The sequence below is a fragment of the Zootoca vivipara genome, chromosome 15, assembly GCF_963506605.1.
Source record: "Zootoca vivipara chromosome 15, rZooViv1.1, whole genome shotgun sequence".
NCBI lineage: Eukaryota > Metazoa > Chordata > Lepidosauria > Squamata > Lacertidae > Zootoca > Zootoca vivipara.
This window is the reverse complement of record NC_083290.1, coordinates 42,680,618-42,752,706: the sequence shown is the minus strand read 5'-3', so window position 1 is coordinate 42,752,706 and position 72,089 is coordinate 42,680,618. Positions and strand designations below refer to the sequence as shown.

Here is a 72,089-nt window from a genome sequence, read left to right as displayed (position 1 = left end):
TAGTTATGAGAAAGTCACTTAAATGAGATGCCAGAAGCAGCACCAACTTGGCCAGCAGATGGCGCCAGAGGGATGACTTGTGTTATTTCATGCCCTGATTAAAGGGTGGCATTTGTAATTCTGAAACAGACAAGGCTTGCTTGCCCCTTGCCTTGCAGTTTCCTTTCTGTGACACTGGGGTTTTTCACAGTGGTCTGCCCTCAAAGCAAAACAAACAAACAAACAAACAAAAGAAAACCCACAAGATGGACACAATGGGTTGCTTCTTTGGCCGGTTGCTTCCAATGTTCCTTGGCACCCTCTTAACCCTGAATCGAGGGAAGCCAATGCTGACTGCTGGTGCCTATTGAGACTGGCTGGGCAGAAGGCAGGGAGACCCACAGCAGTTGGCACCAGAACCAGGACTGGCAGAGCCAACAGATTCCAGTTTTGCCCCCATTATCTTTTTTGCTGAGTTCTTAATATCTCTTTTAATCTTAATATTGTTACAGATCTGGGGTAACAGAGTTTGAGGTTGCAAGGGAACCCATAACTGCTAGAGTTAAGGAATGTTAGAAATCAATGAATGGTAGAATTTAGATCAAACTTCGGCCCTCCAGATGTTTTGGACAATTCCCATCTTCCCTGACCACTGGTCCTGTTAGCTAGGGATCATGGGAGTTGTAGGCCAAAACATCTGGAGGGCCGCAGTTTGGGGATGCCTGATTTAGATGATATTTGGAGTATTGAAGGCAAGGTGAACTCTGTGTGTTGGCTGTGAAGGCCAGAACCATCTTAGCAGGCTGGGGCCTGGTGCAAGGGACAGAGAGAATTCACTGAGGACTGAACAATTGTGAGCCCAGGAATTTGTTTTAAATATCAGAACTGAACTGAACTCATAGTCATTCTGCACAAGAATCCAAACCTGGTGACCCACTCCAGCTTTCTTCATTTCAGTAGTATAAAAGGGGATGGGATAAAAGTTCTAGTTGCTATTGTTAAACAGCTGGAGGCAAAAGAACCCAATCACCTTGAACATTTTTTTTTCAAAGCACCCAGAGATCCTTTTCTGACTTCCACAAGATCAAGGGAATAGAATAAGGGCAAGAGGAGCTATCCAACTTCTTTGGCTTGAGGATTTGAAGAAATTTCCTCTATTTTTGCACATTACTTTCACATATATTTCTATGCACACTCTACCCTAGTATGTATATTTTTGTACATGTTACTTGGCTGGAGAACTGCAGCGCAAAATTTAGGGATGCACACATTTTGAAGGATGGCTTCAAACAGGATTCCCTGTTTTGGGAACTGTGGATCAGACAGGTTGGCCTTTAAATGCAAACATAATCAGAATATTTTCCTATCCATAATGGAGAAAATGTGCCAGTGAAGGAGGGCATTCTTTTTCTTTTACTTCTTCTCCAACCCTCCTTTAGAATATCAGGAATGTATACCATATGTTTGTGCCTTTGTTTTCTTTTTTAATTGGAAGCATTTATTTAATTCTGGAACAAAGATCACTTGGTGAGGAATAATGAACTAAAATATTTAGGCTCCAAAGAGAAAGGAAATTGCTTAATTTCTCCCTGACGTCCTTTTGTGGGGTGTGTGTGCGCGGACACGCTGGGATTCGCAACGTGATAGGATCTAAATAAAACACAACCTCAAAGAATTAGCACAACTGGGGAAAATGCATCATTCATTAGGAACGATTAAATTCCATAGATTTCCATGTGTCAGCCCCCTTCATCCTTCTTCCACCCCCTTTAACTATGCACATGTTTGAAAATGAGCAACATTCTCCATCTCAGCTCAGGACCCTGGGGAGGTATGTAAGGCATGAGCAAATGATTAGGAGTCAGCATTCTGCAAGAAGCAACTCTGGAATACTTCGGGCACTGAGGAAGTATTCACCAGGGTGGCTGATTCCAGACATTGGTGACTTTGATCAAAAATGCTGCTCAGATGAGAATGTTTCTCTGTCACGCATACCTCACTTTACGCTGGGAGTGCTCCTACAGTTAAGGCAACTGTAGCAAAACCCAGGTTCCAACATTGCACCTCTTGAGATTCTCTAGCTTATAAAAATGGCACCTGCTGCATTAACAAGTTGAAATGTGGCATACATGATCTACCCGATGACGTCTACTAAAGTATGAAATTTCAAAATGATTCAATAAAAGTGGCCACAGGTACAGCAAGTTTAAAATTTAACCATTTTTATGGAGTTATTTAAAAAGCATTTCATAAATTCATTTCCAGATTTAATGAAACCACTTTATTCAGGATTGTTGGTCTTTAGTTTAGATGCAATTCAAAAATTATTAATGTTTTCCTAGTGGCTTTGTCATGCTGGCCACATGACCTGGAAGCTGTACGCCGGCTCCCTCGGCCAATAATGCGAGAGGAGCGCTGCAACCCCAGAGTCGGTCACAACTATAGTGAGGTGCAGTGGCTAGAGGAAGGCTCTCCAACCTTTGTGGGCCCATTTGGAAACCTTAGAAAATGTCAAGAAAGAACCATTCCCCATAACCATTCCCCCCCACCCCCACCCGCACTGCACCTCCCCTATCCCATATGACAATGTCTTGCAGTGGCTGAATGAGACGTCACCAACCCACTAATGTCAAACAAACAGGCATGGATTAACCCACAAGAGGATTCCTGTTCTTCATAAGGCAGCAGAGGACCAGGATAACGTCCTTGCCTGGTGCCAGGCCCTCCATCCTCCCCATCTGGCTATGGGCCTGAAAGACAAAGGCACTCAGAGGGTAGTAAGTTGTGGCAAGCATAGCCTTGCCAGTTAGCTCAGTTAGTTACAGCACAGTCCTGAAAACACCAAGGTCAAGGGTTTGAATATGGGTGCATATTCCTGCATTGCAGGGGGTTGGACTAGATGATCCATGGGGTCCCCTCTACCTCTATGATTCTATGAATAAAATTGTGATATTGCATTATTGCTAATCATGAGGCATGTCTGTTAAGGTATCAATTCCCAGCGTTGCAGAGCTTGGACTACATGGGAGAGTCTTAACTCTATTCTTAAAATGGCAGTTTGTTTTTAAAAAACTCTCTCTCTCTCTCTCTCTCTCTCTCTCTCTCACACACACACACACACACACACACACATGAGAAACAAAAACACCAGGCATTTTTGTGCTATATATAGCTTTGCTGCACGGGTGTTCATGTATGGTCGTTTCTGATACATCTACAGTATTTCTAGGTTGTGGTGTGACCGACCCCACTGCCCCCAAACAGAAGGGTGCTTTTTCCACAGAAGCCCTCAAAAGCATAGATGCTATTTAGACAAATGTTAAGTTTACTGTTCTGTAAGCATGGGCTTAATGGCTAAAGAAGAAAAGGAAAGTGTATTTAGGCTTGGGTGTCTAGTGCCACCACCTTCCATTTTAGAGGAGGGTAAACCTCTGGCAGATACAGCCACTCCCCCCCCCCCCCGTTTAATTCATTTGTGGTGACCACAAGCTCCCTCAAATAATGGGGAGAGGAAAAGAAAGCAAATATAAAGCAAATGGTATTGCCACATCCCTTGAGTGGAGGAATGTGTGCTCCCTTTGGGTGTATGCATTCCCCTTGTTCCCACACCCATAATTACAAGCATGGAGGTCCACAGAACCCCTCTGGAGAAACCAGCTTGAATCTTGTGAGACCTTGAAATATGAATAGGAAATATGAAGAGACCTTGAAATATGAATAGGAACACAGGGAACTGCCTTGTTCCAAGTCAAACCACTGGACCGTATAGCTTAGTACTGTCTTCACTTCCTGACAGTGACTTTCCAGGGTTTCAGACATGGGCTTTTGTAGCCCTAGCCTAAGATGTCAAGGATTGAACCTGGGACCTTAGGAACATGGGAAGCTGTGTTATGCTGAGTCCATCAGCATTGTCTCCATTGACTGCAAGCAGCTCTCCAGTGTTTCAGGCCAAGATCTCTCCAAAACGTACCTTGGAGATGCTGGGGATTGAACCTGTGACCTTCTGCATGCAAAACAGATGCTCTACCACTGAGCTACGGCCCTTCCTGCAGCTATGGCCTGTAGCATTAGCTACTTTGCATGTACCCCAAACAAAGCACAACCGTCCAGGGAGTGGCTGTAGTTCATTGGTAGAGCGTTGATTAAGATCCCTGTATTCCAAGAAACAGGCACAAACAGTGGAAGTTGCCCTACGACTCTTTAAAATGAAAGTTCTCCCACTACTTCTGGTGGGCATTGCCTTGGGTTCACGTAGGGACTTTGTAAAATTGGAACCAACCAATCACAATTCCTCAAGGCCATTCTCAGGATCCCCCCTTCTGTTGCGGGTGCGATCATGAGATTGGAGACCGGTTGCCAAGCCTTTACGTATGTGGCCCTGAAAGCGAAATTATGGCTATGGCTCAAACTATGTTTCAGACCGATGGGTTTGGCCCCCCTGATTCTGAGGGATAATTTTAAATCTCCATGGGAAGGGGAAGTGGTAGAGGAAGTGCAGAAATGTGGTCTGTCCTCCCTTTATATTGAGTCCATGACGTATAGCCGCGCTAAAGCGGTGATTGCTCAGAGATTGGGGGATATCGCCAGACAGGAGGATATAGCCTGCGTGAAATCTGGGATGTTTTTAGGGGAGCAGGTGTATCGGGCTGCACCAGCCCGTTACCTGGTGGATATCCACTACGTGGAATACCACAGATTACTTATTGCGACCAGACTGAATGTTCTTGATTTGGCGGTTTTGAGGGGAAGATTTGGAGGAGTCCCATATGGTCAGAGATTGTGCCATTGTGCCTTGGGTGAGGTAGAATCCACAGAACACATTTTACTGAGTTGACCCTTTTATAATGATTTAAGGCAATATCTCATAACTCCATATTTATCTCAGTTTAGTTCCCGACTAAGAGAACGGCAGGCAGTATATTTGCTAAACAAGCCCACTGGGAAAATAACCTTTTCGGTGGCTAAATTCCTCTTCCTGGCACTCAAGTGTCGGAAACGTATAATCGAATGCCTTGATGTGGGTTACCTGTAGGAGGTTCAGTAGCGCGGTCATACCCCATTTATGTATCCCTTCAATTTTATATTTTATATTTTTATATTTGTAACTGATGCCTTCAGTTTTATATTTTTATATTTTTTATATTTGTATTGAAAAATGTTTTTCTGTCTGACTATCGGTCGAATAAAGTATTTTGATTAATAAACAACATTGATAGAGATCTGTTTTGCATGCAGAAGGGTCACAGTTTCAATCCTCAGCATCTCCAAGGTAAGGTCTGTAGAGATCTTTTCTGTCCAACTTCGCACTGTTTGAATTATGGCAGCCCTACCCTAAATCCACCTCAGGTCTCAGGTTCAATTCCTGACATCTTGTGGCAGGGCTGGGAAAGATGTCTGTTCAAAAGATGCTGCCAGCTAAGCTATGTGGACCAATGCACTGTCTTGGTGTAAGGCAGCTTCTTATTTTCCTAATCAACTGACTTCAGAAGCTGCAGGTTTCCTCGGCCTGGAGGCCACCACATGGAAAGAATGGCAGCCCTTTCCTGCCTACCACCAGCTCTACCTGCCCTGCTTGATTTGACAGAATCTCCTGCATTGTAGAGTGCCTGGCCCCAGGAACTCCATCAATATAATAGTTGATATTCTATTTATTATGTCTCGTACACCCCAGGTAGTGTGGTTGCTGACCTTGAGCCAGACATCCTGGAGAGTGAAATCAAATGGGCCTTAGAAAGCACTGCTAATAACAAGACCAGTGGAAGTGATGATATTCCAGCTGAACTATTTAAAATTTTAAAAGATGATGCTGTTAAGGTGCTACACTCAATATGCCAGCAAGTTTGGAAAACTCAGCAGTGGCCAGAGGATTGGAGAAGATCAGACTACATCCCAATCCCAAAGAAGGGCAGTGCCAAATAATGCTCCAACTACCGCACAATTGCGCTCATTTCACATGCTAGCAAGGTTATGCTTAAAATTCTACAAGGCAGGCTTAAGCAGTATGTGGACCGAGAACTCCCAGAAGTGCAAGCCGGATTTCGAAGGGGCAGAGGAACCAGAGACCAAATAGCAAACATGCGCTGGATTATGGAGAAAGCTAGAGAGTTCCAGAAAAACATCTACTTCTGCTTCATTGACTACGCAAAAGCATTTGACTGTGTCAACCACAGCAAACTATGGCAAGTTCTTAAAGAATTGGTTCAAAATTGGGAAAGGAGTATGACAAGGCTGTATATTGTCTCCCTGCTTATTTAACTTATATGCAGAATTCATCATGCGAAAGGCTGGACTGGATGAATCCCAAGACGGAATTAAGATTGCTGGAAGAAATATCAACAACCTCAGATATGCTGATGACACAACCTTGATGGCAGAAAGTGAGGAGGAATTAAAGATCCTTTTAATGAGGGTGAAAGAGGAGAGTGCAAAATATGGTCTGAAGCTCAACATAAAAAAAACTAAGATAATGGCCACTGGTCCCATCACCTCCTGGCAAATAGAAGGGGAAGAAATGGAGGCAGTGAGAGATTTTACTTTCTTGGGTTCCATGATCACTGCAGATGGTGACAGGCAGTCACGAAATTAAAAGATGCCTGCTTCTTGGGAGAAAAGCAATGACAAACCTAGACAGCATCTTAAAAAGCAGAGACATCACCTTGCCGATAAAGGTCCGTATAGTTAAAGCTATAGTTTTCCCAGTAGTGATGTATGGAAGTGAGAGCTGGACCATAAAGAAGGTAAAGGTAAAGGTAAAGGGACCCCTGACCATTAGGTCCAGTCGTGACCGACTCTGGGGTTGCACGCTCATCTCGCATTATTGGCCGAGGGAGCCGGCGTATAGCTTCCAGGTCATGTGGCCAGCATGACAAAGCCGCTTCTGGTAAACCAGAGCAGCACATGGAAACGCCGTTTACCTTCCCCGCTGTAGCGGTTCCTATTTATCTACTTGCATTTTGATGTGCTTTCGAACTGCTAGGTTGGCAGGAGCTGGGACCAAGCAATGGGAGCTCACCCCGTCACAGGGATTCGAACCGCCGACCTTCTGATCAGCAAGCCCTAGGCTCTGTGGTCTAACCACAGCGCCAAGAAGGCTGATCGCCAAAGAATTGATGCTTTTGAATTATGGTGCTGGAGGAGACTCTTGCGAGTCCCATGGACTGCAAGAAGATCAAACCTATCCATTCTGAAGGAAATCAGCCCTGAGTGCTCACTGGAAGGAAAGATCGTGAAACTGAGGCTCCAATACTTTGGCCACCTCATGAGAAGAGAAGACTCCCTGGAAAAGACCCTGATGTTGGGAAAGATGGAGGGCACAAGGAGAAGGGGATGACAGAGGACGAGATGGTTGGACAGTGTTCTTGAAGCAACCAACATGAGTTTGACCAAACTGCGGGACGCAGTGGAAGACAGAAGTGCCTGGTGTGCTCTGGTCCATGGGGTCACGAAGAGTCGGACACGACTAAACGACTAAACAACTACAACAACACATTCTATTTATTACCTGCCTTTCATGATGAGGCCCCATGGCATATCACAGCAATGTAAAATACATTTAAAACAATTCAAAACAAATTGCAATTGCAACTAGAGTGGGTCCTAAAAAAGTCCTGCAGGTCTACAACTCCCATCTTATGCCCCGCCCCTTGCTGCAAACAAATAAAGAAAAAACAGCCAAAGCGATCATCAAATTTAAATAACAAATGTGATTGCAACAAATAGAAAATAAAACAGATGTGATTTTAATGAATCAATAGCAAAGCACAAGTCTTTAGTGACAGAAAAATAATAATGAATTTTTTTTAAAAAAAATCCTCTTGCCCACCCCTAAATTTATATCATTATTTCATACAGATGTTCCCCGTAAGACTGCCAAATGACTAGAAAACTGCTCTGGCCTGCTCCTGTGCCTTTATCCATAGCTCATTCTGAAGAGATCAGCAGCTGATCATGGCATGGAGGTAAGCATTGTCACCTGCAAACGGAGCTGTTCTTAAAGGCACAGAAGCAAGGTCTGCTAAAAAAATAAATAAATCACAAGCTTGCTCCCAGGTCAGCATATGGCCATGCCACCATGAAGGCAGCTCCCACTGCTTCAGGGAAGAGTGAGCTGGCCCTGAAATTCAGAGTTTAACTAAGGACAGGATTTGGTCTTCATTCCCCAGGCCTCACTCCAACTTGTCCCTCAGTGCCTTGTTTTGTGTGAGAGAGCCTGCAAGACTATTGCAGCATTGTGCTGTCATCCACCCCCCCACCCCCCACACTGATGTAGAGCAGAACATCTCGAGTTTCAATGTGTTATTCAGTTGCACCATTCAGAAATAAAGCTACTGACTCATAAGGGCTTTGCAAAGAGTGCTGGATGCTAAACTGGATTATGCAATTGTCCCAGCCCAGCCCTCATCACCTGTAGCAAAATGAGAAGAGGCTGTTGGAACCTATCGAGGCAGCATTTGTCTGCTCTTAGAGGCTGCCATACAATTGTAGGTTGATTTTAGGCATTGTAATACTGCTTAATTATTAGAATTTCCATGCAGTGCGTGTATAAAATAAGCAATACAGATAGTAGCATAGACATAATCAAAAAGCCAAACAGAAACCCAAACACTACCTTAAAGTGCTTGCTGGAATAAGAAGGTCTTTGTCGTTCTGGGAGGCTACCTGTCCAATTTCTTTTTAAAAAAATATATATATTTATTAAGGATTTTCACACATACAAAAACACAAAACACACTAAACACAAAAATACAAAAATACAAAAAATACAAAATACAAAAAAAACAAAAAATATACAAAAACCAAATCTTCTAATTTATAAACCTTATTTCTAATCTGTTGTCTAATTCAGTGATGGGCAACCTTTTGAGCTTGGTGTGTCAAAATTCGCCAAAAAACTGAGCATAACTCGGGTGGTGTGTCACTTCGAGAAAAAACCCATAATTTCACGATATTTATAGTTTAAATAACAAAAATGTATAATTGTAATATATAACTGTATTTAATAAACCAAAAACTAATTATTTAACCAAACCAAACCAAAAAACCCTTATTTATCACAAAGTGCTCAGAGTTGTTGAGCTTTCTGGGGACAGCTGCTAACCTTAGGAGGTTTTTTTTGGGGGTGCCCCAAAACTGCTGCACTTTTTGGGGGGGAAAGAGAACAGAAATAAATGATGAATACCGGTAATACCTTCGCTGGAACTAACACGCAGCACCGACATAGTCTGCCAAAGCACCAAAAAAACCAGCACAGAACGGGTTAAAAATGAACGCTGTTATACCCAATCATCGCCTGCCAAAGCGCCAGCAAAAACAGCACAGAAAAGGTTAAAAAGCCAATCTCTGGCTACCAGCAACAACAAAAAAAAAGGATCCGGGTTTTAACAGCGGAGACAAGCTGTAGCGTGAGGAGGAATGGGAGAACAAATGGGGGGGGGAACCAACAACAACAGCGCGAACAGGCCGATGGGGCGTGTGCCAGCAGTGAGGGCTCTGCGTGTCACGTCTGAAATGCGTGTCATAGGTTCGCCATCACTGGTCTAATTTCAATTGGCAAGGAGTTCCACAGGCTTGGGCCCAAAACGTGTAGTAGTGACTGGACAAGAACAGAAGGCAGTGTTTCTCAAACCTGGGTCCCTAGCTGTTGTTGGACTACAACTCCCATCATCCCTGACCACTGAGCCAAGCTGTTTAGTACTTTGTAAATTAATACAGAAACACTGAAGTCACTGATTTCATATGCTGCAAAAAATAGAATTGCTATATCTTGAAGAGGAAAAAAGAGGACAGCCCCAGCTGCTGCCAGCCCAAGCTGGAGAAAGAGGTGCACAGGGCCACGGCCAAACCCACATGTCTCTTTCCCCAGCTTGGGCTGGCAGTGGCTGCACCATGCAGAGCAGTCCAGGTCCGAGCCTCCCGAGCCTGAGCCAACCCCGACCCCAACCCAGACATTTCCTTTAAGATGTAAAAATGCACCTGGATGGGCATATTTGCCCCCCCCCCAAAGAGAACATGTCCGGGTTTTCCCGGATGCATAGCAACCTTAGAAGTCCATTTGTTTCTTTAAAGCAGGATTGGGGAACCTTCTTAAACCCAAAGCCTGCATTCTGTTCTGGGCAGCCTTTCAAGGGCCACATGCTACCGTAGTGGCAGGCAGGACCAGGAGTGAAAGGGGGAAGTGTAATAGATGCCAATTTTACTTTCATGCAGTCTGCTGGTTTCTATAAAGGGTTGCCCACATCTCTCCAGCCAGACAAGCAAGAAGGACCTTGAGAGTTCAAGGACAATCCCAGCCAGGCAGAAACACTCAGGATACAGAGCAACACCAGGGAGGGTTGTGACCTAGGGAGAAGGGGTGCTGCTGCTGCAGACAGTTCCGAGGGCCAGATTGAGAGATCTGGAGGGCCATATTTGCTCTCCCCACCTCTGAAGTTCCCCACCTCTGCCTTAGAAGGTGGGAGGGGGCAGGGTACCAGGAGAACAATTTCTCAGGGGCAGAAAAAGAAGGGTGGAATGCTGCTATGCCTCCCATGAATTGGCTGAAGAGACAGCCAAGCAGCCAAATGGGTATGTAGGCATTGTCCCCAAGGACCTTCAAAATCCTGAAGCCAGCACTTCAGAGTAGTCCTGCTGCCCTCTAAACACATATCTAACAACATGTGTGTGCACTGAGCACTGTATAAACCATTGATTCTATCCAGAAAGTCTTTACCATTTTTGTAAGCTGATGGGAAAACATGGAACTTAGTACAGTATGCTTAATAAAGTAAGATAAAGAGTGGCTGTCCATCGCGTGGCAGCCCTGAGATGTTGCTGGACTTATGGCTCCCACTGGCCATGCTGGCACGGGCTGATGCTGCCCAAAAACATCCCACTGGGTGACCTTCCATTTGGGAAAGGCTGCAACGGAGGATGAGGATAAGGGAGTGTTAATGGTAGCAGTCCATGCACAGGAAAGGAGGCCGTGTACAGGCACCATTCCTTCACTTCCTGACATTCAGGCTGTGAGTACCATTGCATACAGAGGCAAAATGGCAGCACCTGGGCATAAAAGGGAGAGAACTTGCAAACACTGAGTACAAAAAAAAAATGCATTAAGGGGGATTCCTCAGAAACAGCCCATAATTCAGTATGTATTGAAACCTGAATCTATCAAATTCAACCTTTCTGAAAATATGTGAACCAAAGCACAGTTATCCTTCAAAATGTGCACTTATCTGAATTTTGTGATGAAGCTCTCCAACCAATGTTTGCAAAAAATGCATATATCAGGGGAGTGTGCGTAAAAATGAAGATTATTAGTGAAAATAACTAGTAAATGCATTATATTAGGGGTAATAGCTTGCAAAAATATGTTCATTAGTCAAAATAACATGTAAATTTGTGTTTACTGGGAGAAATTCACACTAAAAATTCACAAATTGCTGGAAAAGATGGATAACTGAATTTAAGATCGAAAAAAATGAGAAACCGAGAGAACCAAATTTGACAGGCCGTTCTATTGACAGGGAGGACTGTGTGAGCTCAGTAGCCAGGGCAATAAGTCCAATGCTACTCCCTAGCAAGTGTGTTTTGGATTATAGCCCATACCTTTAAATTTGCATTTATTTTGTACAGCAAAATCTGCTAATAGCCACTGAAACTGACAGTTTTAAAAAGGAGAGAAGACACATTTATGGAGGGGAGGTCTGTCATGATGGTTAAATGGAACCGCCAGGTTCCGAGGCAGTGTACCTCTGAATATCAGGTGTTGTAAGGAGCAGCCACAGGGAATGGGATACCTTCAGGCTCTGCCTGTGGGTTCTTTGGAAGCTGTTGTGACGTGGGGTTCGTGATTTCAGCTCTCTTGACATCATATGCTGGAGACAGTTCTCTAGTAATACTTCTTTATTAAAGCAAACAAGACTGAGCTCTGAGGAGCGGAAAGCTACATTTATATAGGGAGCAATATCAGGCAATCACAGTGCTGCCTTTTGGAGGGAACCAATAAGACAGAGGATCCAAATACAGCAGCTTAAATGAACCAATAGTAGCTGTACTTTCTGGAACCAAAAGGCAGTTACTTTACCCTAATGCAAATAGTAATGCAGATATAAAATCCTTTGACTCAATCCACAACAGAAGCCTCTGATTGGCCACTGTGTGAAGTCATATGGACCACTGGTCAGATCCACCTGGGCTCTGCATAGGTTCTTATTCTGGTATATAATAATAACCACTTGTTGTTTTTCTGTTCTCACTGTGCAACAGAGAAACTGAGGCAGAGTTTGCAATGTGTTCAAAAGCACATGAGGAATGTGTGGCATGGATGGAATGTGTGTGCTGAAAGACCTACATTGGCTCCCAGTACGTTTCCGAGCACAATTCAAAGTGTTGGTGCTCACCTTTAAAGCCCTAAATGGCCTCAGCCTAGTATACCTGAAGAAGTGTCTCCACCCCATTGTTTAGCCCAGACACTGAGGTCCTCCTCTGAGGGCCTTCTGGTGTTTCCCTCCCTGTGAGAAGTGAAGCTACAGGGAACCAGGAAGAGGGCCTTCTCAGTGGTGGCACCCACCTTGTGGAACGCTCTCTCATCAGATGTCAAGGAAATAAACAACTATCTGACTTTTAGAAGACATCTGAAGGCAGCCCTGTTTAGGGAAGTTTTAAATATTTGTGATCTTTTATCATGTTTTTAATATTGTTGGGAGCCGGCAAAAGGCTTTATCAAAATTCATCTGGCAAGAGAAAAAACCTAGAATTAAATATAAACTTTTAACAGATGTGAAAGAAAGAGGGGGTTTTGCCCTTCCAGATTTGAAGCTATACTTCGAAGCAGCAGCCTTTTGCTGGTTAAGAGATTGGTTCACTTTAGAAAATGAGAATGTACTCGACTTGGAAGGTCATGATAATATTTTTGGATGGCATGCATATTTATGGTATGGCAAGGTTAAAGCACATAGTGGTTTTAAAAATCACATTATCAAGAAAACTCTTCTCAATGTATGGAATAGGTACAAAAATTTGTTAGAAACCAAAACACCCAGATGGATCTCACCTGCAGAAGCTAAAGCGCGAAAAAGATTGAACATGTCAACAAATTGGTTAAGATATGTAGACATATTAGTGCAAGAAGGTGATCAGATAAAATTAAAACCGTATGAGGAGTTGAAGAGTAAAGTAAATGATTGGTTTTAATACCACCAGATAAATGAATTGTTTAAAATGGATAAAAAAGTTGGTTTTCAAATGCAAAAGTCCAAAATAGAATCAGAATTGATAGATTCCAAAAGTAAAAATTTGTCAAAAATCTATAATGTATTGTTGGAATAGCATACAAAAGATGAGCGAACAAAAAGTGTTATGATAAAATGGGCAAATGATGTGGGGCACAACATCATGGTGGAAGATTGGGAAAGGCTATGGAAGCACAATATGAAATTTACCGCGAGTACAGTGCTAAAAGAAAACTTAAAGAAAATGATGTACAGATGGTATCTGACTCCGGTAAAGTTAGCTAAGATTTATCACAAAAAAGATAATAAGTGCTGGAAATGTAAGAAGCAGGAAGGTACTTTCTTCCACATGTGGTGGACGTGCCCCCAAGTGAGAGACTTCTGGGAAAAGATTTATAATGAATTGAAAAAAGTGCTGAAATGCACATTTGTTAAGAAACCAGAGGCCTTTCTACTTGGGATCACAGGGGATGATATTCCCAAGAAAGATATTGTTTTCTTTTTGTATGCCACAACTGCTGCAAGAATATTACTGGCAAAGAATTGGAAAAATGAAGAATTACCAACGGTGGATGAATGGCAGAAGAAATTGATAGAATTTATGGAACTGTCTGAGCTGACGGGGAGACTCCGGGACCGGAGCGAAGAAGCGACGGAAGAAGACTGGAAGAAATTCAAAAGATATCTGGAAAACAAACATATCATAGACTGATTTAATGATAGTGAGGGAGATACAAGGAGGTTGCAGATTACAAAAGGGTTCTAGAATAACCAACCTTAGAAGATAGAGATATTAATATAAAGACGAAAGTAATAGATTAAGAGTTTAATTGTTTAGAATCACTAGATATGGTATTATGATAATATTTAAGCAAATTTAGAAGTATGTAAGAGTAAGAATTTACTAAGCTAGATATGTAAAGAAGCGTAGCGGGAGGAGGGAGAGGAAGTCAACAGATTAGATTAGTAATAAGGATATCAAATATGAATTTTTGTTTTTGTAAAATTTTCTTCTTTTTGTGTGTTTTTGTAGTCTTTTTTCTTTTTGTTGTATGCCGCTTTTGTTTCTTCTTTTTATATTTCTCTTTTTTAAAAAAAAAACCCTTAATAAATACGTTAATAAAAAAATAATAATATTGTTGGGAGCCACTCAGAGTGGCTGGGGAAACCCAGCCAGATGAGTGGGTTATAAATAATAAGAATTATTATTATTATTAGTCTTCTGTGGCCTGAGGCTTTTAACCACAGAGGTCCTGCATTGTCCTCAGGGCCGTCTTAAGCACCCTTGGCGCCGTGGTGCGCCGAATCTCTCCGGCGCCCTCCCGCCCCGTTTCCCAGCGTGGCGGGCGGGCGGGCAGGCACAGCGCGATCTCTCCGGCGCCCTCCCGCTCCGTTTCCCTGTGCGGTGGGCAGGTGGGCGCAGCGCGGCTGCCACAGGCGCAGCTGCGTGGCGGACCGCCGGACTGGCCGGCCAGCGGGCAGGCGCAGCTCGTGGCGCCCTCCTGGTGGGCCGGCGCCATGGTGCCCTGCGCCATCCAGCCTGCACGTAGGGCTGGCCCTGATTGTCCTGCAACCTCTTGGGTTATGTTATCTGGTTCCACCCAAGCCTTTCAAATGGGCCGTTCCCCTTCATTGTTTGAAAAGCAGAAAGGCTACATGGATTTGGCACACAAAGAACAAGCTGGGACTTTGTGTCTCATGGTCCAAAAGAAAATCCTGGACCATTTTGGCAGTCTGTCTCTTTAATCCCTAACATCTTCATCATAAGGTTTCAGTGGCAGCCTGCCATGGCTGATTAGAAAAGAAAGCCATCACTGAGATACATTCAGTACCAGGCTGAAAATGAAGGCTGTCCTTCCCCCTGTCCCCCAAGAAGAAGAGACTGCAAGTGCCCGGTTCACTAGAGTGATGCTGAAAGTGTCTTTTGTAAACTTGTGAAGGGAGATTTTGGGGCATTATAGAGACAGCATTCCAGGGGAATTGAAAACGCTTTGATGGAGCAAGGTCTTTTACAAGAAAGATGCATAGGCTGCCTATTGCTAAGGGTTGAGCTAAATGGGACATTTGGTGTGTGTGTGTGTGTGTGTGTGTGTGTGTGTGTGTGTGTGTGTGTGTGCGCACACACACACACACACACACACACACACAGGTCCATAGCATGCAGAAGATCCTAGGTTAAATCCCATATGGAATCTCCAGGTAGGATTGGGAGAGCCCCCTGCCTGAAATCGCAGAGGCTTGTTGCTAGTCAGTCTGGATAATATTGTGTGGCCATTTCAGTCCTCAAAGTCTGACATCCACAACAGAATGGATGCCACCCAGCCAGTTAAATAACTTCTGGTACATCACATTTCTGAGAAAAAGATGAAAAAGAAAGAGTGCCAAAAGGGGGAGAGGGGAGGGGAGGGGAGGGGAGAGTGTTAATAGCTAAATGGAAACAGGAATGTATGTGATTGCGAAGGAGGGGATGGCTTGGCTTATTAAGGCCTTTAAAACATGACTAAGTTTCTTTATATTATTAGCTGCCATAAAGAGCAGCTGCCTCTTATTAACATCATTTAGGGATCACAATAATCTTCCCTCTGATCTATCTTTGCAAATGCTGCCAGCAAACTGGGGTGCGGGAACGATAATGTGGAGGCGTCGGGCAAAGGTTATTTCAACCATTCCAACCAAATCTGGGCCAAAACAGCTGAGAACACAACATGGTGCCCCTTAGGGCCAGGGATTAGGGAGGAGAAGAGAGGACAAGAAAATAACAGCCGGGACATGTTCTGTAGATGAGTCCAGGAGACAATGAGCTTTGAAAACCTATTTGCCTTCTGTGGTTTGGAGCAGGTAAGCTTTGATTTGAACCTTTCATCTGCTGCAGAACTTGGGATTTTTATGCAAACCCAAACTTGCCTTTAAAGGTTTCTAGCACTCATTGTTCCTACATTGGGAAAACATGTGGCTAATCTGTCTCATCAGTCTCTGCACAGGAAGAGATCTTTGTGTGTGAGAGTCAAGAATACTTTTCAAGGCCATATCACACCTAGCAAGAGAAGGAACTTGCCAGTTCAGTGTTTGTATTGCAGTAAAAAAAATAGCTGTGCTTCCATCAAGAACAAGATGAGTGTGACTATTATATTCTCAGGGGTGAGAGGTCATGTATGACTGCATGGAAGTTATATTGCAATCTCAACAGGAAACTGACAGGGTACTTGAGGTGTGTTCAGGACAAAGAATCTCATCAGGCCAAACTAGAAATTGATGTGAAATTCAAAGTGTGGTCACAGTGCTATGACATTATGCCATTCCTGCCAACATCTGAGAGCATGAACTGTTAACTTTGTATTCAGGTACTGGTTGGGGTGGCCATGTGCCCTGTTGAATGGAAAAATATTTTATTTGAACTGGTGGCTGGCCCAATCCTAGTTTAAAGAACACTGCAAAGGGAGAGCTGCATTAACATCTGATGCCTGGACAGCAGGCTGATTAGACAAACAGGCTACTGTGGGATGATGTATTGAATTTCTGTTTAAATTACAGTGATTATTTCTAAATTTGCATCTATATGTATGCAGTTAGCATGCAAACCTGTGTGCTTTCCCCATCCTATCTTTTTGGCCAGGGTGGGGTGAGGCAGCAATGCATTTTTGACAGAGTGTTAGCAGTCCCACTAGTACTGATCCAAAGGCAGGAATAGTTTCCTATCACGGAAGCGTCTGTTTCATGATTAGCAAAAGATCTACTAGCCATGATGGCTCTGCTCTGACTCCATGGTCAGAGGCAGTAATGCTTCTCAATACTAGTTGCTAGAAACTGCAGAAGAGGGAAAGCGCTCTTGTGCTTTGATCCTGCTGCTGGTGGGTTTTCCAGTAGGCATCTTATTGGCCACCGTGAGAACAGGATGCTGGAGTAGATGGGCCACTGGCTGGATCCAGCAGGTTCTTCTTCTGTTCTTACCTGATTGTATTGTGGGTGGGGGAACCAGGCCTGAAATATATGTTTCAGTTTTGCCCTACCCTTTCTTCAAGGAACTCAGGGCAAGATACTGCCCCCCCTCTTCTCACAGTGACTGCATGAGGTAGCTTAGATTAGGAGATGAAGATTGGCCCCAAATCACCTAGTGAGTCTCATGGCTGAGTCAGGACTTGAATCTGAATTGTGCCGGTGGCCAAAGTGCAATTCTCTATCACACTGGCTTGTCTATCGAAAACACCCCGGCCTGTAAACAATGTTGTCTTTCAACCAGCACAAGAGTTCTTGCAGTAGCTAATGATGGGTGAGTTTTAACTCTGTGAAGCAGAGAGTACAATGCAACAGAAGAAACTCATTGTACAAGATCACAGTCTATTAAACAACAAAGTGACCAGTAAACTGCTTCTGCATTCTCTCACACAACAACATTCTGCTGGCACAAAACATTTTACCAGTGGAAGAAGTATTCCACTAAGTGATTTTAACTTTGTACTACATTGGATACAACCTACAATTAACATATTGGGGCTGAAAACAGATTTGTGCAAAGGCAACATGCAATGGGTGTATAGTTGAGCTAAAGCTGGGGTGGGGGACCCGTGGCCCTCCAGCTGTTGCTGGACTACAGCTCCCATAATCTTTAACTGCTGACCAAGCAGGCTGAGGCTGATGTGAGTCTGGAGGACCATAGCATTCCTGTCTGAGCAAAGGTTTCATACAGCTTCTATGAAATCCACCTTCCTGAACTGATAATCTACACTTCCTACATACAACGCCCATTATAGCACACGCACTTGCTGACCTGACAGGGTTAATCCTCCACTTGATGGGATCCAAGATGACAGATGCTTTATCGCTCCATCAGAGGAAGGGACTTAGGGCAGATCCACCCTTCAAACGTCTTGAGGGAGATGCACAAGGTCAAAGGGGCAAGCTTCCCTTCAGGAGGAGAGTGGAAATTCATGGGAAGAAAATGAGATTAACAGAAAAAGACAATATGAACTGTTTTGGCCAAGCCCTGAAAACAAACATTGTGAAGCTTCTTCTTCTTGAAACTGCCAAATATTAAGTTTGTCAAAGAGATTACGGCAAGTGTCCACAGAGGCATCAAATCCACCATAGTTCTTCCAATGGCATTGGAAGTTGGTTAAATTAGGCTTCTGTCCTTGCCAGCCTCTCAAAATCCAAATGATGGATTGTATTCAATGTTAGTTGTACTCAGAGTAGACTCATCAGAATTATTAGACATGATTAGCTGAGGCTCATTAATTTCAATGGATCCACACTGAATCAAACTCAGTCGGATACGATCCTCTCAGTCTCTTAACTTAAAAGAATCCTCCTGATCCACAGGGCAAGCCTAGGTTAGTCTGCTCAGAAATAAGTTCCATTGAGTTCAATGGCACTCACTCAGAGGTAAGTACGTATTACATCAGGGCTGGAGAAGCTGGAGGCTTTGAGATCTTATTGTTGAACTATCACTCCTGACCAATGGCCATGCTGGTTGGAGTTGATGGGAGTTGGACTAATGCTTCCTGGCTACAAACTGAAGTTGGCAGTGAAGCTGATAGGAGTACAGAAACTATTCACCATTGACACCTTCCAACAAGCCAAGAAAGTGAAAGGAAAAGGTGAGAACTTGGAGAGATTTCTAGTTGACTCCTGGTAGACAGAACCTTCCGGGGGGGGGGGGAGGGGATTCCAACCTGTGTGCTTGGAGGATGTTGGAAATGTGACAGGTACATAACAAGAAAGGTTGCCCACTGTGTCAGGTACATTAGATTTTTTTTCAGTGGTAGGCATTTTATTCGCAGGCCATTGTGGGTGAGCCAAGGTGGATAACAAACAGATTAAAATTTAGTCATAATCACTTCATTTGTATACCATTTCCCCACAAATGTTCCATAAAGATCATAACAAAGCACAGCCAAAACAAAAAACAACAACAAAAATAAGAAGACAATTCAAAACACTTCCATAATAGCAAGAACACAGCCATAAAATGACACAAGAAGCACAGTTATAGACACTAATGTAGGGTAGCCATATTTTGAAGAACAAAAAAGAGGACACATTCCGAAATGTAACTATAGATCACTATGGCGACTCTCACTTTAAATACCCCTACACACACCCCTTATGTTATAAAGGACTGTTATTTCTTGCTCAGACTCTGACCTTCTATCTCAGCTTTGCAATATCTCTACATTTCTGGCCACAACCTTCCCCCTAAAAAGCTAGACCATGGGGGGGGGGGGAAGAGAACTGCAACTCACATGTTGCTAGCAACAGGTAGGTAGCCGTGTTGGTCTGAGTCAAAGCAAAATAAAAAAATCACCCATTCCCACCCACCCCCACCACCTTCTGTATATATATAGGGTCTGACACTTCTGTTTCTAGTATATCTGAAGAAGTGTGCATGCACACGAAAGCTCATACCAAAATATAAACTTAGTTGGTCTTTAAGGTGCTACTGAAGGAATTTTTTTATGTTGCTAGCAGTACTACATAAGCTAACCTAACCAGCTAGAAAAAATTGGACAAATCTCAAAGTACTAATTTAGTAATCAGAAATGCACCAGGTGAATGTTTTAATTTCATTTATAGTACATTATCAATGTTTTTACCTGGGTAACTAAAAGATTTACAGACTGTCAGTGAAAAAGGATCCCCATAGGGGATAGTGTAGGGAACCCGGCTGTTGTCTAGCAAAGGGACAGCAGCATAACATCACACTGCAGTGAGATCCTGTGGGTAAGCTTCTAAGGCACTCAGCAGCAAACACGGGCAAGGCCAAATGTGTAGAGCAACACATTGAAACAAGGCTAATGGTCAAACAAAGAATCATAGATATTGAAAGACAACAGGACTGCTCAAGATGCCCCGACTATAAAATAGGAGAATCGGAGAGAGATACAGCTGCCCTGGCCGGTCCTGGAAGGATCCTACAAAAAAGTCCCATACGCCCAAAGACTCTGTGCCTGTTCATTGGGGGAAAATAGGAAGCCCAGAGCATCTATTTTTTAGATGTCCCTTCTTTGAAGAGGCCCATAGGGAGATCCTTGATGCCACACTGGTGAGGCTAGCTGAACTCACAGAGAAGCCAATATACATCCTGCTCCTGTTAGGCAAATATCAGAAGACAACCCGGACAGTCGCCAGATTCTTTGTTCAGATCTACAGACATAGACCTTCTCCTGAGCCAAACTAGTTCGTTTGAAAGTCCTTAAACCCGGCTCCTGAGCGACCCAGGGCCAGATCTCTGCGGCAGCTTATTTTAAAGTTTTAGTACCTTTACGTTCACTGTATTTTTAAACATTAATTTTTATCATTGTATAAAGTTTTATATGTATGTTTTGTCCTGTGGGAGCGTTCCCTCAAATGTGTTCTAAACGCTGGTCTCTGACCGTAATAAATGATTCATTCATTCAACAAGGCTAGTGACAGGCTCCTCCCCTCCCTCTTCTTTCTGGGGCCAAGGTCCTGGGGGTCTTTTTCTGCGTGCTGAGCCCAATTCTCCCTGCTCCCCTCCCACAAAGCAGAGTTGGTTCTCAAGAGTGGCAGAGCCAGGAAACACTGTAGGCAAACAGCTTGAAGGAAAGAGAATCCTGTGCTTCCTGGTCGCGCCAGCCCAAGAGAAGGAAGACCAGAGCAAGGGCAGCGACATTCTGGCCCAGGTGGGCAGTGAGAGCCGCCACCTGAGAGGGAGGCACCCAGGCGCCGGGAGCAGAAGACTTCGCCTCAGCTGCCACTGCCTGCCAGTTTTCTCTCCCTCTCACATGGACAGGCACTCACACAACACCTAAGGGGGGGTGAGCCTCTGCCATTCTCCTCAGTGGCAAGGGAGCAGCAGGGGACGAGAGAGCACATACCTGCTGCCACATTTCCCAGGTGGGACCAGGGCTATCTTTAGCAGATGCGGCACCGAGGTGCAAATATCTGCCCAGCGCCCCCAAATTACCACGGCTAATCCCCGCAGAGGCTTGGGAGGCAAGCTGCATGCCTGCCAGCCATATGGTTGATGGGGCACAGCTGGCGGGTGTGCAGGGAAAGGGGAGGCCGGCGCCCTGGTGCGACGCACCACTAAGCTCTATGGGAAAGACGGCTCTGGGTGGGACGCAGGTGCAGCTCCTCAGAATCTGCTTGGTAGGAGCCTGCAAAGCCGCCGGTTGCTGCTCCGCTGCCCTCAGTTGCTGAAAGAACTTTCAGCTCAGTGTGAGTAAAATGGTACCAAAACAAAAACAATGCCCCCCCAGACATTTTGCCAAATATTAAAAATCCACCCGGGCAGAGATCTTAACCACAAAGAAGAGGACAAGTCCATGAAAATCTGGACATATTGGCTACTAATGGTTCTATTGAAATAATCAGAAATAAGCCACGCATTTACCATCTAGTCTAGAAACCTGTAACATCTAACAAAAGAGTGGTAACTTAAAATAAGCAACTGAAGTTTAAAAGTTGTGCATTTACTAACTTGTTTAGAAGCCTGTAATATCTACTAGATTTAGTATAATTATTAGTACCGTAAGTTAATTGTTCCCTGAACAGATTAGATAGATAGAAATAGATAGATACTGTAGATAGATAGAGATACTGTAGATAGATAGATAGATAGATAGATAGATGATAGATAGATAGGCAGGCTATATGGAGTTATGGGGATCTGCCAGATTCCTCTCCCTCAGCCCCATTCTCCCCCTCCCTGTCCACAGCATCCTCTGTGTCCTCCTACTGCTCCTCATCCGACAGTACCTAGCACCCCAAAGCCTAAGCTGACTGCAGCCATGGGGTTCCCAACACCTCAGGCCTGTGGGGGACAAATATATGGCCCTAGGAACCCGCCCTGCAGGGTTCCCGCCTAACAGGAATGTATCTCCCACTGGAACTCTTCATACTCTGATAAGGTCACAACTAACCTGCTAATCCAGTAACTGATTTTTTTTAAATTGTGGGGTTTGCATCAAGAAAAATCCACAGAGGTCGACAGTTACTTTCTGTCATATATTCCACCTCTGACCAAGGAAAGGATGTAAAATGTCTACACAATCTACTACATTCACCACTGTGGGACCCAAATACACATGCTCCAGATCCCAATCGCCCTTCAAATTCCTTTTTAAAATTATGCAATGTAACCTATTTGCTAGTGGAATAAATTAATTGTAAACCAGCTTCATACTTTTCCAGTTTCACATTTTTTCCAGAAAAAAAACCACACCACTGAAAGTTACTCCACACAGAGAATGGAAAGTTTGGGAGACATTTTCCACATGATTCAACCTTCTGCTCACATATAGAGACCAGTGATACCAAGACTATGGAGCGCTGACATGGGGAAGTGTACGTTGCAATTGAATGCTGAATTTGTTGCCTCTGGGACACAGTACCAGTGTCCCTACAGCTACCTACACCCAGAGTTTTAAGTCAGTCCCAAGGAAGAGATGTGGGACTTGACAAAGACCTCCATCCCCACAGGGGACACTGAGGTCGGACCTTCTGGTGGTTCTCTCACTGTGGGAAGTGAAGTTTCAGGGAACCATGCAGAGGGCCTTCTTGGCCGTGGTACCCTCCCACCCACCCCTGGGGATATACCCATCCATCAGAAATCAAGGAGATGAATAATTATACTACTTTTAGAAGACATCTGAAGGCAGCCCTGTATTGGGAGGTTTTTAATGTTTGATGTTTTGTCATGCTTTTGAATATGCTGGAAGCCACCCAGAGTGGCTGGGGCAACCTAGTCAGATGGGTGGGATACAAATAATAAAATTGTTGCTGTTGTCGTCATGTGCATTTGGAAGCAGCATACGACCAGGAAGGGAAGGGGACCTCTCCAAGAGGCCTCACAGTCCCCCCTCAGGTCTTTGCTGGGATAGCAGCTCTGTATTAAGTTCAAGCCCTAATCTTAGCTTTAAGTCAGCTTTACTGACCTGCTCCTGGGTGTGGAGTCCATCCCTAAATAAAAGTAGAGGGCTTTGTTCTTTGAGCTCACCATGTTGGCAGATCCTCCAAGTGTCCCTATTTTCCAGGAAAAGTTCTGGATTTACAGAAACCACCCTGATTTCTGATTTGATCCCAAATGTCCTGCTTTTCCTTAAAGGTAAAGGTAAAAAGGCCCCTGACCATCAGGTCCAGTTGTGTCCGACTCTGGGGTTGCAGCGCTCATCTTGCTCTATAGGTCAAGGGAGCTGGCGTTTGTCCGCAGACAGCTTCCGGGTCATGTGGCCAGCACGACAAAGCTGCTTCTGGCGAACCAGAGCAGCGCACGGAAACGCCATTTACCTTCCCGCCGGAGCGGTCCCTATTTATCTACTTGCACTTTGATGTGCTTTCGACCTGCTAGGTGGGCAGGAGCTGGGACCAAGCAACGGGAGCTCACCCCATCGCGGGGATTTGAACTGCCAACCTTCTGATCAGCAAGCCCTAGACTCTGTGGTTTAACCCACAGCGCCACCTGGGTCCCTTGCTTTTCCTTAGGATGTCCCTATTTTCATCAGACATGTGTTGGAGGGTATGGAGTTAGGCGACCCCTGAGCCAAGGTGATAAGTAACTATACAACCTTAAGAAGACATTTGAAGGCAGCCTTGTATAGGGAAGTTTTTTAATGTTCAATGTTATATTTATATATATATATACAGTATATATTTTGGAAGCTGCCCAGAGTGGCTGGGACAACCCAGTCTGGTATGTGGGGTATAAATATATTATTATTATTATTATTATTATTATTATTATTATTATTATTATTATTATTGAATAGGATGGCCCTATTTCCATCAGAGAAATGTTGGAAGGTACAAGAATATGTAGCAGAGCTTCACTGGGATGACTTAAATAATGGGCAGCTCAGGTTTTCTGTTGGTGGTGAGTAGCTGTGCTGCCACAACTGTCTTCCAGTCCTCCTCCTTCTACAGTGGGCTGCCAAGAGAGGGAATGGAAAGGGCTTTTGAATTTGCCTCTTGGGGCCACACATACTGCCTTACCTGTGCAGGAGAACTAGGATCAGACTGTCACTATTTTCAAGTGGGACTCAGTCACAACCTGGCAACTTCAGGCTGCACAATAGTCCAATGGGAGGTCTTGTGCAACAAACTTGCTTCCCCAAAATACTATTGGCGATAAGGAAAGCAATGGAAAAATGCACCAGCATGTGGGGGATTAACACTTGTTTGGATGCAACATCATCTGTCCTCGAGGCAAACAAATCAGAGTAAATTCTTATTGAATAGCCAACACCAGGCACCCCCAAACTGCGGCCCTCCAGATGTTTTGGCCTACAACTCCCATGATCCCTAGCTAACAGGACCAGTGGTCAGGGATGATGGGAATTGTAGTCCAAAACATCTGGAGGGCCGAAGTTTGGGGATGCCTGGCTAACACCATTTGATCTCCTTGCAAACAAAGACTCAATAGACATGTTGTCTGGAAGTGATGGTGGTTCCTGGTAGAGATCCAGATTCAGCCATAAATTCTTGGTAGCTGCCTGATGGTCCTGATGAAGTGGAAAGGTTTATACAGGAAAAGCCACTCCTTGGCTTGTAGCCCTGGATGTATCCTGATTCATCCAGGGCTGCAAGTCTATTTTGCTGACATTCAAAGGATGATCTGAGCTGAAGTGAAAATTCCCCCCCCAAAAAAGAAGACAGACACTTAGCATGGGACAGGTTTTTTATTTTTCTTTCAGAAGGAATCCACCATATGTTTTATAATGTTATTCATCCTTTAATTATAAAAATAAGCAGAGAAAATAACTTGCATCTTTTCTTGTTGCTGCGATAGATTTCAAATAATCTTTATAATGAACATATGGAGTTATTTTTTTCTTTTTCTTTTTTAAAAAAATGCAATTTAATAAATAAATAATGACATATACCAGATATGCTCACTGTTTATTCCAGTACTTGGCAAAAAATTAAATTATAAATACATACTTAAATTTATATATCTATATATGTATGGAAATGACACAAATTATCTAAAGTGCAGGGCGGGAAAAATCACAATTAAATCATGCAAATCTTATACTTTTAAGATAAGCCAACTGTCATCTTGGAGTGGGAGTCTTCAATTTATAAGGCCAAACATATTTAAGAATTAGATGAATGAAATTCAGTCGTCTTTTACATTGGGCGATTACTATTTCCATCAAAACTCTACAGATTTATTCCAGAGCTATGTTATTGATTTGCCATAGACCCATTTTTTTTTGTTAAGGCAGTTAACTATCAGTGAAAGGCATTTAAAGTGCAATCCTAGACATGCCTACTCAGAAGTAAACAGCACATGTTCCTAGGCAAGGCTGCAATCCTACAGATGTTGACCTGGGAATATGACCCAATGGATTCAGTGGGCTTTCTTCTGAGTGGACATGTGTGTCCAGGACAGCAGCCTTAGGGGTATCTCAAACGACGTTGATGCCTTAAATGAAAATCAATTGTGCCTTTGCCTGTCGTTAGACCTGCATCTTATTGTATGAGGTGTGGAACTATTTCTTCAGCAGAGTCCAGGAGAGAGGGCAACTTGTGTTCTCTCATGTAACAATTTTCCCAGTTGAAAACCCTTTTCTTGTTCTTTACTAGTGAATGGAAGAGCGGGGGTGGGAGGGGTGGGGGCTGCAGTTGGGAAAACTTAAACCATATTACCTCAAGAAACTGATAGTAGAAAAATTGTGTTATCCCTCTCAGTAGATTTTGCTGATTATTCTGGAGTCTTTGGAATCCCACTGCCTTAGGCAAAAGCCTGTTCTGCCTACAGCAGGGATAGATCACATGGTGGCCTTCAGATGTTGCTGGCCTAGAACTCCCTTCACTGCTGGCTGGGGCCTGATGCTCTGCAACATCTGGAGGGCACTATGTTGGCTGGGGTGGGACCACCCTTAGCTTCTGTTATTGGTGGACCTGCAGCAGGGCGCACCCTTCAAGAAAGAAATCTCACCCCTTCATTAAACTAAACAGCAAGAGTCGTGGGCTTTGGCGGAGCAAGAATACTGTGATGGCTAAATTCCATGAATCAAAACATATGGAAGTGAGGGGGGTTATGGCAGCCGTGGAAAAGCTGCAATGTAAAGCAAGATCCTATAATATGGCATAATACTCTCGCAAAAGAGATTGTTAACACCCCCTCCTCCCATTCAAGCATACATTTGAGATCTGGGCTATTTAGACTTCCACACGGATGGCCTTTATTGAGTAAAGATAAACTTCAAGATTTGTTCCACAGGGTGCTAAGTACTGCTCAAGATCAGACATTCTAGAACCCCAAATCCCCCTTGCAAAGATTACTTTTCAAGCACTTTAGAAAGGGTGCAATCCTGCAAAATAGGAATCTAGCTCACCTGAAAAGTGTCAAGATTATATTCACAGCATCCCATCTAGACGGAGCTTGACTGCATAATACAGAGTGCAGAAATGCCTAACCGTCTGCAATTTCTTTTCACTGCTTATAATCCTGTAACAGCACTTTCTGGGATACATATTGTCTATGGTAAATAAAGTCAGCAAAGACTGATGTGCTGCCCCTGGCTTGAACCATATCAGCTGTAAGTTGCTGCTTAAAGGCTTCATGGTAAATATTCTATTGCTTTGTATATTTTTCCATGAGAAGTGTACTTTTGAAATGTTCTCTGTCCTCCTTAACCAATTTGTAGGCAGCCAGCCATGCGTCATCTGGCTATAGCGCCCCCAACTGAGCACCCTTGGAATGCACAGGTCTCTCTTGATTTCGACTGCATGCCCAAAATGGTTTCACATCTTTGAACTAAATGCACATTAAAAAGAGCAGGAAAAGTTTGAGTCTCTTTGGGAAAGTACAGTATCTTCGGATGCTTCCTTCAAACTTTGAAAGCATGCATGTTTGAAAAACTCAGATATACAGGGGAGTTTTAAGGTCTGGTCCAGATAAGCAGCTCATCACTGGCTCTGGTATCAGCAGACAGCATTCCTGGGCATCTGCTGAGGGTCCACCTATGGGTGGCTGTGAAAAGTACTCACTATTTACATTTTTAAATGGGGGGGGGCAGTCCTGTTACAGATTGTGGTGCTGCTGCCTACTCTTGGTAGCAAGGTTTGTATATAAGGGGAGCTCAGAAGATGGCTGGGCAGCTTGAACCTGAAGCTAGCCCTGGATTTTACTGGTTCCTCTAAAGGAGTCTGCAGAAGTAATAGATGCCCAGCTGACGCAGCTGGCATGGTGCCACCCAGACCTTTTGGACTACAACTGACTACTAGCCATGCTGGCTGGGGCTGATGGGAGTTGTAGTCTACGACATCGGGAGGCTGCCAAGCTGGCTACGCCCTGGGGCACAGAGTTAAGGTACTTTTAGACACACCATGCATGGTTTGAGGAAAAAAATATAAAGGTACAACTTTAAAATGTGTGCTATAAAGGTATTCTGTACTGCATTCAAAAGCAGACTCCCCTGGAAATTATGTACAGTACATGAGTTCTACTATTTATACCACAGAACAAGTCTTGAGACTCTGTTCTCAAGACAACTGCCTTTTGCTCAAGATTCTTTTTAAAGCTTTGAATTAAGATACAGTACATAAGGATATTTGCTTGCTTTTGAAGCAGTGCAAGAGGTATGCAACTGCCACAGTCATGGCTGACCACAGACAAAGTACCCTAATAGAAATAAGGGCCTAGTGGTCACTGAGGTGGCAGACCTGTTGGCTGCACTCTACCACTTCAAGCTGCAAGTATGGGGGTCCCATAGCTGAATGTACCACTGTCTTTAAAAATACAACCACCAACTAATCCACCCCCAACCAAGAATCAGAGTTGGAGGGAACCTTTTGCTCAGCGCAGGATCTGCCCTACAGGTTCCCTGGCTGATGCCCAGCCAGCCTCTGCTAAAATACCTTTTGTGGAGGAAAGCCCATCAATTCCCCAGGGAGTCCACTCCATTGCCCAAGAGCTCCTACTGCAAGCACATCAAAGGGTTTCAGGCATGCCAGGTACAAACTTTCCATGAGTGGTACAGTCCAGACACAGATTTAACCCCCTGCCCTCACCAACACACACATGAAAACAACACCAGGGACTATTTTGTACCACTGCAGGGGTAGGGACTCTGTGGCCTGCAAGCTGTTGCTGAACTCGGATCAGCCCCAACCTGCTTGATCAATGACCAGGGATGATGGGTGTAATCCAACAACATCTGGAGGGCCACAGGGTCCCCATCTCCATGACCTGGACAACTTGCCACACACCATCAATCTATGGCAGTCCTAGAACTGAGCGCACATGACCTCCCAACATTTTCCACCCTGTTTGGTGGCAATGAAATTGATAGAAACTATTTCACTGTATATTCCCCATTGGAAGGAGGAAATCTAACACAGGGATGGAGGAAGCCACGGTCCCTCTCATTAGACTCCAACTCCCATCATCCAAACCATTGGCCACACTGGCTGGGGCTGATGGGAGTTGGAGTCTAACAATATCTGGACAGAGGTTCCTGAGCTGTGTTATACCCATTTGCTGGGAGAGAGAGATGCCATTAGTAGAGGTGGGGCAACATGGCTCCTTACATTTTCCTTAAGGTTTCTCTCCTCCTCTGCTGCTGAAAGTAGCAACAGCAACAACTGCAGTAGTGGCAGCCTATCTGCTATTTTACATCGCCACAAAGCTCCAGAGCTAGCTCTGGTAAAGAAAAAAAAATGGCAGCTGAAACGAGGAGAAGAAAAAAAAGGTGGGAAACATTTGGCCAAATGACCCCTTTTTCCAATGTGGTGATTGGGAAAACAAAGTACTCAGAATCACCCCCCCCCATCTGAAAAACTTTGGCTGTCCTATTATAGATAAACCTGTTTTTGGTGACCTTCATTCAGATGGTGTGTGCAGGTGAGCAACTGTTGCAATGGGTTTCTCTCTATGGCAGGAGTGGGGAACTTGCGGTCCTAAATGTGCATTTAGACTATAACTCCCATCATCCCCAGCTGCCTGGAGCTGATGTGAGCAGGAACCAAATAACTTATGGAAGATCACAGGTGCCCCCTTCCTGCTTTAGGGTCAACAAAGTACTCAAAATAAGTTTTGATATAAATCAGGCATTTAAGGGAACTTCAGGCTTGAGAAAATTAAGAGCACAACACTGAGGCCATAAGCTCAGATAGGACACCCCTATTGCCCTTGGCCAGCACCATTCATAAGAAGACTTCCCAACTGACATCTATAGACTGTGCAACTGCTGTAGTTTTGACTTGCCACCATTTATCTGCCAACTTAGTTCAGCAGAATTTAGCCTTCAACAGTTTACTTCATTCCTTCTCTGCACAAACTGCAATGGCGTTTGAGCTACAGTACAGTGATAGTTTGGTGTTTGCTGAAGAAGTGCTGTTAACATTGCATTCAAGAAAACCCCAGATTCATTTGATTTCTTTATCGGAAGGTGAGTGGAAAGAAAAGAGCGTATTTCCATTTCAGGAATTAAGGGATCCCCTCCCCAACCAGAAATCCCAGGTCCATACAACTTGTCTGAAGATAGCAAAAGAAAATAAATCCTCACCATACCCTACCCCTCACCCCAAAACCCACCTGTTTTCCAGAGGCTGGTCTATACATTCATTTCAAACATATGATAAATTTCCTGGGACTATACCACTTCAAAATGCAGATAAGGGGATTGTATTTCTTGGCAGAGATGAGCAGGGAAAATTCACAAACCCCTTGTCAATGAAAAGCCCAGGGGTCAATGGAGATGGTCCTAGAACAGCTTTCTGAGATATGCTAGTTGTTGTTTTTAAGTGTGTTAAATCTATGGGCTGTAGCTCCTACCCAGAGCAGACACATTGAAATCAATGGGCACCTTAATTTCAGTGGGGCTACATTGAGGAGGACTTTGGTGGATCCAAGCAATTGTGCTTTAAATTTGAAACTCTCCTATCTGCACAATGAAGCAGCTCAGTCCTAGGAGGACTAGACCACATGTCATTATTTGTTTTGAATGTGTAGATTAGCTCAGTGTTCCTTAAAATCAATTACAGTAAATTTCTGGTGTTTATTAATGCTAAAGGAAAAGAAGAAGTACATTTCCTACTTTGGTAGAGCTTGGATTCCCTACACCAGCCTTCACCAAATTAGTGCTCTCCAGCTGTTTTGAACTACAACACCCAAGAGCTGAGGTCCAAAACACCTGGGGGGAAACCAGGTTGGTGAAGGCTGCCCTACACTTTCACTCTCTCAATGAACATCACACACTCTCTGAGGAAGAACGTTTCATGTGGGACTGAACAGGCCCCTCCCCCCGCAGATTTCGGAAATAGATTTTTAGCTTCTGAGGCTCAGTGATACGTCTCCGATTGAAGTCTGCTCTCTGATGGATTTGGGCACAATGATCTGTCTGCAGGAGGTGGAAAAGGCTGGCCATGTTCGGACCGATTTTTGCCATCAAACTGTCCTTTATGGTCGCCACCGTCTCTTCATCACATTCCAATAAGCTTCTCACAAGCTTGTTGTAATACCTGTGTTAAGATCAGACAGTTAGTTGTTCATATTTCCTCCCACCAACACAATTAAAGCATTTGTGTGGCATTTTGGACCACACCAAAGAACTTCATATGCATTATTTCACCACCACCACCACAATATATTATTTATACCCTGTCCGTCTGGCTGGGTTTCCTCAGCCACTCTAGGCAGCTTCCAACAAGGAGATTAAAAATACATTAAAACATCAGTCATTAAAAAACTTCCCTGAACAGGGCTGCCTTCAGATGTCTTCTAAACATCAGATAGTTGTTTATTTCCTTGTCATCTGATGGGAGGGCGTTCCACAGGGCAGGAGCTACTACTGAGAAGGCCCCTTGCCTGGTTCCCTGTAACTTTGCTTCTTGCAGTGAGACAACCACTAGAAGGCCACCGGCGCTGGATGACAGGGCGAACGATGGGGGTGAAGATGCTCCTTCGGGTATACTGGGCCGAGGCCATTTGGGGCTTTAAAGGTCAGCACCTACACTTTGAATTGTGCTCGGAAACATACTGGGAGCTAATGTGGGTCTTTCAAGACCGGTGTTATGTGGTCTCGGCAGCCGCTCCCAGTCACCAGTCTAGCTGCCACATTCTGGATTAGTTGGAGTTTCCGGGTCACCTTCAAAGGTAGCCCCACGGAGAGTGCATTGCAGTAGTCCAAGCGGGAGATAACTAGAGCATGCACCACTCTGACGAGACAGTCTGTGGGCAGGTAGGGTCTCAGCCTGCGTACCAGATGGAGCTGGCAGACAGCTGCCCTGGACACAGAATTGACCTGCGCCTCCATGGACAGCTGGACTCCCAGGCTGCCCACCTGGTCCTTCAGGGGTACAGTTGCCCCATTCAGGACCAGGCAGTCCCCCACACCTGCCTGACACCCTGTCCCCCCCAAACAGTACTTCTGTCTTGTCAGGATTCAACCTCAATCTGTTAGCCGCCATCCATCCTCCAACCACCTCCAGACACTTACACAGGACCTTCAATAAAATGTTTACAAGCACTCTGCCACAAACTTCAGTATCAGAGCAAGAGCTTTTTTTTCAGCCGGAACTCAGTTCCGACACCTCTCAGGTGGGCACCATTGCCATAATAAGAGAAGAGAGGAGGTGCTCAGGATGAGCTCCAGCAACTCTTGCTCTAGAAAAACAGCACTGATCAGGGCCTAACTAAGGACTCTCCCACACTTCCGCTTGTCCTGCCACTTCCCTCCAGGAAAACCAACGATTTACCGCTGAATTGGACCAAATGGTGATCAGGTTTTCTGGGGGGGTTGATGTTTCTTCCGATTCAGTGGTAAAGTGTGTTTGTTTTCCAGGGAAAAGATGCAGGGCAAACACAAAACTGCCCAGACCCAGTGGAAAACTGCTTGGGTCCATGCAAAAGTGTGGCTGAGCCCTCACATCACTATAATTGTTTGGCTTGTAGCCATGTGAGAGGATTTTTAAAAAATGAACCCTAGATGGAAGGCAATTTTGATTTCAAGTATAATATGCAGAAGGGGGAGGTTTAACCATTTGCACCCCGGCCACAACCCTAATGGAAATCCCCCCTCTTTGTGCTGCAATTACAGTAGTACCTCGGGTTACGAACACGATCCGTTCTGGGTCGCAGTTCGTAACCTGAAAAGTTCGTAACCCGAACCGCCATTTTGCGCATGCGCAAAGCGCTATTTCCGTGCTTCTGTGCACGTGCAGACCGCGCACGCGCAAACCGCGATCGCGGCCAAAAATACTTCCGGGTTTGCGCAGTTCATAACCCGAGTTGTTCGTAACCCGAGGTACGACTGTAGCAGCAGAGTTCACAACTCAGGCTCTCAGCTATTATATGGCACTAGCTTCTCAATGCAAAGGTCTCTTGGTTCCTCAAAGGATTCCATCCATTCTCCCGTGCTGCCCAGTTTTCTCAGAGAATGGGCCATTTCTAACATAGCTCCCCGTCTGCAGAATGCTCTCATGAGGTGGCCTTTTGCATTCCCTGTGTCCCTAACTAGAACCTAGCTAACTAGGAATTTCTTACATGCAGTTGTCATTGAAATGTAGAGCCAAACTAGACACCCCCCCCACCCATGCAATTAGCAACCTCATGTACTGTATGCCTTTTTGAGAAGCAATTTCAGGTGCAGGGCAGATCAGGACCATGGCATACAGACGGTGGAGACTGGCCCATTGGGATTAGTAAGGCACAAGGCAGGAAGACCAACAGCTGTTGAAGCCAATGGCAGGTGAAACTGGAGGCACTAATAGACAGAGCTAACTAATTCTGGCTTTGCCCCCATCCATCTCTCTGCTGACTTCTGCAAGGGCAAAACATAGACTAAAAGAAGGAAGAGGAGGAGGAAGGTGATAGGCTTTGTCACCCCCTGGACTGGATGGAAGGCAGGTGGGAGCTGGCTCAGGTTGGTGGGGCATTGTTTATAGACCTTAATGGAGCATTCTCTGTTACAAAGAGCAGCTTTGATCATTTGCACCTTGTGAAGGCCTGATTCAGATTTGGCCCCAGATGCCTGCTATTTGCACTCTGGGTGGGATGAGGGAGGCTCCATGATTATATTTGGCTTTAATGTTGGTATCATTTTTGTAAGTTGGTTTGCAGAAGTTTGTGAAAAGGTGAGCAATAAATACAATAAATGACAAACATAATTAAAAAAGCTATTGTTGCAGTTGCTAGTTGCAAAAATAGGGCAACATCCAGTTTGGTCCATGGCTGCAACACACAGGGGGCAGTTTCCCAAGAGGCAGCCCCATGCATCTGAAGGACAGAACCATATTGGTGAAGCTAATCTTGGGCATCATCTTTCCTCCCACCAGATCAACCTCTGCAGACTCCAGCCACTGGGGGGTGGAGGGAACTGCTTCATAGAACTCCTGGAGTCTGCTTCCAAAGAGCCAGACAGTGGAGTTTTAGGAATCTGAACTATTCTGTCCTGCCCTACAATAACTGCTCCAGAAATGCAAGACATCTTTCATTTAGAGAAAGAAGGTTTTCACACAAGATACTAAGAACCTCTTTAAGCATGGAATGAATCAATTCTGAATTAACTAGAAAAAAGAAAAAAGAAACTTTTAAATGAAATTAATGCTCTAGTCAATGTGACTTTTTCATTCAGTTACATACACAGGAAATAAATGCAAAAGAACACTTGAGAGTTCATGCAACTGGTCAATTCAAGAATGCTCTTGCTGCATTTTTGAGCTGAGGAGTGGCTGCTGGAAGCTGAAACAGATGACAGAAGTCCAGATTTTACTCAATCGTAGTCAATAAGAGACTGGTGCAGTGCAGTGGCTTAAGAGGACCTTGAGTTTAACACCTGCTCAGTAGTCACAAGGGATGGGTGAATTTGTCAATTTTGGTTTCTCTCAATTCTCCAGTATTAAGTTTACTTCTCTATATTTTCACATCAGTTTTTTAAAATTACCATCTTCATGAAATTTTACCATAGTTTTAATGTTAATTTTGCCTAAAACACATTTTATATGTAGTTTTGACTAATGTACACATTCTTGCAAGCATTTCCCCCACTATTATTTCACAATCCTAGTATATGGATTTTTGCAAAAGTTGTTTGGTTGGAGAAATGCATCTAAAAATTCAGATAAGTGTGAATTTTGAAGGATAGCTGTATTGGAAATAATATATATATATGATAAGAATAATATTGGAGAAAACTGGATATTGAAACCTGCTTAACCTAAATCATATATCCCAGTTTTACAGCGGCCCTTTAAAGTACGCTTCACGCAGAGTATACACAGTCAGAAGTTGACCTGGCTAAGAAAACACCACCAAGAGTGTAGGGAATTATCTCCCTTATATGAAACCCCTTACTAGCTGCACACTTGTAAAAGTATGCAGATGAAAATATAAACAGTTGGGTTTCTTTAACTGAAATAGAAACCGACTCTAAAGAGACTTTAAACTAAAGATAAATGCTTTCTCTCTTAGCAACATTCCAACCTTCAACCCATTCCAAACCTCCCACAAACTCCCACAAAACTCCCATTAAACTACCCAAGAATTAAAAGCAAACTAGCATTATAACTAAGCAACTCTCATACTAAGATTCAACTAAGGAATCTCTTAAACTGAGAGTCTCTCTTACTAAGATTCAACTTGGAATCTCTTAAACTGAGAACAACTGAGAGAGTGATCTACTTAGAGATGAATCAAACTGAAAGATCTAACTAAGAGATACAGAAGGCTTTCTGGCAGAGCCTTATATACAAGAAGCAGAGCCCACGCCTGTGGGCAATTAACAGAAATCACCTGCACCTGTTTCTCTTAAACAGACAGTATTTACATTAGACCGGCTCTAAAGTAACTTGACTATTCAAAAAATCCAACAAGCTGTACAGATTTTACAGATTCACCTTTAAACATGTACTGAACTGAATTTCTCCTCTGCCCCTACCATCAAGGCATGATAAGCACTTTGAGCACCTGAAAGCACCACAGAAATGCTAACAATTATTAGTTATCTGCGCCCAATGATTCTTTTGTGCTTTCCTTTGTTCTGTGACCCACAAACGGCAGAGTAGTCCTATGCATTTAGTCTTGCACAGGCAGCTCCAGAATAAACAGGGACTTTGAAATAGGAGTGCACGCCAAGGTGAGACTTTCATTAGTTGACAACAGCTTGGAGGCTCTGTCCCTTCTTGTTCCAATGGTCAGGGATGATGGGAGTTGTAGTCCAGCGTTATCTGGAAAGTCTCGTGTTCTCCACCCCTGGAGAAAAATCTCCTAAACCGGTTCTGGCATTTGGGCACCTTATAAAGCAGGAAATAGTTTAAAAAAACAAAAATAAATGCTGGTTCTGGGAGTGAATCCAGATTACTGAAATCTATGGTTTCTTTATTCAAGGGTCCAGCAGTGTGTTTGGTGAATTTCTTGCATGGGGTTTCAGGCTCATTTCCCAGATGCCATTACCGAAGAGAGGGATTCCTCCCCTAGTAAGACTTTGGCAATTTTCTACATACTTTGCTGGCAAAGGACCCTATTCTAAAACCTGATGGCTTGACAGACAAAAGGATTCAACTTCCAAACTGAAAGCAGCTTCTCCTGTATTCACTTTCAATAGTCTGACAAAGCAAACCACCTGTGACTCCAAAAAAAGCCTTGAAGCAGAGATGGGGAACCTGCAGCCCTCCATATGTGGTGGACTGCAGCATCCCTCACTCCCAGCCAGTGGCGGAACACTTGCTTAGCACACGAAAGGCCCAGGGCTTGATTCCTGCCATTTTCAGTTAAGAAGGATCAGGTGGCATATGATGGGAAAGATCTAGATTCACCTTGCCTGTGCTGTGTAAATTTCCAGGTTGCACAAAACAACTGCTACTTCAAGATGAAAATGCAGATGTTACATACTCGGTTGCTAGATTTTGCGCTGCCATGATGGATATTTGTTAAAGGATGGTTTGCACCACAAACGAGGCCCAAAATGCAAGACCTGTGCTCCGTCATGCTCCCTTATAGTCACTTTTAACCGTTTGTCCTTGTTTTTATCTTTTTAAGTTATGCATGATATAAAAGGGTAACGGGACCCCTGACCATTAGGTCCAGTCGTGACCGACTCTGGGGTTGCGCGCTCATCTCGCATTATTGGCCGAGGGAGCCGGCGTATAGCTTCCAGGTCATGTGGCCAGCATGACAAAGCTGCTTCTGGCAAACCAGAGCAGCACACGGAAACGCCGTTTACCTTCCCGCTGTAGCGGTTCCTATTTATCTACTTGCATTTTGATGTGCTTTCGAACTGCTAGGTTGGCAGGAGCTGGGACCAAGCAACGGGAGCTCACCCCGTCACAGGGATTCGAACCGCCGACCTTCCGATCAGCAAGCCCTAGGCTCAGTGGTTTAACCACAGCGCCACCTGGGTCCCTAAAGAACGAGGGGACACCCGGATTTGAACCGGGGACCTCTTGATCTGCAGTCAAATGCTCTACCACTGAGCTATATCCCCTGTGTTATGCATGATATAATCATCTTTTAACTACTAGTTTTTTTATCCCTTACCTGTTTAAGTCTTATGTGTTCAGTTTATCTGTATGTTTTATCTTATGCTGGCTGTGACTGAAATAAAGTTCGATTACTGAGAAGACATCCGAAGGCAGCCCTGTATGGGGAAGTTTTTAATGTTTGCTGTCTTACTGTGTTTAAATTTGTTGGAAGCCACCCAGAGTGGCTGGGGCAACCCAGTCAGTTGGGTGGGGTATAAATAATAAAAGTATTATTGTTGTTGTTAAATTTATATATTGCCCTTCAGTTGAGGATCACAGGGCAGTTTACAATATGAAGAATGGAAAGCCAAAATATACTTAATATGAGACAGCAAGAGCCATGGTGAAATGAAGATCCACAGTGAGACAGCTATTTGCAACTTCTGGGGGAACATTCCTAGAAGAACTAGAGAACAGATGATGGGTAGGGAGACAGGACCCTGAATTCCAACACCGAAATGCTTTTGAGCAACAGATAAATTAGACAGAGCAAGAACTATTCCAGCTGAGTATCAAGATAATGACAGAATGATTTGTTTGCTTGAAGCAAGCCATAAGACAAAGCCACTCCTAAAAGCTGTCCTTTGCAACCAATACCTATATAATGCAATAGCTTTGCAACAACTATATATAATACCTGCATATATAAGACAGGAGTGGGGAACCTGTGGCCCTCCAGATGGTGTTGATGAAGTTGTCCTACCATCCATGACCAAGCTGGCTGGGGCTGAGGGTCAATTTGCACTGCAGCTCTAAAAACAAGCTTCAGACTACCTAGCGCTGGATAATGAGACAGAGCAGATCTAGCCATTAAACAGAGCTCTCCCTCACTTTAGTGGGTGCCCCTGATTCCTCCTTTGCAAACATAGCTTGCATTGAGCCTTGGGATTTCAATTTTTAGAAAATGATGATAATCCCAGACCTATGAATCATAGAATCATATGAATGGCTAAGAACTCTGTAGAGAATGCATGGTGAAATTGCCAAAGCCAGGAGAATGGCTCAGAAAAAGTTCACATGGTCAACACAACGTAGAACCTTTGAACCCTACGGTCTTTGCCTGCCTTCTTTCATGGCTAGCTAAACCAGAGTGAATTGGTTTGTTTAAATGTAACCAGTTCTGCCACTTCTATGAATCCCATAATTTAAGAATTTGTTTTCCTTGGTGCAGGATTGAGATGGTTTTTAAAAAAGGGGAAAGAACAGCCCACTCAATCTTCTCACCGATAATCTACACCTCTAGCTATGCCAATACACTTTACTGTACTTATTGGCACACCCTATCAACTCACCGTATGCAGGCACCCCAAACGGAGGGTGTGCATAGCTCAGCAGCAGAGCACCTGCCTTGCATGCAGGAGGTCCCAGGTTCAATCCCACCCCAAAAGTTCTAAGACAACAAGGCTAAAAACAGCAGTGCTTTGAGGGCAGGAGCTTGAGGAGCAAGAATAGGACATCCCCTACCCCAAATATTGGCCCTTATCACATTTGGGAAGGCAGGTGAAAAATAGAGGTTTACTTCATTTACTTACAACACTTCCATGCCACCTGCTGACTTAACACAAGTTCTCTGGGAGGTTCACCAGTAACAAGTTAAAACTATAAATATTGCCACAATACACAACACCATCTAAAGTTCTCTCCAACAGACCATTAAGCCGGGAGTCTTATATTACTTAACAGCATTACTGGTTGAGTAGTGTCAGGGCTGGTGTGCGGCCAGAGCCGGTGCTAGGGTTTTTTGCACCCTAGGCGAGATCACCTTCTGGCACCCCCCCCCAAATTAATTAATTAATTAATAATAATAAAAATAGAAAACATAATAGAAAATAGAAAAAACTAAAAAGTAGAAAAATAAAAATAAAAAATAAAAATAAAATAAAAAACAGCTGAGAGGCACGGCGAGGTGGCCCCAGGCTTGCGCTTTGCGCGGGGAGCGCGAGCCTGGCGCCGGCTCCACTGCGCCTGTCAGCTGTGCTTGTTGAGCGGCTTCAGGCCGCTCTCCGGAGGCAAGCGTGCGCCTCAGGAGAGCGGCCTGAAGCCGCTCAACAGGTGACAGGCGCAGTGGAGGCGGCACCGGGGGTGGTGGCCGGCGGCCGGCAGGCTGGCCAGAGCCCCCTCCATTTTGGTACCCTAGGCAGCGGCCTAGTTCACCTAAATAGACGCGCTGGCCCTGTGTGCAGCTTCCCACGACCAAAGACCACCAAGACTCAGGGATGGCTTTTCAGAATTTAATACTATATGCATATGTACAGTTCAGAGTTCAGAAAGACATGACCACCTATTCCGAGTCAGAATCCGGAACTGGCGTGCGTCTCGATCTATGCCAGCAGAACAACTTCGGCCCGCCTCGTTTCCTCCTTTGCTCTTGACGCTTTCCCAGTCTATGGACCTCAGGGGAGGGAGTGGGACCAGGCCCCTCTCCTGAACTGCTCAACAGCCTCCTCGTTGCCCTGACTTCCGAAACCACCCCTGCTGCAGTACCTTCAGACACCTCCTCTCCTGCGCACATGCCGGTAGCATCCCTAAGCCCCTCCGCCTCGCTCAGAGCCCTTGCACCGCTTTCTGGTTTGCTCTCCTGCCAGCCCTCCTCTTGCTCTGCCCTTTCCTCAGGTTCCTGTCCCTGTGCGAACTCACTCCCCTGTCCAGATCCCCAAAGAAATGCTGCCAGTTGGAAGAGGCCAGAGACAGTGAGCATGTGGTCCCAACAGGAAGTATGGTCAAAGGCCAGAAATTACAGGAGTTGCAGCCCAACAATATCTAGTTCACCTTGTCATCTGAGTCATGTGAGGCAGTGAAGGTGCTGAATTGGTGCTTTGATATGCTAATGGGCTGGACTGGGGGCCAATAAACCAATTCCTGGATATGGGAATATAGGGCTGTACTTCCCTTGAAGGAACAGGTACATAGTTTGAGGGTGCTTGAGGACCAGATGGCTTCAGTGGCAAGGAGAGTCCTTTCCAAGCTTCAGCTGGTTCAGCAGCTACAAGTATTCCTAGCAGGGCTGCAGTGGCCCAGGCTGTGATCAGCTATTGTTTGAATGACTGCCATGCACGGCATGTGGGGCCGCCCTTGAAGACAACTCAGAAGTTTCACTGAGTGAATAATGCATGTGACAGAGGTTTGACAGGTACCACCATGAGAGATCTTATTACATTGCTTCCTTAAACAACTGCCCTGGCTGCCCATCCACTTCTAAGCTCAATTTAAAGTGTTGCTGCTTACTTTTAAAGCCCCAAATAGTTTAGGGCCTGAATACCGGAAGAAGTGCCCCCTCTATAACCAACTGTCTGTGCTTTCTGATCAGCAGGTTTGGTTGATGATGACATGGGACAGAGTCTTCTTTGTGGTTGTTGGACTCTGATTCCAACTCCATCAGCCCTAGCCAGCACAGCCAATGGTCAGGGAAGATTGGAGTTGTAGTCTAGGAACCTCTAGAACAGGCACCCCCAAACTTCGGCCCTCCAGATGTTTTGGACTACAATTCCCATCTTCCCCAACCACTGGTCCTGTTAGATAGAGATCATGGGAGTTGTACGCCAAAACATCTGGAGGGCCGCAGTTTGGGGATGCCTGCTCTAGAAGGTCATACACTACCTTCCCTTGCCTTACAGCAGGGAAATGTAGCCTTCTGGACCTCTCTACTGGCCACTGGAATTCATCCCAGGCCATGCCCCTTATCCCCAGATCACAGCATGCACTTGACCTGCCTGACACCCTTCTTGCGTGTTTCTCTGACTGGATTGTGCCCCTGGACTCTGATAAGGCTTTGTCCTTGTCTGGAGGGAGGATACAGAGGGGTGTGTGACTTCTGTGTGCAGAAACTAGCCTGCTGTACAAGGTACGAGAATGAATATTAGTTGATCCACCTGCTTTTGCCTGCAGCCTTGCAAGAAAATGCAGCCTTTTGCCTGAGAATCTTTTCCGCCCCCATACAGGTGTGTTAGGAACTGACATTGTTGTCATTTCAGCATCAAGTAAACATGTACCTGTGTACCTAGAATGGAGGTGAGCAATTTTGGGCTCTCCAGGTGCTATTGGACTTCAACACCCATCAACCCCAATCAATACATTCAGCAGTCAAGGCCCTTCATGTGAACGGCCAAAGCTTCCCCACTCCTAGGACTTTCAGGTTTCTAAATGAGTGACTGCTTCAGTCTTCTCTGCCATGTTTAGAGGCCCCTGCTGCTGTTTAAGCTTTGCTAGTGGCAGTTTTATGCTGCACCCCACCATGGTATTGGGCTGTAAGTCTTTAAAACAAATAACTCGCAGAGAGAACAAGCCTTTCCCCCTTCCTGAAGCAGACTCCAGTACAGTAGAGCAGTCCGGCCTGAAATCATACAAGGCAACGTTTCAGCAAAGAAGGCCTTGCTTGAAATAAAATTGTGAAATGGGAGTCTTTTAAAAATGTTTTAGCCTAGTACACATATCCACATGTCAATCTTTTCTCTCCCATTTCAGATACCATTCAAGACTAACCATGGAAAAGGTGCCCTGACCTTTTAATGACCTCCTGTTTAACTGCAGTGCCATCTAGTTCATGCTTAGCTTCTGTTGGGGACATCTGAGAAAGCAGGATTGCTTTGGGAAAACTTGTGTCAATTTACTAGCTGGGAAATTCTGTTGGTTTTGTTTCCAGCAGCATGAAGGACTCCCCCCCCCCTTCAGTCACTTGAGCTCTGCAGGTTGGAAGAGGCCCCGAGGCTTCTTACCTCCCCCTATTGCAGAAATTGCTGCCTCCCTAGCTACATCCTCACAATTTTAGCAGGATTAAGACAATCACATAAAGACCATGAGTTCCCTTACACCAAGTCAGCAAGACAGCAGTGAGGAATTTCATTTCAGAATGACAGCCACACTTGTCCATAAAACTCACTGCCATTCACCCTGACTAACAGCATTTCTGAACAAGCAGTTTTCTTTCACCCTACCTGGATATGCTGGGGGTTGAGCCTGGGGCCTCTGCATACAAAGCAGATGCTCTACCACTGAACATCCTTCAACTTATTGTGGAACAGCTTTAGTTTATTCATTTGCATATTGCCTTTACCTTCAGGAGCTCCAGTGGTGGACCTGGTCCTCTTTCCACACCAAACTTTACCATCACAATCAACCCAACTTGAACCAGGGTGAGCGCCAGTTTTTGGAGGGTCCATAGACCCTCATAAGCAATGCATGGCCTAGTGAGCCTACCAACTAAAGCAAGTCCATTCTTGCAAGTGGAACCCCTGGCATGTGGCAGGTGCCCAGCCATGTTAACCCTCATCCCTGACCATGACTTGAACATGCTTTTTCAACAAGTGTACTCATGTCTTTTATAGTGCACAAACAAGCCTACCTGTTTGAGAAGTGGCTTGGAAGCTGGACGACTTCCGTGATTGCTTCTGGGTTCTTTTTTGCAATGCCGCAGATGTCCAGCTTGCTGTAACATTCCTCCTGCACCTCAGAAATCATTCGCTGGAATGTGGAGCACCTCCGAATGGCAAGGAACACTTTGGACGTAATGCCATTTGCAATGCACTTCAAGCTCTCCTTCACAAAGGCTTTCCCCTGCCAATTGATTGTAAGGGTGTAAGTGACCAGGTTAAAAGAACAGGAGTATGAATCTTTACTGTAGACTATGCTTTTGTCACATGTAATTAATGATCCTCAGGAGGGAAACTCAGTTAGCAATGGGCGAATGTTGATTTTAGTTTCTCTTTTTTTCCAGGTTTACACATTTCCAGTTCAAGAGGTGTTTTTTTTAAGTTCTCAAAAAATTTAGAAGCATTTTAGTGCTAATTTCTCCCTATACATACATATGCACATATGTTTTTACGAATATATGCATTTTTGCACATATTGTTTGCCTGGAGAACTGCATTGCAAAATTCAGAGAAGTGTTAATTTTAAAATTACAGCAGAGTTTCTGTTTGCATTTTATTTTGGGAAGTGCAGGTTTGGTAGATTTGCCCTTAAATGCAAACCAGACTGAATTTCTCCTCTGCCCCTGCCAGTGTGGATGACTCCATTTCAGCATTCTGGACACCCAGCAATGCCTTCTCCCAAGATACTCCATTCCTCTCCTGTTCTCCTCCCATATTCACCAGTCCTTCCCCCTTTTTGGTTCACCCCATATAAATATTTTTTTATGTACTTTTGCCAACTTGAATTTTGCCCTAAGCCTGCTGTTCATGGGTGGTGCTGTTTTGGCTACTTACGGAGAATTCAGAAAACCAAATTCACCCTTAGCATGTATAATGGTAACTGTAACTAAAACATCAGTACATACAAAGCTTACTTGGCAACACTGAGGGCTCATGTACGCTTCCATTTTCCTCTGGGAAAGCCTGCAGTTTAGCATGGAATCGGAACAAACAGCAATTGGGTTTCTTTTGTGGGTTGCTGTTTGTTATGATTTAGCACTAAATTGCAGCAGCCAGGGAAAGGCAACACCACTCTGACCTGTGCCTAGAAAGCCTGGGGCAAGTGGAAAAAGACTTGTGCTTTTTAGGGACAAGCAGAAGAGCAGAGGAGCCCTGAGCCAATTTCAGGTTGGAGACAGAGTTAAATTTCACAACAGATTTCCAGACAGGGAGGGGTGGATTGATAATCCAAGCTGAGAATAAACCAATTAATTTGGTTTGCTCCACACCTAGAGATCTTCTTGTGACAGAGTGTGCTCTAATAAGTAAACGGCTTAAGCCAGGCATCCCCAAACTGCGGCCCTCCAGATGTTTTGGCCTACAACTCCCATGATCCCTAGCTAACAGGACCAGTGGTCAGGAATGATGGGAATTGTAGTCCAAAACATCTGGAGGGCCAAAGTTTGGGGATGCCTGGCTTAAGCCATAAATTCAGCTGCTGACCTGACTGTTCCCAAGACAAGCCCACATCATGGAACCAACCTTCATGTTTTTGTTTTTGTTTAATAGTCATGCCAGCCCTTTCAGGTCCATATGGTACTGTGGTTGTCTACAGTGTAGTACCGTAGTTCAGGGGTACAGCATCAGCATTGCACACAGAGGGATCCTGACACCCTTAGGTAGGGCTTGGAGAGAACCATTCCAAGCTGCTAACAGTCAGTGAGGACAATGCAAAGCTAGATGGGCCTGTGGTCTGACTTGGTTTAAGGCTTCCTACTCAGAAGGCTGTGCTGTTGTGAGGGGAGGAAGGGGAAGGGGAGATCCATGCCTGCAGCTCAGAGCTCCTTGGAGGAAAGGCAGGATAAAAATGCAGTTAACAATGGGAGGGATCCAGATTAATGGGATCCAGAGGTAACAAAAGAGCTCTGGTTCTGAAATGATAATAAAATACTATTATTGCTACAGTAACAACAAGAGATGGAGTTTGCATATTTCTACATGGACTTAAAAGCCATGTATGTACAGAGAAGCAAGGATGTTCTGAGAAGCAACTAAAATGTCACTGACCCTCTCGCCAGAAATCTAAGTTATACTTTTAGAAGTCAATAAAATTAAATTGTTGCACTAGCCAAAGCCAGCACAATGAAACTCTTTAAAAAAAATCTATGGAAGCCAGCTAACAATACATATTTAACATCCAAAATCAGGACAAAATAAAAGCTCCCCTTCAACAGTTCTGTAGAAGTTGCTTGCACAAGCTTTCTCTTTCATAATCTGGGATACAGATTGTGTCAACTGATTCAGTTATATAAGGTTGTGCATCCATCACCAAGAAGGCTAGAAACCACCCTCAAGCTCTTCCTGATCAGGGAGCAACCAAAGGACAGTGAGTTTAGTTCTTTCATATCTGTAGATAATAAAATAAAATACATGCAACAACTATTTTACATTTGCTCCATGCATGCAGCATGATGGCTCACACTGGCTTCGCCACAACCCAGAAGCGGCTGGAAAAGGGGGCGCAGTAGGGTGGGGACGTAACGAGGCATAACGGGGTGGGGCAGGCTTACACACATTCCGCTGACCCACGTGGGGGCCCAGAATTGCAACCCCCACACAAATTGGGGATTGCATGTAAAAAGAAAAGACCACACCATGTAGTATAGCCACATAGCACAAATTATTGAGGAGAGAACATTGAAGCAAAATTAGTATAAATGGCTTCCTACATTTTGATCTTTTATTAATTTTTTTTTACCTGCCATTTATCAGCAAGTTCCAGGGTAGGTTACAACAATTTAAAAGTAAATATTAAAAGCAGTTAAATTGGTCATAGGAATAGGGTGCATGCTGAGAACACTTACTTAAGCATACCATGAAAGCTGTATAATGATGGTGTCACACCCATCTCTGTGGGGAGGGAGTTCCACAGCTTAGGGGCTGCCACAGAGAAGGCCCTCTCCTGGACTTCACCCCCCTGTGAATGTCTGAGGGTGGAGGAGTTACCAAGAGGGCCCCCCTCTTCAGCTGATCTTATCACCTGAAAGGAATGAGACAGTCTCTCCGAAAGTTGGGACCTTTTAAGACTTTAAACACCTCAAATTGGGCCTGGAAAGGAACTGGCAGCCAAAATAGCTGTTTCAGAACAGGGGTTATGTGAATTCCAAAGGCATCCCCTGTCAGTAATCTTCTACCCCACGGATATAGAGTGGTACCTCTACTTATGAATTTAATGCGTTCTGAACACATTCGTAAGCCAGTGATCTGCCAGTGATCTACCACAGACGTCCAGTGATCTACTGGTAGATCACAATCAGTGCCGGCTGTAGGGATAGGCTGGGTGGCACGGGGTGCCAGGGCGCCGGGCCAGCAGGGGGGAACCGCGCTGAGCACTGCGCCCGCCCCGGAGCGATCTCCGCACCACGGCGCCAGGGCTCCCGACATGCTTGACAAGGCCCTAATCACGATCTACCTGTTGGACGTGCCTGCCCTATAATAATGAACTTTAATATTTGCCACTTTGGTGTTCTTATTTACTGGTATCTTAAAATCTCCTGCCTAAGGAAAGCTACTCCACCTTGTCCAATGGCAGGGATGGCCAGGGCTCTACACTTGGTGGGTTAGGTGCCAAGTTTCTAATTCCTAGCCTCCTAGGAAAGAGAAGTGCAAGTCATGTCAGGCTGATCTGGCACAGCACATCTCCCTGCCAGCTCCCACAGTAGGAGCGGCTGTGTGAAAAGAACATTTGTTTCCTCTTGAAAGGGAAGCTTGATTCTCCACCCCACAAGACATCCTCTGCCAAGCCTTCGCACACAGTGAGTGGAAAATGTACTGTCATAGAATGGACCCCCTATTCCCAACCCATCACTTGAATATATCCACTGTGATAATAAAATGTTTTTTTAAAACAACAACAACAACAACTGAATAAACTGCCTCTGGGTACAAGTTATCACATATTTGCAGCAAATGAAGCACCTGACATATCTGCAGCTACTTAAAATATAGGTGCTTAAGGGACAAGGGACAATAAGAAGCTCTTCGTGCAACCAGCAGCTTTGTTGCAGCTCAGCATCATGGATAACTGACCAGCAGTGGATTTCCAGAACTTCAGGCTGGATTCTTCCCCAGATCTACCTGGAGACAACTGGGATTGAACCTTGGACTTTGGGGGAGCTATCTGCCAGTGAGCTACGACCCTTATTTGCTGGGACTGCACCAGGCTTAAGAACAAAATGGGCCATATACAAATAAAATTATGTATGCACCCCCAGTTGTGGGCCATGTTGGCTGGGGCCAAGGGAAGCTGACACCAACATCATCTATCCCTGTTTTAAAGAAAACAAGACACTTCATTTTAAGAGGATGCACACATGCATCACACCAACCAGCATCTTAGAAGAAGCATTTCCTTCTGTGGAGTAAGAGAATGCTTCTTTTTAAGATTGCATTTGATATCTGTAGTTGTTGTAAGGCGGGTTCAGAGGCTCCAGCCCAAAAGTCGATTTTGGCCACTGAGGCCTCCCTGTTTGGCCTGTAAGGCTGTCTCAGCCAAGCCAAGCCTGCTCTCCATCAGCTGCACTATATGAAGACAGGTGAATTCTGAGAACTTATGTACAATACAATAGTACTGGCTGCAGCAGCATCACACCCCGGGGCATATGAGTCAATGAAAGCTGCCTCCTACGCAGACCCCTGGGCTCATATAGCTCAATAGTACCTTTACCAAGGGGAACCAGTGGCCTTTCAGATGTTGCTGGACTACAACTCCCATCATCCCTGAACATTGACTATATTGGATGGGGCTGATAGGAGCTGGAGTCCAACAACATCTGGAGGACCCACTGATCTGCACTGACTAGCAGAGACTCTCAAGGGTTTCAGACAGGAGATTTTCCTATCTCTAAGTGGAGATGCCTTTTGCATGGAAAGCATTGCACCACCACGGAGCCCTGGCCGTTCTTCCCCTGTCCATCAGCAAGGAAGCTGCAAGGGAAAAGGGGTTAGGCTGATACTGTACCTGAGTGTCAAATTTAGCTGCACTGTAGAGAAAGGATTTGCAGATGTCATACATGCCGCCTGTGTCACATGTGGAATTTTCCAGGCAGGCAAAAGCACCACATCCTACCTGGAGGGCACTATTTAAACACCGCACCACATCAGCTGCAAAAGAGAAGGGGGTAGAGAGAAGGAGAGTCCATCTTAATACAGACTTCTGCCATGCCTCATGTTTCCATAGCAGCTTTCAACTCAATTGAAGGCATTTGCCAGCAATTGTTAAGTCATTGCTTTCCTCTTGGAGTGTGCACATTCTACATATCACCTTTAACAAGCACCCACAGCTAAGCCACCACACCTCAAATGCATTTTTGCTGCAAGAGTCAGCTTCCAGCACCTTGGAGAGTACATTTTCTGCATCAAGCCTTTTTGTGTGTGTGTGTGTGTGAAATACACCAGGAGGGCACCATCCCAAAAAGTCTTAGTGCATAATTGGATAGTTGAACCACAGGTGACAGGTGACACTGAACTAAGTTCTTGAAGGCACAGGTGCCTATTCATCACAAACACAGTAAGTCAGACATGCTGTTCATTTTGGCGAAGTGGATTCCTGCCCTGAAGTCCAGCCCTCATAGCATCACTGGTTTTAGGGACTCCAAGTTGGAAAGCATGACTGCCAAGAAAATGAAAGTTTCTGGTGCTTTCATTTTACAAACCAAGCCGAGAAGACTCCACCCCAATTATGATGCCACTTTATAAACATTTGATTTGTCACTCCCAAACTGGTGCCCTCCAGCTGTTTTGGACTACAAGCCCCAGTCAGCCCACCAGTCAGTGATGATGGAAACTATAGCTAACAGGTCCAGTGGTCAGGGATGATGGGAATTGTAGTCCCAAAAACATCTGGAGGGCCAAGTTTGGCCATGCCAGATGTGGTTCAACCAAGTTGGAAAAGGCTGCATTAGATGAACCTTCCCATCTCACCTTTCCACACTGGTGCCATAGTGAGAATGGTGGAGAGGAGTTTGTGTGTTTGTGTCACTATTAACATAGCAAAACATTTTTATTGCAACAAGAACCTTAGCATAAGTCTACTGTTTGTAGCAATGTAACACAATTCAGGAAGAAACAAGCACACAGTTACAGTTCTGCAATGTGACACAGGCTCCAACAAGCAATGAATGTCAGACTTTGGGGCTATTACAACTGCACATTCAAAATGGTTAGTATGTACAGAAACCTAGTGGCGCTGTGGGTTAAACCACAGAGTCTAGGGCTTGCTGATAAGAAGGTCGGCGGTTTGAATCCCTGCAACAGGGTGAGCTCCTGTTGTTTGGTCCCTGCTCCTGCCAACCTAGCAGTTCGAAAGCACATCAAAGTGCAAGTAGATAAATAGGGACCGCTCCAGCAGGAAGGTAAACGGCGTTTCCATGCGCTGCTCTGGTTCGCCAGAAGCAGCTTTGTCATGCTGGCCACATGACCCGGAAAGCTGTCTGCGGACAAACGCCGGCTCCCTCGGCCTATAGAGCGAGATGAGCGCCACAACCCAAGAGTCGGACACGACTGGACCTGATGGTCAGGGGCCCCTTTACCTTTACCTTATGTACAGAAACACCCTCCCCAAAGTTCTATTTCCAGACATTGCTAGTTTGATATATCAGCTTACTGCCGATGCACCTAAGAAACTTCACATTTTATTTTAACAGTTCACAGTTTAGCAGCCATTGCAATGTAAAGACAGACAGGTAGGGAGGAGGAGAAAGGCAAAGTTGGGTTGTCATGGCCACTGCAAGACAATTCTAGGGTGGATGAGCAGCCAAATGGCAGTTCATTCCAGCTGAGCTGCTTGAGTGGGTGTCACTGCCTCACCTCTACTCAAGAAGCAGCCAGGAAAAGGGGCTGCGTATGAAGACAATTCTGAGAAAGGAGGTGCCAAAGGACACTTTGGCCCACCCAGACTCTCACTCCAATGCAACCATCACAAATCCTTAAGTCAGGAGTGGGGAAATGCCACCACACAGGCCTCATAAGGCCTTGCCAGGCCTCCTCATTTGACCAAGCCATACCTACCCGCCCTACACTGATGTCATATATGTGGGGTGAGTAAAGAGTCAACTGCACCAAAATGGGGCTTGCTAGCACTGCTTACCAGCTGACTACCAGGGCTTGAATAGCACTGTGCCTTTGCCTGCACAGTTTGATTTCAACCCCTGCAGTCAAAAATAGAGGTCAATGTGACATAATGTGGTTGGTGACCCCACTCCCTGTCAAGCTTGGCATGAAGGGGGTGGGGAGATAAGGATTCTGTCTACCTGCCTGCCAGATCCAATTCCTTACTCCTTATCATTCTATAATGGCTTGCTTAAGGCCACTCAATGAGTTTTGGGCTGAGTTTATGAACTATGTGCTACATCAGTTAAAAAGACACACATGGCCATTATGCTCACTAAGGCTGTAATCCTAGGCTCATTTACCAGGGAATAAGACCCAGGTGGCGCTGTGGGTTAAACCACAGGGCCTAGGGCTTGCTGATCAGAAGGTCGGCGGTTTGAATCCCTGCGATGGGGTGAGCTCCTGTTGCTCGGTCCCAGCTCCTGCTAACCTAGCAGTTCGAAAGCACATCAAAGTGCAAGTAGATAAATAGGCACCGCTACAGCGGGAAGGTAAACGGTGTTTCCGTGTGCTGCTCTGGTTCGCCAGAAGTGGCTTAGTCATGCTGGCCACATGACCCGGAAGCTGTATGCTGGCTCCCTCGGCCAATAACGTGAGATGAGCGCCGCAACCCCAGAGTTGGTCACGACTAGACCTAAAGGTCAGGGGTCCTTTACCTTTAAGTCACATTTAATTTAGTTGGGCTTGCATTTAAGTAGACATGTATGGGACTGTTGGCTTCCAACTTCATTCCAGTGATTAAACTGTATAATGTAGCGTGAGTGTGTTTCTGCATGTATAGGAAAATGGTAATTTCCCATTCCAAGTCAACATACAGACAAGGGAGAGATTATTCATAGAAAAAGCATTTTTGAATTATTGCTAAAATTCTGGGTGGCATGCCAGTAAACTTTTCAAGGATAGGATGCCAAGAGGCACAGAGGAATACCTAGCATTTTATGGGCTAAAGGTGTGGCTGCAATGGATACATAATGGGCATGTTTCTATGTAATGCTTGATTGGAAATGCGTTTCTGAACCCATGCTACAATGTTGTGCTGTCCCTCTTTTGTTTCTGGGTAGCAATGGATGACTGTGCTAATTTTGGTTTCTCATTTTTCCAACCTTAAGTTCTCCACATTTACACATCAGTTTGAAATTAGTCAGTATTTCATGTGCCAAGTTTCCCTATGCATATTTTAGACATGAATTTGCTTAATAAACTCAGTTTGCAAAGCAATTTCCGCCAATATGCACACTATATTAGGTACATTCTTATGCACATCACATGCTGGAGAACTGCATTGCAAAATTTGGAGAAGTGCAAATTCTGAAGGATGGCTGTGCTCTAGTTTGAATAATGTTTCGGAAAGTAAATACTGAGTAGCTTTGTCCTTATATGTAAACTGAAGTTATTTTCTCCTCCATTTGGGGGCTGTTAAGTACTGTCAAATATGTACATCCCAACTGGAGCAACCTGGTTGGATGGGCAGGGGGTGTAATAAATCACCACCCCACTCTTTGTAAAAACCAGGATTACCTCTGAGATGCATAGAAAAATAAAATAAAAACCACCACAGAACCTCAGCCACACCTGATGGCATTCCAACTCTTACAGAAAACTACAAGCATTCCAGAATAAAAGAAGGCGCCTTAACTCACCTCCTGAAAACACAAACCTGCTGATCAGAAGGTAATTCTGGAGGAACTGTGGCCTCATTCCTCACCTTGCCAACAACGGGCTGATGCTCCAAGGGGCCTTTGACACTAACCTTAATGACCAAGGGCTTCATGTAGGGAGAGGAGCTACTTTGCATTTGTTGGACCCAGACTATCTTGATGTGAATGCTCTCCCCAGAGAAGGACACATGGTGCCATCATTGCTTGCTTTTTGGCACCAGGCTGAAACTTTTCCTGTATTGCATGGGGTTGGACTAGATGACCCTTGAGTACCTTCCAACCCTAAGATTCTATGATTCTTACTTACCCAGGCTTCCAATTGCTAACTGAGCAGGTAGTGTTATGTTTTCTGACCTGTCAGTGCTAATCTTTTAGTGGGGTGGGAAGGATTTGTCTATTTTTGTTCAGGAGAACTTCCTAATGGACATTTCTACCTGCTTTAAATTCAGTCACCCTCAATGATGCCTCAAACCTCCCATCTAAAACAGCTGTATTATGGTATAAATTTTATAACATAGCCTAAAGAATCCCTACAGAAGGGGGTCAATTTGCACAACTATCCTTTCTGTTCCAAATTGAACTTCCCATGCTTCTGGTGTGACACACAAACAGTTTAAATATAGGAAACTGCAGTCCCTTACATTTAAAAATAGATAATGCATTCTACACTCATTACGTTGTTTGCTTTCTATGTGGAGGTGTCATGGAATTGGCAGCTGAGCATTGCAGTGCACAGCTGGAAGAAGCATGGGATGAGTACAGTATATCGAAAGAGGCAAATTACCATTGCCTTAGGGTGCTCAGTGGCTAAGAGCAGTGGACCAGCACATGGGCTCATAACAGGTGATCACCTTCATCAGCCACATAGAGAAGTTGTTGAAGCAGCAGGCTCTGACGCTTCCAAATCATGTTGGATGTTTGAACGGGATGCACTGTGAACATGTCCATCTGCTTAAATAAGGACCCAATGGTGCCATCAGGAAAGGACTTTGAAGCAGAAAGGCCATCTGATGGGATGAGCACAGGGCTTCCAGATGCAGCAAGCTGGCTTGCCACATTTGATAGTAATTATTATTTAAATTCTCATTTAAAGGGGGAACCATAAACCCAGAGTCTAATCTTACCTTACCACTGTAAGCATTTTGGAGAAATGTTTCTTTATCTTTCAACTCCAGTTTGAAAAGCTGTCACTAATACAGGCTTTCTAATCCCACTAAGGCGAGTGTAAGGCTCCAGTTAAGATTTTGCAGACATTGACGGTGGTGAAATGGTTGAAGTGTCAGACTAGGATTGAGGCAACCCAGCTTTAAATCCCTACTCAGCCATACAACTGACTTAGTGACCTTGGGCTAGTCATTTCTGGGCATAACCTACCTTACAGGGTTGTTGAGGGGGTACAGGGAGAAAACCATGTAATCCCCTTGAGCTCCTTGATGGAAAATTAGTAGAATGCAGTAAATGTAGTTAAATCCCAGTAGTTAAGCTCATGGAGGCGAGTAGAGCAGCATAAAGACCCTAGGAAGAGCTGCCAGAGTTTGTGCACAAGACTGAACTATTTAAATATGTCAGCAGGACAATTTTCTTCCAGAAGCTGGCTGACAACCCACCAGATTTCTCCCCTGCCTGCTGGTAAATTGGTATAACATTTTTCTCCAAGCTGAATTTCTACTCAGTCATGCAAAGGGAGATCTGTTACTTTTTGCCTGATATGTTAGGAATGACATGCAAACCAGGCCTTTTAAAAAATTGGGATGCTATTTCGCAGGGGATTTTAGACAGTAGTTTTAGAAACCTAGTGAAAAAGCTCGTTAATTTCTAGTCAAGTGTAGCATCTTGTCGTGGGTACCTTTTAAATGAGAACACTGTATGTTTCAATGCTAACTTATATGCAAAGAAAGATAACTATTTGATAAGACAAAGCTCTCTGCAAACCATTCCTAACTATCCTCATAAATAAATACACTGTGTGTGGGGTGGTGGTTATTATTTGTTACTATGTTTTGTATTTTTGTGTTTTTATATTGCAAACTGCCTTGTGATCTTTGGATGAAGGGTGGCATAGAAATTTAATGAATGAATGAATAAAACAACTCATTTTATAACTATGTTTTCATAGATTCAGGTTATAACTTGGCACTTAGCATGTTTAATATATATTAGGGCTCTTATTGTTTTAGGCACAGTGGAATAACTGAGACCCTTTGTTTCTATAGCAACCAAGTACAAAAGGAAATTGAGCAAATACCCTAGAACTGTGCTGCAGAGTCTTGCAGATCTGAAATAGCAGCCTCTCTTGGCAAGTGTCAAATCAGAGGAGTATAAATGTCTTTATTTTAAATGGGTGCAAGTGATGCCTGCCGGCATTGGAAGCATAAGGAGCAGCCAACACCTTCGCCTTTTCAAAAGTGCTTAGTTTTAGGATTACTTGCAGCAATGGATAAGTTAGCAAAACATATACGGCCCATTTCTCAAATGGAATTAACTTGTTTTAAGACTGTATTGGTAACATGCAACATGAGAATTCCTGATTTGACTGCAGAGCAAGGGAGGATTAAAAGTTAGAAGCCAGAAAGGGAAGGTGTAGATTTTCAGATGTGGGTTACATTGGGTACTCTGCTCCCAGTACAGCTATTAAGGCTCCATACACACCATCCACTTAAAACACATCACCCCCAAAGAATCTTAGGAACTGTAGTTTATCCCTCATAGAACTACAGTTCCCAGTACCCTGTTTCTCAGGATTCTTTTTTGGGGGGGAGGGCAGGGAGAACGCCTTAAGTATATGGTGCATACACACCATCCTTCTATTTTCAGAGTAGTATGTTAGCTCTGTTAATCTGCTGCAGCTAACATCACGAAAAGTCTTGGGGCACCTTGAAGACCAGCCAATTTAATTCTAGCATAAGCTGTTTGGGGGGCGGGGCGCAATTCATCAGAGGCATGAAGTGTTCGCTAGGGAATGGTGCTTAATTTGGAGATGGGTGAACCATTCTGCTTCAGTTCAATTCTCCAAGAAGACTGGAGGTCTCCGCTATGGCTGAAGTGGACTACCCCGCATTTAGGATCACTACACCAGCTCCTGAAACGAGCGAGGGCTCTCCTCCCATTCATTCGGCTGTGAAACAGCGGCAGAAAGAGAGGGAGAGAAGCAGGAGGCATATTAACCCAGCGTAAAGTTCTCCTGCGCAAGTTCCCCTCTTGCACACAGCTCCCGTCCCTTCTTTCAGTGGGGCAGCGGCTTGCGCAGGAGAACTTCCCGCCTGCGTCTGTGGCCAAAGTGAGCCTGCAAAGGCGATGGGCGCGCGGAGGAAAGAGGGGTACCTGAATTTTGCGCGGCCAGCCTGGCCTTCCTGGGGCTGAAGGAGTCATTCTGCTCCACTTCATAAGTCGCAGCAGCAGCGGCCGCCAGCAGCAGCAGGACCGCGGACTTTCGGAGCATTCTGTGCTAAGTTTCCGCTAAGTTCGCGCTTCGGGCTCTCCCGGTCTTCTCTCGCTTTCTGGCCACCTCTCGAGCTGGAACGAAGACGCGGAGCGCGGACGCAGCAGAGTGCGCGGCAGCGGACGGGGGTTGAGAAATGAGCAACCGATTGACTGACGCGCCGAGTCCGTAAAAGCCACTTGGACTCCGACTCCTATTCGCTGCAGGTGACCAACCTGGAGTTTTTATAGCCACCCTGAGAGGTTCTTTCCCCCTCCCCACCCCTACCTCCAACTTCAAGAGCCAATCAGGAGCGCGATGGGCAGCCAATGGGGAGCAGTGCTCATTCAAGCACAGGAAGCCTGGAACTTCATAGGAAGAATTTTTTCCAGCCCATTAAAAGAACCTGCCAAAGAGGAATATTAACCAAAAGAAAAGAAGGAACATGAATTTTGATGAGGTGGTTGGGGGAAGAATTTAACTCAAGCTGCATACTATGAACTCAGTGGCTCTAAAGACCAAAAAATTCATAACAGTAAACTCCCTGTGGCTCCATTTCGATCTCACCTTTCCTCCAAGGAGCTGAAGGTGGTGCATATGGGTCTCACCCCCTCAATTTTATCCTCACAACAATCCTGTGAGGTAAGTTAGGCTGTAACTTCAATACCACACATACAGATGATTGCTTGAGACTGCAGTGATCAGCTGATAAACATGCATGTATGAACCAGCAACCCTTGATGACTGATGGTGGAATGTCTGTACACTGAAAATCATTTTCTCTGCAGTGATATGGAAGTTCTCTCTACGGTGTGTGCTACCTGTGATGGCCCGTTAAATCATTCCTTGATTTTTGCAGTCATCAAGCAGGGAACATACATGCCTGAACCAGCCTTCTGTCTCTTTATGCAGATACCTGCTGTACACATTACAGCTCTTATGTGTAGGCTGCCCCCAAACAGTTGTGTATGGTGGCAGCTCATTTCCACGGAGAATCGCCACAGCAGTGCAAGGCACTGCCAAGACTTAAACAAAACTCACAAAATCAAGGGAAGGGTTGTAGTAGAGCAAGTGCCCGCAAAAGCTACCTGATTCAATTCTAGGCATCTCCATGTAGGGCTGGGAAAAACCCTGGAGAGTCTCCACCCATCAGTGTTGACAACAATGAGGTAGATGGATCAATGGTCTGACTCAGTGTAAGGCAGCTCCCTAAATTCCCTCGTATAAAATGTCCCCCAAAGATAGTTTTTGTAAAAAAAGAGAAAATTATTTCAAATAGTTAAGACTCTGCCAAATAGCCTGGAGATCACCATGACATGCATGCCAATGAACTTAGGAACCTGCTAGGCTGGTAGATTAAAATAATCATGGCTTCCCCATTTCACTACTACACAAATTCCAGAAGAGAGAGAAACATGATGCAATAAGTTGCTGCTGTTGAATCGGATTTTGTTTCCATGGTAATGACAATTTCATAGACTGCTGGTGTTCATTTGGATAGGTGGGTAAATGCAGGGCGTGTAAACTGATGGCAGAAATCCCACAGGTGCAGGTGAGTTAATAAGGTTAGGTTCCATGTATTTCAGTAGCATTCCATCTGCTGAAAAATGGAATCATGCAATCATATAGTTGGAAGGGGCTCCAAGGATCATCTAGTCTAGGCTTCCTCAACCTCGGCCCTCCAGATGTTTTTGGCCTACAACTCCCATGATCCCTAGCTCACAGGACCAGTAGTCAGGGATGATGAGAATTGTAGTCTCAAAGCATCTGGAGGGCCGAGGTTGAAGCCTGATCTAGTCCAACCCCCTGCAATACAGGAATCTTTTGCCCAATGTGGGGCTCAAACCCACGACCCTTAGATTAAAAGTTGCATGCTGTACCAGCTGAGCTATCCAGCAGTCCATGCTCTATAATAGTGGAATAGCCATTTGTTTTGAAAAACCTAGCCCTTTTCTTGTCTATCCAGAGTTAACTGATCAGTTACTCAACAATACATTGGAAGAAGATACACCTGACTCTTCTTCTGGGGGAAGGACTGTAATCAGTGGCAGAGCATCCACACTGCATGCAGAAATCTAGTGCATCTTGTCTCCAGTGCACATTTGAAACAACAATGAAGGTTGATGAACACTAAGGCAGTGCTCAGCCTGCCGTTTCCCATATTGCCGCTATGGGGAACGCATCATAGGACAATGATGGCTTCTTAGCATATCTTTAACCAAGAGAACCTATGTGCAAATATACCACAGTGAATGGCCTAGAGCAGAGATGAGGAGAACCCATGGACCTTCATGTGTTATTGGACTCCAACCTTCATCAGCCACAGCAGCATGGCCAATAATCAGGAATGATGGAAGCTAGAATCCAGCAAGACCTGGAGGTCAATGGATCCCCCATCCCTGGAGTACAGAATGGTGGGGCGTAGGGCTTGGACAGTGAGCACAGAAAAGGAATAAGCGTGTCAAAAGCATACCTCACGTGAGGTGAAATGGGAAGTCCTGCCCTGCCCCTGCCCTGCTGTGCTGCCCCCACTGAAGCAGGTTCTGGCATGACTTCTCCACCAATTGTAAAGGTGGTAGAGTGGGCAGGGTACCCGTGGGGGCTCTGTCTCTGGAGCGGACACTGCCCAAGGCAGGTGCTTTTACCTCAACTCATGGGTGGGCCAGTCTTGCCTCATTCTGTGAAATGCTGGTGATGTAGGCATAGAACTCATTAGCCAAAGGCAAAGTATATATTTCACACGTGTCCCAGATTTTTGTTAAATCTACAAAACAGGGAGGGGGGAGCTTCAGGCCTGTTCTCCCCCCCTCAAATGTGGAGTTCCATAACACTAGGGAATGGGATTCCTTGGGCCAGACCCCCCTGCACCCTTCTCATGTGCACCCTTTGCATGGCTGGCTTGAGCACCTAGATGATGGGGGGCTAGCTTGTGGTCCCCCATATGTTGCCATTTCAGGGGCCGCAAGTCAAGCAGTAGATGGGGCCAAGGCAAAAGTGGGCAGAGAAATTAAGGTAAGTATTTACTTCTGTACAATAGGCTAGTTTTTACACATGCTCACACACCCATCGCTGTTCTTCATCCAGGCAAGCGAAAGGGGCTATCAGAGTTCTAAGACTCATTCCATTCAGGCCAGGACCCTCAAGTGCATTTGCCTGGGTGGGATGTGTCCTTGAACTGTGATAATGTCTGTTGCTTGCCTAGTTGGAGGGAAGAGAGAAACTAGAGCAGGGAGTGGTGTGGCCTGGGGATAATCCTGTCAGCATGTCCAGGAGGGTGCCTACTTGTGAGTAAGGCCATGGCAGAGACACATATCCAACTGGCATGTTCCCTCCCTCCTGGGAGATCGTTCGGGAGCTTCTTGAGCATTCTTCAGCCTGAACATCACAGTGACTGGTGATGTGAAGCGCCAGCACACTTTAGGGATCCGCAGAGGTTTGCGCAGTTGCATGACAGACTCAGTAGCACAGCATTTGGCTAAACCACTTTATTTACATATAAACAGACTCGGAGCTCTTCATCATGGCTCCCTCTCTCTAGCATCACAGGCAGTAAAGAGAAAGAACAATGGAGACAACAGTCCCACTTAGGAACACAGTAAGACAAACATCCTGTCTATGTCACTTCCCACTCTGTGGAATGAAAATACATACAGTCATAAGACAGACAACAAACCTATGACTGCACACGGGGAATCAATCTCCCAACAAATCCAAGGGGCCAGACAGGAAGGCCCAGAGCACTGCATTTCAGGCCCTGGCCTATGTGCCCCCACCCAAGTATAGACAGTGGCAGAGGAAGAGGAGTGCGGGGGGGGAGTGCACCGCCCCCAGCAGTGCAATCCCAGTGGGGTGCCATTGCGGCTGCCCCCCGTCTGCGCTGGGCGCCATGCCCCTGCAGGCGATTTGCCACGCCCCCAGGATGTGTGCCAGCCCCATCCCTGCCTACTCACTCCCACCCACCCCACCCCCCGTGCCACTGAGTATAGGGTGCTACTTGAAAAACAAATTTCTTGGGTGGCCAGGGCCACATTTTGCAGCATGCAAGGTTGTCCTGAAAGCAAACAAATTTGTGCATGGGGGGCAGGGTGGGTAGGCAATGTGAGCCCCCTAACAATACATCAAAACATCTTGGAAGTCTGGAGGGGGATGATAAAAGATTACATTTATCTTTCAGTGTGATCTGTTTTATCTATCGTGGGTCTTTTGGGTGGTAGGGAGATGGATTTATATTACGGTATTAACATAGAGAAAACTGCTCAGTTGTGATGTCCTTATTTGGGGTGGGTGGGTGTTTCAAGCTAGGTTGTTAGGTCACACACTTTCTCTTCTTAAAATTGTTTAGGACAACTTGCTGTGGAAATCATTTTGTTGAGGTGGAGGAGAGAGAATGGAATCCAGTATGTATGAGAACACAGGGATGGGATCACTGCTGGCTGGGGATCCACTTCCCCCTTTGCCCCAATCAGCTTCCTGAAATTTGGTGAGCTGGCAACATTTCCCCTTAGTTTTCTTAGCAAAATCCACATTTCCACCCCTGTTTCCAAAATCTGAGAGGCCAATAGCTCCCAATGTATATACAAATCATCTTTTTACTTTAAGAAGCATTTTAATCAGAAAAAGGAGGTGATCTGATTAAGGCATAAAATTAGATACTTATGGACAAAGATACGGTATCAGCACATTAATATGGAGATTTCTCCCTCCAAGCATTTAGCCCTTGATGGATAATTTGCATTGGAAAGAGTCAGTTCCACATACCATTAACAGCTGTGAAATTGGCGTCATTCTTAAAGGTTAAAATAAAAACCCGGCTTCTCAGCTGAGCTGCCAAACATTTCTTCATAAAGATCTATGGTCAGAGGGCTCTGAATGTGAAAGATGCCTTCATCCTTCCATGTTCTTGAGGTGCTGATTGGCAGAATTGCAGTGCAAATATCATGGTTCCAACAGGCTCTCCCCAACACTACTTTTCTCAAATTAACCTGAAGCTTGATGTGCAAGGGGTTTTCTCACATCACTTCAGCTATACCAGCACTGCTGGCTTCAACTTTAGAGTATGTGGACGTGTAACAGAAGCAAGAAGGTGTTACAAAAGGCAGGAGCCTGCCCCATCTCTCACTTCTAGGATTTAGGGAGGTCCTCCACTTAAACCTATAACAAAGGAGAAGAAAATGCCTTCCTGATGGAGCCACAAGAAGTGCTCTTCTTGTGGAATTATAATTGCATAAGGGGAGAGTGGCGACACTCTAGGCCCACCTCCTCTGTCATAGCCCATTGCTTGGCCCTGGGGCTCTCCATGTGCTGGCGTGGAAAAGTCTGCAGCGAGTAGCTTGCTGTACTTGCAGAGTGGCGACATGAGAAGGACACAACAGCCACATGCCCTTCAATCCCAGTCCCTTGGAGGTGAAGCTGTGAATAAAGGGCACATGGCATCTTTCTAATGTCACCCTCCCCAAGCTGTTTTGTGAGGCTGGGATCTGATCAGGGCACAGGGCTGGCTCAGGGAGGGCGCAGTGAGCAGTGTGCCCCCTCCAGGAAATGTGCCTGGGTTGATTACCCCAGCAGCCCACGCTATGCCCCTGGCTTAAAGTGCCCTGTTGCCCCAGTGCAACAGGGCCTCTTTGACAAAAGAAGCAGCCTTTTGCAGTTAGGAAAGTGATGCATTTAAAAGTGTGGAATGGACAAATGGACAAATGATTAACAGGAAGACATATAAACACACCACACCACAGACAAATCCAGATGAATGCTCATTGTCATATAACCTCCCTGCAATCAAATCAGAACAAATAGTAAAGACTGAATAAATTACTGTATTATTATATAAATATTATTATTATATTATATTATTATATAAATAGCCCTTTATTCGTGAATTTGTTGGTCCTCTGGTTGGTGGTTGAAATGAGGCTGTCCTCCTCCTCCTTTTCCACAGCCTATTTTAAAAGACTATTCATAGGGGCTGCTGTCCACAAATATGGCAAAAATGTCATGTCATCTTAGACTGTGCTTTGTGTCTCCGGCCACAGCATTTTTAGGGAGCCTGTTTTAGTGATGTACATCTCATTGTTCTGGGGCAGCCTCCAAGCAAAATGGTGCACTCTGTTCTGCTGAATAACGCTTCTGTTTCATCCATCATCCGAAGAGCATTTCATTAGCAAACAGTGTTAGCAAATGCTGCTAGTGAGATGCATGATAGTGTCATTCATGCATAGCCAGTGAATTAAATGAAACTGGGCAAGTTATTAAACAATTATTTAATCATTCATTCATAGGCAACTCCTAAGACTTCAGGCTCCTGAGCAGAAGACTGAGATCTATGATAACACTGAAAATATGTCTGGAGAAGAGCGGGTCTTCCTGCCGGAAATCAGTGGGCATCCACTGAAGTACTCTCTCTATATTTGGCGCAACGACGGAAATACTCTTAAGAAAGTGATTACAAAAGGAAAGGTTAAAGGTCACTGTCATAGGGTATGGCTGGAGAGATGGAGCAATGGTATGTAGAAGATTCCTCAGAGGACAGCTGTTGGGTGCTCAAGACTAGAATTGGATTTGAAAGGCTTTTGAACATTCTCTAAGGAGTTCTTGTATAAGTGAGTGTTTCTTACATTATACAGTAAATGTATAATGTACATTTACTGTATAATGTAACCTGAACCAATGAATGAAACCAATGGGAATGATCTAGTCAAAGTGATGCACTTATGTGACCTATGGGGAGAGTTAAGCAAGGGCATGGCACTCGCACCTTAAAACCGATGAGTACTAAAAGTATTGTTGTTGTTGTTGTTGTTTAGTCGTGTTCGACTCTTCGTGACCCCATGGACCATAGCACGCCAGGCACTCCTGTCTTCCACTGCCTCCCACAGTTTGGTCAAACTCATGTTTGTAGCTTCGAGAACACTGTCCAAGGATCTCGTCCTCTGTCGTCCCCTTCTCAAAAAAGGGGGGAAAGTATTACCTTTGGGCAAATTAATACTGTTATTAATAATAATACCAATAACATTTATTCTCTCTCCCCCCCTCCCTCCCTCTCTCTCACACACACTCACACATTTATTAATCAACATGTTGATTGCGGATGATACTCAGCTCTACATCTCATTTAAACTAGAAGCAGTGAAGGCCGTAAATGTCTCATATGAGTGTCTGGAGGAGGTTGGAGGAAGGATGTCGGCTAATGGATGGAGGCTGAATCCCAACGAAGCAGAAGTTCTGTTTCTGGGGGAATGTGGGTGAGTAGAAGTGGGGTACTCCCTGGTCCTGAATGGAGTAACTGTGACCTTGAAGGACCAGGTGTGCAACCTGGGAGACATTTTGGACTCACAGCTCTCCATGGAGGCACAGGTCAGTTCTCCCTCTGGTACTCCGGCTGAGACCCTACTTGTCTGCACACTGTCTTGCCCGAGTGGTACATGCCCTGGTTATCTCCCACTTGGACTACTGCAATGCACTTTGTGTGGGGCTACCTTTGAAGGTGACTAGGAAACTACAACTAATCCAGACTGAGGCAGCTGCTGGCCTGGGACCATTTAACACTGGTCCTGAAAGATCTACATTGGCTCCAAGTACATTTGTGAATACAATCCAAAGTGTTGGTGCTGAGCGTTAAAGCCCTAAACAGCCCTGTCGTTCAGCCCGGACACTGAGGTCCAGCTCTGAGGGCCTTCTGGTGGTTCCCTCATTGTGAGAAGTGAGGTTAGAAGCAGAGGGCCTTGGCAGTTGCACCCACCCTGTGGAATGCCCTCCCATCAGATGTCAAAGAGATGAGTAACTATAAAACCTTTAGAAGACATCTGAAGGCTAGCCCTGTATAGGGAAGCTTTTTAATGTTCAATTATGCTTTTATACATGTTGGAAGCTGCCCAGAATGTCTGGAGCAACCCAATAAGATGGGCTGGGTACTACCACTCCTACCACCACTACTTCTAATTTTACAGACACACTGCATGGCACCAGAATGAAGTTCACATTGTGGTCTGCAGAGCACAGCTTGGGAACAGCCCTATGCCTCAATCTATCAGAGCCAAGGAACCTTAGGTTCTTGAGAGCCAAATGCAGCCCTCCATGTCTCCAGGGGTGTGGCCTGGGGAGAGTGTGTGTAGCTGAGTAGAGTACCGAGGGCCAAACAGAGAGCTCTTTGGCCCTCAGTACTCTCCTGAGCCACACCTGTCTCCCCAGGTCACACCCCTTGCCAGCCCTGCTTCACACGCCTCTTGTTTCTTCTTCTTGAGTGTTTCTGACTGGCTCCACAGACACTCATAATGCTCCTTCCTTGCCTGGACAGAGGATCAAAAGGGTTATTTGAATGTGTGCAGGAACTAGCCTATGGTACAAAGGCAAAATTCACATTTGTTGATACACTCACTTTTGCCTCTGGCCTTCCTCACCACTAGTATGTGGCCCCTGGAGAGTTGTTCAGAAAGGAATGCAACCTTTGAGCTGAAAAGGGTTGCCAGCCCCTGTGATATAGCATTGTTCAAGCAAGCAGCTAGGCAGGAGTAATGACTGCTCTCTACATCAAATGGGGGCGCCTTTTGCGTGGTTGTGTGCAGCCCCCCGGAACCCAGTGTGGCTCATGGTAGTATGGACTGGCTTTGCCCTCCCCAGGCTGGATATCTGGAGGTCTCCGCCTACTTCAGCCAATCGCCCAATCTCGCCTGGGGAGGCATTGCCAGGGAATTGGGCAGGTAAGGGGGGGCAGGGGCGTAGGAAGATAGGGGAGGTGGGGGCGGGCCGCCCCGAGCGGCAGGCTCCAAGGGGCGCCATCACAGGCGCCCGCCTCGCCCCCAAAACGTGTGCCCCGCCCCCATAACGCGTGTCACGCCCCTCTGGGAGGCACACCACACCCCCAGAACATGCGCCACGGCCCTCTGGAATGCATGCGCCGCCCCTCCGGGAGGCGTGCCCCACCCCCACCCTGGTGCTGGAGCATGAAGCTCCACCACTGAGGGGGGGCCCGCCCTGCCCATACAACAGAAGGTGAATCTAACCTCCAGGGCCGGCTCTAGGGGGTAGGCTGGGTGGTGCGGGGCGCCAGGGCGCCAGGGCGCCAGGGGGGGTGCCTCACGGTGAAGCTGTGCGCTGCGCTGCGCCCGCCCACCAGGGCGGGGGCGCAAGAGCGATCTTCGCACCACGGCGCCCAGGCGCCCGACCTGCTTGAGACGGCCCTGCTAACCTCTGAAGCGTCAGTTGACTCCAGAGCTTCTCCCACCCTGCCCTCCCTCAGTTAAGTCTTCTTTTGCAGGTTAACCTCTTCTGCACAGGTACGTGGGTGCTGCTACATCATGGTCGCTGTTGAAGGGCCGGAAAGGAATTTTCCTGCATTGGCAGGATTTGCCTTTCCTGTAGCAAAATGACACAACTTTGGCAGTTTCAGGCTTTGCGCGGAATCCTTTAGCCTGTCTTCCTAAATGGGGGGGGGGACATGAAGCGGTGACCCATGCCCCCCTTGCGGCAGTGACCCCAGGGTTCCCCATTAAAGGGGTCTTGAGGGGAGGCATTGGCCATACACCAAGAGGTTGTCTTTGCTCTCTCCTGAGATGGCGGCAAAATGGGGGGGGCGGGCTCTCTGCTTGAACATATGTTCTCCAGAGCCAGCCCAATCCCCACACATTCTGGATAACCCTGAAGTCTCCCAGATCCCTGGCTGGGGACTGGGAAGGATAAATGCCCAATGCCTGATCCAAGGTCTCCCTATACCTGAAACATAATAAAGTTGTGGCCAATTTTAAGCCCATAGCACATTTTCTTGAGTCATTATTCCACTCGGGGTTCGCCTGGGGTTGGGGGAACTCCACCTTTCCATGCAATGCTGAAAAGTGAGGCAAAAAAGCAGCAGCTCATCTCCTGATAAGCCCCCCAAAATGGTTGAATACCCTCCCCACTTCAGGAGCCTATGAAGGAGGAGCACAAAAATGGGGGAGGGGTTAACTTAGTTATTTCCCTCAGAGACCATTTTATTTAACCCACCCTCCACTCCATGGCATGAAGACAGGAGTGCCTGGCATGCTCTGGTCCATGGGGTCATGAAGAGTTGGACACGACTAAACAACTAAACAACAACCACTCCATGGCATGTAACAACTATCAGGGTGGTCGTGCTCATTGGAGAATCAGGAGGGCTGCTGGGACCTCCTCTCCCCCCTCCCCCTTGCTACAGGATCAGCATCAGGGAATCAGCAAGACCGGACATCCTCCTGGAAATTTATCAGCATTTTACTGCAAATTTTTCTTAATATGCACATTTTTGTATGCAATTTTCACTAATCTTTGCATTTTTATGCACACCTAAGTAGATGCATTTTTGTATGTATTACTTGGCTGGGAAACTGCACTGCAAAATTGAGAGAAGTGTGAATTCTAACAGCTGGCTGAGCTTTAGTTCAAGCATTGCTTTGGAAAGTGTGTGTGTATTGTGTAGGCTTGCCTTTCAGTGTGAACTGAACCAAATTTCTTCTTCATCCCTACCTCCCCATCCCTTCTCCTCTCTCTCCTTGAGAGGTAGTGTTAATTGGACTCAAAGTGGGTGACAGTAGCACTGAGCAGATGGAGGGGCCACTGGGGGCATCTTACCAAGGATGCCCCATGGAACCAGCACTTGGCTACAGTGGCAGGAACATATGAATACTGCATGCTGCCTTCTACCAAGTCAAACTATTTGTCCACCTATCATCTCTTTGTGTAAAGGTTCTATAGTTGTATATATTGAGACAGAGATCTGGTGACTGTGGCTCTCCATATGTTGTTGGTTACATACCTCAACATCCTTCATCACTGTCATGCCAGCTGAGGCTGATAGGAAATTGAGTCCCTAAAATATCTGGAGGGCCAGAGGTTCCCCATTTCTATCTTAAAATATATGTAGCCTGGCCCCATGAATTGTTCCCCAAAGAAGCACAAAAGCAGACACAACAACACAATTTGCTGTACAGTATTGCTTTTGTCTCACAAGCTCACCTAGCATCCTACACTCTGAACAATGGCACTGAGCCACAAAAGTCATGATCCCTAGATGTAGCAACCAACCAATGAAAATAAAGTCCCAGTCAAATGTCCCAAAGAAAACTGAATAAGATACTATATTTGGCATTTTTTTCATTTGCAAGTGTTTGAGTTTGCAACCAAAGTCAACCCAGAACTTTGTGAATTTTTGCATCACATTTTTGCAAGGATGAGAGAGTATAGGTCTGCTAAGTTGTTCCATGCATGCCCAGTGAATATATATGCCAGGATGGGAAGAAGGGGCAGCAGACTCCTCCCCTTCATGCTCTGCACAGTCCTCAAAATCATGAACAGATCACCTGTATTCATGGAGGGCACTATCCATTTAGGATTGGGAACTTTGAAAAGCCTTTAATGATGCTCCCTTCCCTATCCACATTCATGGAATGTGCTTTGAATGACTAAATATATGTCCTGGCACTTACTCCAATGCTTCAGCCAGGGTTCTAACATGTGAGTAAGTAAGCAAGCTTTATTCAAAGCTTGCAGCAGTACAAGTAAATGTCAGGGACTGGCAGGGCTCTGATGAATGTATGAAGGAGGCAGGAGGGACAGAGGCTGACCCAGATTTATGGGTTTTTTTGCCACCTGTGAGCACAGGGCTGGAGGAAGGGGTGGAGTCCAAACAGTCAGAGATGGCGAGGGGCGGGGCGGCGGCACAGGATGTGTCAGAAGCAGAGAAATAGGCTGTTTTGGCAAAGGGAGGGCTGGTTGACTCCCCACCACCCCTGTCTTATGGGACCAGGAAAATTCTGAAGAGGGAAGTGCAGGAGCAACCTCCGTGTAGGAGAAGTCACTGGTTGCTTGGTGCACTCTGTCAGATGGAGGTACTCAAGCCCAGTGGGCAGGTGTGGTCCCACTTGTTGTGTATTGAGTCAAAGGATTTTATATCTGTATTATTATTGTCTGTATTTGCATTAGGATAAAGTAACTGCCTTTTGGTTCCAGAGGGTACAGCTACTATTGGTTCATTTAAGCTGCTGTATTTGGATCCTCTGTCTTATTGGTTTCCTCCAAAAGGCAGCACTGTGATTGCTTGATATTGTTCCCTCCAAAATGTATCCCTTCCTAGCTAGTCCCCTGCCCCTATAAATGTAGCTTTCCTCTCCTCAGTCTTCAGTCTTGTTCACTTTAATAAAGAGCTGTTACTAGAGAACTGTCTCCAGCATGTTATGTCAAGAGAGCTGAAATCACAAACCCCACGTCACAACAACTGGCGACGAGGATGGGATCCGGAATGCTGAGGAGCGGTTAAACACAGCCCTGCCTCAGAGTCCGGATTGCAGCTGAGAACAAGACTCACTGGCCAGCTGAGAAGACGACCCTGCCCGCTAGGACAATGGAGAGTCCAAGGGTATTGGAGCCCTTCCAGCCATCAGAGCCCCACACATGGGAAGACTACGTCGAACGCTTCGAGTTCTTTGCAGTGGCTCAAGGGATCACCGATGCCAGCAAAAGAAGGGCCACATTCCTGAGCTACTGTGGGCCCGAGACCTTCAAGCTGGCCAAGGCATTACTTGCTCCAGCGAAGCTGAGTGAGACATCTCTCAAAGATATTCTTGCCTGCCTAACAAGCCACTTGGCGCCTACTGAGACCAAGATGGCCCGGCGGATGGAGTTCCATAAGAGGCAGCAGCGTGCTGGGGAGTCTGTATCCACATTTCTGGCTGAGCTCCGGAAGCTCGCTCAGCATTGCGGCTTCCAAAATCTGGAAGAGACTCTCCTGGATCGGTTTATTGGTGGTCTGAGCAGCAAGAAAGCCAGAAGACGCATCGTGGCTAAAGAAGAGGTTACCCTTGCTTCAGCCTTGAAGGAGGCCACCGCCACGGAGAATTATGAAAGAGAGGAGCTTGATGCCAGTCGCAAGGCCACTAAGCCACAGATAGAAGTTGCGCATGCCATGGACGAGCTAGAGGCTACTCCGAGCCAGAGCCCAGTCCGTGGGGTCGAGTTGGTGCGTCAGGCCTGCACAGTGCACAAAGATCGCCGAGGCAGTTGCCCAGGTTGTGGCGGAAACCATGAGCGGAAGAGTTGTCGTTTCAGGGATGCTATGTGCCGGACGTGCGGAAAGACGGGTCACATCGCCAGGGTCTGTAGATCGGCGGCGTCGGGAGCAACAGGAGCACCTAGACTGGAGCATCGCAGACCGCCCACAGCAACTAGTTTTCTAAAGGACTGCCACTACGTAACAGAGATCAACGGGAGGGCCGTGCAGTTTCCAGCGCAAGGCAAGGCACACGTCAAGGTGAAGATTGAGGGTCAGCAGTGCGACATGGAGGTGGACTCCGGATCTGCATTCACCATCGTGTCGGACCAGACCGCGAAGACATTCTTCCTCAGGGGTAAGTTGCCCCCTCTGGAGCCCTTCCCGGCAACCTTGCAGTCGTACTCAGCAGGCCGCATCCATGTTATGGGAATGTGTGCCGTGAGAGTACAGTTCCGGGACAAACAGGCTGTACTCAAACTGGTGATTGCGAAGGGCAGTCGCCCCAGTCTCCTGGGCACTGACTGGTTCCCCGCCCTGGGACTGAGTATCTCAGGGCTTAATTCAATCCAAACCTGCCCTGAGATGAGCGAGGCATTATGCAAGGAATTTGCTGGTCTCTTTAATGGAAAACTGGGTTGTTACAAAGGGCCCCCAGTTGACTTCGAGTTGGACCCCGGGGTGGCCCCAATCCGACTCAAACCAAGGCGAGTGCCATTTGCACTACAACCCAAGATCGAGGCAGAGCTGGATAAATTGGTCAAGCAGGGAGTTCTCTCACCCGTGGACTCTGCTAAGTGGGAGACTCCAATCGTCACGCCCCTTAAAGCAAATGGGGAAGTCAGGATATGTGCAGATTACAAATGTACTATCAATAAGGCACTCAGGGGAAACTCATACCCCATTCCAGTCGTATCACATCTGTTGGCTAAACTGGCTGGGGGCAAGGTGTTCGCCAAAATTGACCTGGCACAAGCTTACCAACAGCTGCCAGTAACCCCACAATCAGCGGAAGCACAGACTATTGTCACACATAAAGGGGCGTTCAGAGTCAACAGATTACAGTTCGGAGTTTGTGTGGCCCCAGGGATTTTTCAAGGGCTCATGGAACGCCTGTTAAGAGGTCTGCCGGGGGTCTTGCCATTTTTTGATGACGTTTTGATTGCTGGAAAAGACCCACAGGAACTGGTTGCGCGTGTCCGTGCAGTGTTGCTCAAGTTCAAGGAGGTGGGGTTGCAACTGAAAAAAGAAAAATGCAGTTTTGGGGTGCCAACTGTGGATTTCTTGGGGTTTAAAATTGATGCATCAGGCATCCACCCCACAGATGCTAAGATTAAGGCCATCATCGAGGCACCACGACCACAGAACAAGACGGAGTTGCAGTCATTCCTGGGACTTCTTAACTTTTATCATTCGTTCTTACCCCAGAAAGCTTCGGTAGCTGAACCATTACATAGACTATTGCAGAAAAAGAATGTGTGGCGATGGGGGCGGGAGCAGCAGAAGGCTTTTGACTCCTTGCGAGGAATGCTGAGTAGCAGGAGCGTCCTTGCTCATTATGATGAGTCAAAGCCGCTGGTCCTGGCATGTGATGCCTCTCAATACGGTCTGGGGGCTGTGCTGAGTCATAGGGAACCGGATGGGTCGGAAAAGCCCATCTCTTTCTACTCCCGTACGTTGTCGCCCACAGAGCGCAACTATGCTCAAATTGATAAAGAGGCACTGGCTATTGTGTCCGGAATCAAAAGGTTCTATGATTATTTGTACGGTCGCCATTTCTCCATTGAAACGGACCACAAACCACTGTTAGGGTTGTTCAACCCAAACAAACAAACGCCACAAATTCTCTCCCCCAGAATGTTGCGTTGGTCAATATTCCTGAATGGGTTCCAGTACACCTTGACCCATGTGCCAGGGAAACAGTTGTGCCATGCTGATGCGCTGAGTCGATTGCCCCTTCCTGGCGGGAGCAATGAGGATCCTGCTCCGGCGGAGCACATTATGATGCTAGAAACACTTCCGGGGGCTCCTGTAACAGCTACGGATATAGCTGAGAAAACTAGGAAAGATGCTGTTCTCTCCCGTGTGCTCACTTGGGTGGGGAGGGGGTGGCCAGGTGGTCCGCATGAAGAAAAATTCAGGCCTTATGCGACAAGGCAGCACGAATTGTCCATGCATAAGGGTTGTCTCCTATGGGGAGATAGGGTGATCATCCCAGCACCACTGAGAAACAGGGTTCTTGAGACGCTTCACATGGGACACCCGGGAATGGTCAGAATGAAGTCACTAGCCCGATGTTATGTGTGGTGGCCTGGAATGGACCAGAACATAGAACAATGGGTACGAACATGCAAGGCATGCCAAGAGGTGCGGCCAGAAGTGGCCAGAGCACCAGTCCACTGGTGGGAGCAGTCCAGGACTCCCTGGAGCCGGCTGCACATAGATTTTGCTGGGCCATTCCAAGGGAAGGTCTTTTTGGTTATCGTTGATGCATATTCCAAATGGTTAGAAGTGGCGATGGTCCCTAGCATGGCATCAGCTGCCGTAATCAAGGTGTTGAGGCAGCTGTTTGCTACCCACGGGTTACCTGAGACCATTGTATCAGATAATGGGGCAGCTTTTGTATCCCAAGAATTCAGGGCATTCTTGGCTGATAACTTTATAAGAGGGGTCACATCCGCGCCCTTTCACCCATCCTCCAATGGGCAGGCTGAGCGCATGGTAAGAACAGCCAAAGAATCCATTGCGCGCTTAATGGAGGGTAACTGGTCGGCTCGCATTGCGCGAATGTTATTTTTGCAGCATGCGACACCGTGTACTGCGACGGGCAAGTCGCCAGCCGAGCTGCTCTTAGGTAGAAGACTGGTAACGGTGCTGGATTATGTCCACCCAGATAAAATGCCAAACCGTAATTCAAGAGCAACCCCCCAGGCTGAGACTGACACAACAAGGTATCTCGCCCCTGAAGATCTGGTCTGGGTGAGGAACTATTCACGAGGTCCGCGGTGGGTGGCTGGTGTGATCACCCGGGCTAGTGGACCTGTGTCTTATTATGTGACCTTGGAAAATGGGCAAGTTTGGAAGAGACATATAGATCAGCTGAGGCGCCGGGCGCTCAGCAGGGAGGAGTCAGATAATTCATCCCTGGCTAATGACGCACAGCTGCGAGACCAGAGTGAAGATGGCCCAGAGGTGCAGTCACCAGGGGCTTCAGCAAATGAACCAGGGTCTGCTAGTCCTCATGATGACGAGGTACAGGTCGGGGACCCTGAGATGTCTGGGACTCCATCTGTTCCTGATGAAACCCCTATAGCAGCCCCTCCACCACAGGTAACACCCAATCCAGAACCTGCAACACCTGTTGTCAGGAGATCAGGTAGAAGTTGTAGGACCCCACAGTACCTGAGGGATTACGTCTGCTGTGCTCACTAGGGGGGGAGGGGTGTTGTGTATTGAGTCAAAGGATTTTATATCTGTATTATTATTGTCTGTATTTGCATTAGGATAAAGTAACTGCCTTTTGGTTCCAGAGGGTACAGCTACTATTGGTTCATTTAAGCTGCTGTATTTGGATCCTCTGTCTTATTGGTTTCCTCCAAAAGGCAGCACTGTGATTGCTTGATATTGTTCCCTCCAAAATGTATCCCTTCCTAGCTAGTCCCCTGTCCCTATAAATGTAGCTTTCCTCTCCTCAGTCTTCAGTCTTGTTCACTTTAATAAAGAGCTGTTACTAGAGAACTGTCTCCAGCATGTTATGTCAAGAGAGCTGAAATCAAAACCCCACGTCACAACACCACTGTTGCGCCAACTGTCCACCAGGGCATACACCTGGGAAAGTTAATGCTAGCTATGTAACCACTGAAAGCATGTGTGAGTATGTATTCTTTAAGTGTGTCCTTTCACCAATAAAGACTTAAACTACCAGCTGTTTGTTCTCCTTGGCTGGGTGAAGAGGCTTAGCGTAGGTGGGGCAAGGGGGGCTTTTGCTCCTCATGCCAGCCCCTTGCTGCTAGATGGAGCAGGACAAAGAGCCAGCAAGACCATCTCCACTCCCTCTCTCTTGGACTGCTCCCCATATATTGGGCCTTCCCTGCCCTTCCTGCCCTCAGCTAAAGCATCCATGACAGATGGCCATCCAAACTCTGCTTAAAAACCTCCAAGGAAGGAGAGCCCACAACCACCCAAGGGAGCCCATTTACAGTAGTTTCTTACATTTCCCCCTTCCTTTCTTCTGTTTGGGAACAAAAAGCAGCATACATATGGTTCCTAGGGGAGACTTTGGTAATCTTTTGTAATATAGTGCCCTGTGCAAGGATAAAATCTGGTGTCCCCAAATGGATCTTTTCAATTATGAATCTTTTCAGTTTTGCACCCCTTCAGTTAGGCACCTTGTGCAGGGGAACCACCCGCACTACCCTAAATCTGGCACTGCTATGTGTGGGAATGTTTAGGAAGGTAGGAGAGGATATGTTGTTTTGATGTTATCCCTCCTCACTCATGCTAGTAAGCAAACAGCAGCGCATATTCCCTTGCAGCTTATAGTGAAGCAGTTGATGACTCGCTAGAGTCTTTTAATTAAGCAATCCAGTCTGGCTTGTCTAGTCTGGATTGTTCCCGGTAAATTTCCCTCTTAATTTTAAAGATCCATTTACTGACTTACCTCTTTCCAGGAGCGTATCTGAAGTATCTAGTGTATCTGAAGAAGTGTGCATGCACACGAAAGCTCATACCAAAATAAAAACTTAGTTGGTCTTTAAGGTGCTACTGAACGAATTTTTTTATTTTGCTCTTTCCAGGAGGTAGCTCAGTAAGGGTCCACGTCTTGTTTTGATGCAGTGGATCCATCTCCTCCTCTGTGGCCTTTCTCCAGAGATGGGCTTCCGCAGCTGG

General features: G+C 45.8%; 1 protein-coding gene and 1 non-coding gene across 2 annotated transcripts; both read right to left on the bottom strand.

Annotated features, from left to right (window-relative positions):
* Nucleotides 1–29,001: 29,001 nt before the first annotated feature.
* Nucleotides 29,002–54,241, bottom strand: STC1 (stanniocalcin 1). Its single transcript, XM_035139928.2, has 4 exons — nucleotides 54,112–54,241; nucleotides 46,983–47,125; nucleotides 41,956–42,167; nucleotides 29,002–30,620 (listed from the first exon to the last, which is right to left on the bottom strand). The coding sequence occupies exons 1-4, from the start codon at nucleotides 54,227–54,229 to the stop codon at nucleotides 30,350–30,352; spliced, it is 744 nt and encodes a 247-aa protein (XP_034995819.2). The 5' UTR covers nucleotides 54,230–54,241; the 3' UTR covers nucleotides 29,002–30,349.
* Nucleotides 36,509–36,580, bottom strand: TRNAC-GCA (transfer RNA cysteine (anticodon GCA)). The gene has a single exon. It is a non-coding gene; the product is annotated as a tRNA-Cys (tRNA).
* Nucleotides 54,242–72,089: the final 17,848 nt, after the last annotated feature.

Coding starts and splice junctions, on each gene's coding strand:
- STC1 (XM_035139928.2), bottom strand. CDS start 54,229: ATGCTCCGAAAGTCCGCGGTCCTGCTGCTGCTGGCGGCCGCTGCTGCT. Junction 47,126..54,111: donor GCTGGCCGCGCAAAATTCAG/GTACCCCTCTTT, acceptor TCTCTTTTGCAG/CTGATGTGGTGCGGTGTTTA. Junction 42,168..46,982: donor CAGCTAAATTTGACACTCAG/GTACAGTATCAG, acceptor ATCAATTGGCAG/GGGAAAGCCTTTGTGAAGGA.